Below are 72,089 nucleotides of genomic sequence, written 5' to 3'. Positions count from 1 at the left end.
TCACAGTGGCAAAAAAGTGCTCTAACGAGAAACAGCTGAAAATAGATTTTTCTTTGGTACTTTCATCATGCTTTAAATGACAGAAGTGGATTTTTTTGTCCTATATATAAAGACCTGCAGGAGAAGGTTAAAAAAGGAAATATAGTGAAATCTAAATAGAAAAATTTGAATGAGAATATGGGAGAGCCTCAGATTATTCCTCTTATCTTCATATTTTACTTTCTTCTTTTTTAAAGTACATGCTGATTTTTGACAAGATATATAGTCGTGGTTATTCACGCCAGCTACAGTACCTGCCAATCAGTTTTTCTTTCCCTCGAGTTTGGTGCAGAAAGGGGGAGGGAGGGACAGGAGTTGAAAGATGACACAATGGCTTAGAGGACTGTTACTTTAGGTATTCATTAAAATAGGAGTTACATGGCCAGCTTCTGCTGTTTCTGCAATTTTATTATATTCAAATCAAAGTCTGGCTTCTGTAGGCTTTATAAAGGAAACAATGTGCCTTATAAACAGAGTGCAGGGTTCACGTAGGAGTGGTTCACTTGCACGCAGATTCATGGCTTGAGTTTATGTATAGATACGCGAATGATCTGTCACTTTTTTAATTTGAAAGAAAAAGTTACTCCATATTTTCTTTTGCCGGCGTTGAAGACTTTTGCAAACAGTTGATTTTACTCTCTGCATTCCTGCGGACGCATCGCTGTTCTTGTATCAGCTTTGCAAATTGGTAAACTGAGGAATGCTTTGACTGAGGGAACGGAGAAAATCACGCAGCTGGCTGAGAGTCGAAAGCAAAGTAGAACTTGGGGATTTTGGTCTCCTCTCTCTTTTCTCCAGCAGCAGACCAAAAGCACTGGAAAAGTATGGTTTACAAAGGAAAAATTACTCTTTGCATTTTTAGATCAGTATGAAGTGAAAATGGAAGAAAGACCCCATGGTTTCAGCGTAATAACCTGACTTTTTTTTTCTTTTTCCCCAGATAAAGCCTAATTTTTGTAGGCTTTCTCCTCATAAACTGAGTCAAGAATCTGCCCTCGTACTCAGCGCAGCTGTGGAAGGACCATGGTCCTTGACAAGTGTACACGGAGCCCAGAGGAACATTTCCACTGCAAGATGTGGTGAAGTCTGGGGCTGCAAGCAGAATTCTTTTCAGCAAAGAGGGAATAGCAATAGAGGAAGACTAAAGTTCTTCAGTACAGCTGGGATGGGTCAGTCCAATGCAGATACCTTAGAGGTGAAAGGGAGAAACGTGTAAACAAGAAATTTCTGGAGGTTCAGGATGTATAGGGAGCAGCAAGTATCTCACAAGCGTGACATACAGGAATAGGCAACTTCTAAATTTTTTTATTAAAAGACTTTCCGAGAGAGAAAGAGAGACTGGGATTCAGGTATAAGTATACATGACCACCATCTGGCTCTTTAGTTTCAGTTGTTTGGACTAGGACAGTCTGGAGATAGAGAAGATATTATTAGGGCTATTACCTCACAGCTTTGCTGTGGCTGGTCATGTGCTTAAAACAGCAGCCAAAATTTGTACCAGAATTTCCTTTTTCCCCCGGAACAATTACTGCAAAGTGAGGAGGATGTTTGTGTGCTGGAAGGAGAAAGAAAAGATGCTGGGAATAAGAACAGCAGCTTCAGATTTTTTGAGCCTCTCCTTTCAGATTGTGACCCCTTGTTTGCAGGCTTTGAAACCCTGCTAGAAAGGCTGTGGGTTTAGGAGGAGGTAATCTTGGCTCAGGAGGTCCGGCAGATGGTGTTGGCAAATGGCACTGTGGGCTCCTGCAGCGTGGTGCAACACTCTGGAGGTGGGTAGGGGAGCAACGGGGTTGTGGGAAGCAGCTGGTGGCAAATGCACTCAAGATGGCTCCAGTGAGCAACCACAAACAGCTTGGTAGGGTGGAGAAGGAGCAGACTATAGCTCGGAGCAAGGGAACCAGTGCTGCGTTTATGTCCCAGTTCAGGAGGGTGGGTAGAGGTGGAGGTCGGTAGCTGACAGAAAGAAGGGTAATGCGCTGCTCTCCTTTCCACCCTTACCCTCTGCAGGGTAAACCTTTCGTAGTGCAAACCTACGGTCTTAGAATCCAGAAAGGCTGCCCCTAAAAATATCGGTCTTCATGATTGGAGGCACTCAGTTCCCTTTCGTAATGGCGTAAAACCATAGGCTTTCCAGTGAAGACTGTGACGCACCTGGATGAACCAAGGACAAGCGAGAGGTGGTCAGAGGACTGAACTGCCTTCCTTCTCTCCCTCTCCCACTTTCTCCCTCCCTCTCTTTTAATGTCAAAGACAATGAAAATAATCCAGGAAATTCATATCAACCACTTCTTTCTCCAAAGAGATTAGTAGCTTGGAAAAAGTAGCAAGCAGTTCTTTCCAATCTATTGACGCTGGTGTGGCTTCAGCCTGAGAGGTTTTTCGGTGGTACTTGGGGATAAAGCGATAGCATGAAACAAAAGCAGGCAAGAAACATATGCTTGTATTCTGGTTTGTTCAAAGCACTAAGACAGGTTAGACAACGGGATCTGCGGCATTTACCCATCAGGTAGCACCAGCTAGGAGCTAGAATACGATGGGCGTGAGTTTATGCAAAACAGCTTCACACAGCTTTGCCAATGCTTCTCCATCCAGAGCTGTAGTATTTTTCACAGCTGTGGGCCTTTATCTGCAAAGCCTTGCAAAACTGATTAACTTAGGTTTAGATCTATTGCAAAAAGATTTTCTACAACAGTAAAACCAAGCAACAAGAATGTCACTAGTCTCCTGCATTTCTCAAAGGCTGAGGATATTTCTGGATATTATTTTCCTTGCATCCCTATCTCATCGTGACTGTCTTTTACTTCATAAGCGCGTCATCTTAAGCAGTGGCTATGAAGTAAATGGTTATTAAGTATTCGGGCCAGAAGGCCTCAGGCTCCTGGCTGCAGACACGGGGAAGGTAGACGGAAAGCACTCTTGGTTGGCTGAATAGGACAGCCTCATCGCAGTCCTTGAACGAGGGTCCATGCCAAACATTCTGTGCTGTTGCTTCCAAGATGGACAGATGGAGACCTTATAAAATAAGACAGGATGCTCCTTCCTTGCCAATGTCTAAGCATGCTGCCTCCATACCTGTTCCAGGTGTTGATGTAGAGGAGCAAGGTGACTCTCTTGCACATCGTGCATAACATGCTCGGTTAAACAGAAATGAGTATGAATTGTCACATCTTTTGCTGGTGCAAATCAGTGCCATAATTCTTTAGTCTGTCCTTAACTAGAAAGAAAGAATATTGGTTAAAAAACTCCTTAAAACTGAACTTCTTGAGATCATATCTCTATACATTAGGCAGTAGGCTTGGGCGGTTTTAAAGATAAACAAGGAAAAAGTGAACGTGAGATTAGGTTATATTTTTGGTACTTTATTAAATGTAAAAAGGCCTGACAGTTGTGGGTGGTTTTTTTTCCCCTCCCAGTTCTTTCTTTTTCTTGTTATATATCCAACTCCATTTACTATGATCTATGCCTGAAATGCTGGTGAAATGATGACATCATAACAGTCAAAAACATAGAGGAAGGAATGAATCAAGGAAGATAAAGGAGTTTTAATGGTAATTTGTGTTACTATTTGTATTTTCTTAACACCACTGAGTACTGCAGTATAACCTTTTGGAGAGGGCAAGTTTAAAGTCTTTCTTCTTTCCCCATCCTCTTCAACCATGCTGATATGTATTTTTAAATCACTAATCAGTTCAGTGATTAAAACACAGGAAAACCAAAACTGACATTTAAAAATATCTCAAAGAAAAAAAAAAAAAGAGCGAAACCTCACTCAAGTGACAAGAATAAAATAAACCTTTTGGCATTCTTCATTTATTCATTATGAAGTATATAAGTCATATAAAACTAACTCCTGGTAAATTATTTGTAGGTCACCTTTAAAGAAGGTCTTGAGGTAGTAATGCATTCCCTGAAATGAAAAGACAAATACATTTTCTGTGCTTTATATGAGGCATGCTTATACTTTAAAAACATTTTTACATTGGGTTTAAAGAACGATAAATATATTTCAGTGTTACATGATGTTCGGAGTTACAGCATTTTCTAGTGATCTTAACTACACACACACAAAAGTGCAAAAACAACCTTGAAAATGCTTTGGCAGGCTTCACATGTTAATCACTGCAGAATGGTTTCAAATTAATGAACAGAGTGCAATTGTTTCTATGTAAGTGCCTCGCTCTGGGATGTAAGTGAAAGAGAAATTTAGTGTAGTAGTTTGGAAGACAATGATTAATATTTACATTTATCAGCTGAAAAGCCCCAAAATGTTATAAAAAGGTAACTTTTACAAAGTAGAGTACTTGTTTCCCTGCTAATAGGCAGCACTTAGCCGTCTAAAGTCAGTCTCTCTCTTTCTCTCCCGTTCCTTTCTTACCAGAACAATTGTGATGCTGACTGTAATGCCAAATTCATGTATGTTTTTCTTCTTGTTATGCCATTAAGATGACTCATTTGCAGTTAGACTATATCGCTTCCTCCTTTTTAAATGTATTTTGTTATTTCACAGTTGTGCTTTACTTTTTAACATACATTTACTTGATTTGTATATTTTTTAACTCCAGACAGAGTGCTAAAAACCTTATTTATTCTAAGCTGTTCGTGAAGAGAATTTAAATGCATCACAGGATAGGTAGATGTACCCAAACGCTCATCGCCAAATACACTCCAAAATATTGTTGTTCATTGTTCCCTTCTACATATTCAAGAGATATTTGATCCAAATGTATAACAAATATGAAAACATATAAAAGCTTTGAATTTTCTATGAGGAAAAGAAAATATGGAAAAATAGTATGATATTTTTCTATACTTAGGGGCACTGGTTAGGGTATTTGTGCTGGAGAAAATAGCAAAACACACAGAGTCTGACTAGTTTCTTGGAATCTTATGTTTAATACTTCTTCAGTATGGAAATCATGCAAAATTACTTGAAAATGGCTGTCAAGTGTTTGATCATAGCAATATAAAATCCCTAAGAAGAAAGAAGAAAAAAAATCCCAGTAAAGTTTTGAGAAGGTTTGAATATCAAGTAACAGACTGGGCTGCTGTCTTCATACTTCTGGTGCGTTTTTAACTAGGCTACCTTGTGTTCTTTTCTTTCCTTTCCAAACCCAGTATTTAAAAGTCCCATATGGCAATAGATATTGCTGGAATAGAATGCATACTGTTCTGGAATCAATTTGATCTGAGTTAACTTTCTATATTTTAAAAGGCAGCTGAAATATTTTGCCTTCTCTACATTTTCTTTTGACCTGGTCCTTATCCCCTCTCCATCCTTCTCTCATCTGCAGCCCTCCATATGGGTGTTTATGTAAGAGGCAGAACTTTCTTTTTCAATTCTGTACAGATGTAGAAAGGGAGGGGGGGATGGGGATAGTATGAGAGCTCTGCCCAGTGGCATATATGCTTAGACAACAGAAAGGGGGGGACTGAAGGTGCCATATTCTATATGTGATAATACCAGACCGGACGCATTAGGTATGTGCTCTTCGTTAATGGGGCAAAGATGGGAAAGAACGTGAACAGAAAAAGTAGATTTGTACTTGGAACTTGTTGATGCCAGAAGCATTATTTAACTTTTGAAGAAGTAAGTCGTTGTTTAAACTTAATTTTCCCTTGTGATCTGGACTAATGACTCTGCCTTTTACTGGCAGACCCTTATCATAGGAGTTAACTCGTGCTTAAGGTCAATAAAAAAACTGAACAAGGATACTGTTAGGGAATAATCCAAAAACGTGCTTGTTTTACTTCATATCCTGCTTAGCAGAGACTCCACTGCTCGTGACTGACAGCTCTTTTCAACCATCAGAGATTTGGTGTCAATAGGTCAATAGATTTAATATCCTGGGGATATCCCCTTCAGATTGCTGATCGGCACCTTACAACAGCCAAAGGCCTGACCTCGCACCGTTTGCAGATTTAAACTGAACCAATGGGATGTCAAACTAGGACTTTGGGAGCCTAATCAGTCCGAGGTGCGTAGTGTGGCAGTACAGCCATGGTCTTAACTGGGCAGACGCTGAGTTCACCAGGACCTTTTCCTTCTGTAATAAAACTGCAGAGAAAAGAAATCATATATTCTTGAGCTATTCTTTGCTGGGCAAAGGGGTTTGCAAATTTGGACTAATATCTAGAGCTGTACAAAAGCTACCTAAATTTGGAAAACTAATTGTTAGTGGGAAACTACGTGTTTCTTAACGTATTTTTAATAGTGGTTTTGATTGATATTGCACATATGCCCCGTATATACTCTCTTCTTGTACCTGGTGCCATACAGAAAGTAAATGTGACATTATCAGTGACTAATGAACCACAGGAGATTTCATCAGATACCTAAAATTTCCAATCCTATCCATAGTTATTTCAAAATATTTAAGAGATAATTACAAGTTCCAAATTTCTTGAGCAATGTCTAGTCTAACCAAGTTTCTACTGGAATCAAAGCACAAGAACTTACAGATTTACTTTGATTTTATTTATTTTTGTTTCCCAAGTTGGCTTTTGTCTTCCTGTAAGCCAGCTGACGGTGATTTTAAGGTCCCACAATGTATTCCCACAACTTTTAGGAAAATAGGTGGAAAAACAGAGCAGTGGTACCCAAATCAGGTCCCTATTGAGAGAGATACATCTTTGTAAGCTAAGTTGCGTTGTTAGTCAACAGAGAGTACACGTGAGATAGAGACATTACCAATGCCCCAGTTACGGTAAAGGCTTCAGTCTCAGCTTGAACCCCGTTAGATACAGATAATACAATCATGAGGCAGGAAGCCATAAGCTTCATGACTTGTATATCTCATTGTTTCCTTCCCCCAGTCCAAAGGAAGGTCTCGTGCAGGGTCACCAGAAGCTCAAGGATGTGTCACTGACAGCTTGAGGGGAATTGGAGTTTGTTAGCATGAGTAGCACTGTCACAGGAGGATGTTTTTTCTCTGTTCCCAATGGATCTCCGGAGCTTCCATCCACTAATTAATGATGGAGGCTGCTGTTGTGGGAAAATAATATAAAGGCCCAGATTTTCTGCTGCAGGCAAGGAGCAAGGAGTGCTAATTGGGAGGGAGGTGTGAGCAAAGATGCCACCTTGCACTGACTGATCATTAGCCAGCTTTTGTCCCTTGCCATGAGTTAGAGCAATCTGAGGGTGACTGTAAATTATGTGGACTGCTAGTGGCACCAAAGGACCATTATGTTAGCTAGGTCTTGCTGGTGTGTGAGATATACTTGGTAGAGTCTATGTATTACCTGCCAGGAAGCAGAAGTGGAGAACATCATCCTTTGATTTTGAGAGTGGGCTAAGGACTGGTTTGGACAAGAGGAAGGAAGCATTAGGTCAAAACTTAAGCCCTTTACTGGCATTTCTGCATTAGCTTAAGTTTTCAAATTGTACAGATGCTAGAAAAAGGGCTTTTTGCAGGAGGTACTGATGAACAGAAAAGGCTCTCTGGCTGCATATATGGCAGTGCTTTAAGTTCTGCTACTGCCTGAGCGTAGTGGGTACTGCACCTGCTGAACGTCCCATGCAGTGCATTAAGCTGTGGCTCCAGAGCAAGACCAAACTTCTCAGATGGTCTGCTGTAGAAAATCTCTTTGAGAAGCTGTACAGCGTCCCTTTGACAAGCTCCTTTGTGCCTTGATCTTCTTCTCCTGCAGCTGTCTCACAGGTGTGACCGGATTTGACCAATATATAGGGCCAATATGTGTAGGTCAAGAATGACATGAAGAGGGAAAAGGCAAAAAAGGGAAAAATTACATGCTCTATGGCTAAAAAAAACCCCAAAGGCCAGTCAAAGATATGGAAGTCTTACTCTTAGTAGGGTTTATGAGATCTAGCAGAAATGTGAGCTGTCCCATCAGCTTTGCATTTGATTTTTTTCCGATCATATTCTATCACAGAGTCAGTGCAGAGAAAGAGTCATTACTGTTCCTGCACGTTATGGTACTTTGGCACTAGGCCATTCTGTGCATACATGCCAAGATGCTTTTATAAAACCATTAAAAAAGCCGTACTAATTAGATATTTAGAGGACTAGAAATCTTGAAGGTTAAAATACCAGTGAAGCAGTTACGACCGCAAGTGTGTGTTACATAAGTAAGCCCATAAAGGGCTTTCTTCACTGGTGAAAGCAACTGTTATGAACCCTACATTTCTTTTATAGTAGAACAGCTCAGACTGCTGAATATTTTTATACGTGCGCTACTATTCCATACATTTGTTTTCATTTATAATCTTTTTCGCAGTCGTATTTAAAGGCCCCACCATCATACCTGTCACTGTACGCACAAAAATACAGTCTGTAGCTTAAATTGCTTGTAACCTCTTAACCTTTCAGTTTACAAACACGTTCCAAGGCATATTTTAAGACATCAGATAAATTCTATCGATGATGTAGCAGACAATGAATGTAGGCATGATGCGAAAAGTTTTTTATTTAAAATCAAGGTGTTTGTTTTCATGTAGCAGTTTCCATATCCTGCAAACTTTGAAGTACACGTGGCTACTTAACTGGGCAAAAAAAAAGATAGCCAAGGAGGGAAAGCCTACTATGTCATGAATGGCTTGGAGAAGGTGGAGAGTGATCTTATTAGCGTTTATAAATATATAAAGGGGGAATGTCATGAGGATGGAGCCAGGCTCTTCTCAGTAGCAACCAATGATAAGACGAGGGGTAATGGATTCAAGCTGGAACACAAGAGGTTCCACTTAAATTTGAGAAGAAACTTCTTCTCAGTGAGGGTGACAGAGCACTGGAACAGGCTGCCCAGGGAGGTTGTGGAGTCTCCTTCTCTGGAGACATTCAAAACTCGCCTGGACGTCTTCCTGTGCAACCTCATCTAGGTGTTCCTGCTCCGACAGGGGGATTGGACTAGATGATCTTTTGAGGTCCCTTCCAATCCCTAGCATACTGTGATACTGTGATACTGTGAGTGGAACTAGGGGGCAATCAGTGAAAGGACTGGAGAACAATTTAAAACCAAAAAGAGTACAGCTGCTTGTACTTTCACACAGAATTGTGGCTTGGTGTGGGACCAACAGAAAAAATGGCTTAAAAAAAAAAGATAAGACAAGGTCGTGTAGGTCAAGCACAAAGTTACCGTGTCCTTTTGGGATTATTACACATGACAACCTGGCGTAACTACCTAAAAGGAATCTGTGAGTTGACAAATGCTGGACACAGGGAGGGTATATTTAGGGAATGCCCATTCTATTACGTTTCTTCCTTAAACATGTGGTACCACCAATAGTCAAAGACAGGATACATGGACCTGCGGTCTGACGGTTTAGCAGCTCACATACACAAGACGCTGATCCCTATGTATAGTCATGGCTGACAGACTGTGTGAATAATGGTGATACAGTTTAGTCCTTTTTTTCTCTCTGGATACATTTAGAGACTCCAGTCTAAAGCTGAAGAGTGGTCTGAGAATAGAATCGTTAGCCCTTCGTTACAACTATGAGGTACAGCAAACACTCCTGCAACATGGCATGAGGTTGCGGTCATGGGCTATGCCATCCATCCTCTTCTTCCCATTTAAACTGTGTCTGTATCCACCCCTGCCTTCTCTGGTTCATAGTAAATGTGCCTTCCTTCTGAAATGTGAAAATCAGCCCAGGAAATTGGACAAAGCCTTTCCATGCAGGAACATTTGGCCACCCTCTGTATTAGCCCAGTCTTACACCTTTACATAGAATTCAACAGGTCCAACAGGTCCGAGACTGGTAGTATCTCAGCTCTTAGCTTGCTTGGACGATAATCATTATGCAATAGTGACTAGCTTGTGCTTTGGTTGCAGAAGGTGATGAAAAGAGAGGCTGCTTTTCCAGCTGAGTGCAGAGTATATCTGAGAAATAAAGGCGAGTGTATTTCTGTTACATGTCCTGACTTGTATTTACATTGTTTGATATTCTGACCCCACTGTTCTGTTTTGCAAGTAACTTGAGGAGATTCCCCTAAACAGCTGCAGAAGGTGTCACAATCACCGAAAAAAAGTATAATATAAATCTAAATATCTGAAATGCGGGGTAAAATTATGGTCTGGGCTGTGGTGGTTCAGCCTTGCTGTATTCGCACTTGCACTCTAGCAAGTCCACACGGACACGAACACACACAGACACACATACAAGCACAGAAATGCAGGAGGAAAGGAGAGAAAATAGCGCAATTATGAGACTAATGGAAACCAAGACAATGAGATTGTGATATTGTACATACAACGGTGTTTGATTCAGAGACTCCTTGCCTTAAATGACATATATTATCAAAGTTATCCTGTGCAGATCTCTACTTTTTCTCCAGATTTTGTAGTCCTCTTTCAGCTTAATACCTTGTTTTCCTTAGCTGCAGAGTATAATATAAAACCAGTATGCCTCCCTTTGTAAGTTGCACTTAAGTTGATATTTGCACTGTGTATACATATACATAATATTTTTAGATAATATATAAATGCAGTACATATATAGGCATATATATGTGCACACACAAATTAATACTTTGATGTATTTAGCATTTTCAACTAATTATACCTTGCAGTCTCATGTTAATTCCCATTTGAAACATTTGGCACTATTCCTCCTAATTCATTTATATTAATGAGGGGAGGATCCTCTGAGCAATAATCAGTTAAAAATCATGAGTAGCTTTGTTAATAAATACCAGATTGGTATATGATACTGTATTGGCTTGTCCTTAATTAGGAAGCACTGGAAGGAGTACCAAGAGGGAAATACTCATAAATTTTTCTTTTAAAGTCTAACTGCTCTCTTTCTGGTATTTGCATCTTTGAAACAGAGAGGAAAATGATAACTTTGAAATTTTTTAATTTTCCTGCACTTAAAACAGCTTATCTTTAATTAAGATATGCATTTGATATAGAAGTTTTTCCAACCAAGTCCATGCAGGAAAAGAAAAATCAAGAGAAACATGAGCAACCTTGCTAAGTATTAGGTAATTGAAATAATTTAAATATTAGAAAACTCGAAGTTTTATGAAGCATTTGGGGAAGCTGGATGGCTCAGGGAACTAGTAATGAACTAGTGAAGTCTTCATTTCTTGGTGATTGATTGCAATTGCGTGTAGGAAAGGCTAGAAAGTCATTCCCATAAGCCTGTGTGCAGCAGTGGCTGGGCCCTGCTCTCATAAGCCAGCTCTTACTCTCAGCCGGGAGTCCAGGAGTGAACGGGCATCAAAACAGGATTGGAAGATGTTAGCAAGGAGAGGCGTGCAGTGTCTTGGGAGCCTGAATGGCCTGGAATGGTAATGGGTAAGTTGTTCATACAGACGTTGAATTTTTCCTGGGTTTTTCAATCTCGGAATCCTTTAAAGTAGCAACTTTTTCTGGCTTCTCTTCCAGTGATTTTTTTTCCTCTCATGTCTTCTAAATACTTAACATCACGGTACGCTTGCCAATGCGCAATCCACTGGCGCTTGTTTATGCCAAATACCTCCAGCATATGTATGCTTATTTCATCAGTAATCAGCAATATGAGTTACTAATACAGGAAAAACTTCATCGGTATGCTTAGTTTTTGAGATCTACTGAACAAGAGAATGGCAGGGACTGATGGACCTGCTTTATGCCATGGTGGAAACTCAAGTCATTGCTACTTCATAACAGGATCTTCAGAACGGGTTAGTGCTTTGAAGCCTGAATCATGGGTGTGCTGATCTTGAGTGCAGCAGCACTGAACTCTGCTCCTGCCAGGACCGTGCTGCTACAGAGGGTATGCCAATATAAGCCTGGTTTGTGTCGGTCAGATGAGCTCGAAGGTGACCTATCGGGGAATTGTACAAACATTGCTTATACACTCATTTTATTTTAAACTCTTTTTCAGTCCATCTATAGCATACCCTTGAAGCCCTCCTTTCTTCCACCCATTCGTTCATAGCTGTACTTTCAGAAGTGAAATCTTTGCAATATGACATTCGTGGGAGATGGGAAGATGGGAGGTTTAGTTGTGGGCAGGCACTTGGCACAGCGCTCAGTCTAGCTAAGCACTTCTGAGCTGGAAAGCAAGAGACCAGCCTGAGGCGCTGCTGTCAGTTTGTGAAGTTGTGCCTCCATTTTCTCCTCCAATGTTTGTCCTGTCTGTTTATCCTGGAAGCAGCTTGGGACAGAGGGTGTTTCTTACAGTGTATGTATACAGCACAGTGAACTGGGCCTCATTTTGAACCTCAAAGAATTGCTAAAGAACAAAAAGTCCTGCAATGGCAACAAGCGTAGGAAAAACTCTAGGAGCAGTGTGCAGTCTCACGATGGGAGGGATGGGACCGCGGGCCCATCCCATGTGAGTGTGAGGAATGACTTTCCAGGGTAAATGAGGGGCAAGCCCATTGAGAGGAGTGGGGTGCTGGCAATGTCTTCTGGTCTAGCTGTGCTTAATGGGGATGGACCGAGCCCTTGGTTGGTGGCATGGGATGGCAGGCCCTGGGCAATGCAAGAACAAATGGAGGTCTGTTACGAGAAGGCAGGGTAGAGAGACAGTGAAAGCGGAGCTGTTTTGAGAAACTGGTTTTCAGACCTTTCTCTGTATCAATGTTTCTCTGAATATCTCTTAGCCCCCGTTACACCTTCTTCTTTTATGTGTTTTCAACCCCTGCTGCCTTTACTCACACAGTCTTCTCTTTCAGGGCTTCATAACTCCTGAATCAATAGTTTAGAAAAGCTGCTGTGTTTAGGATTGGGGAGGCCTGAGGAGGTAATTGCTGAAGGCAGAAGAATCTCTTATGGGACTGGGTTTTGCCTCCTGATCAAACCAAGTCTGACCTCCCGCTGGTCTCCCCTTTCTCTGGTGCTGAGGCACAACATCAGTTTTCTCTTGGGTGGTGAAGGGAGGCTGGGAAGGAAGGGACAAGGGACAAGGGAGAAGAGGGATCGCTGGGGCTGGACAGTGTGGTGTGGATGCTCCACTGAGCACTTCCCAGTCTAAGCGCCTTGTCACCTGAATCAGTAGTGTTTATGACTAAAGAAATAAACATCAGTACCCTACTGATTTCAAACTCTGTTCAGCAATCCTGAGCAGAAAGTCTCACTGTTTGTCAAATAAGCGAGAAAAAAGTAACAATTGGAAAATTAATTAATTTTTACTATCTTTTAATTGCTCATAACAAATGATAAAATATTTCTAAAATAGTAACCTGAAAATGGTTTTAAAAAAAATCATTTGACAGGATCCTTTTAAATTTACCAGCAACAGAATGATTGCGAACGTGTATCAAACAGCTGCTTTCAGATGCAGGTAAGCTGTTATTGAAAAGAGATTTAATCCTAACTGTTTACGCCTGCCTTTGATGATAGCGTGGTTGAGTATTGTGTTGCTTAATAATGCATTCAAGCACCTGTTTAGAGAAGGTATATTCCACTATGGTCCAAAATGAAAGCAACCCCATTAGTTGTCGGGATTTCATTCATAATTCTTGTATCGTGCTCTGATTAGAGTATACATTGAACCTCAGATGAGCATTACCTAAGGCACATTGAGTTAAATGCACTGTATAAACTAGGCACAAACCACAAAGCTACCTTTAACTTGCACAAAACAGCAAGCAGAAATTGATTAAAATATGCATTCTACTAATATAACGGCTGGTCTCAGTATAAAAATTAATTAATGCTAATAGTACACAATCAAAACTGCTTTTAGAATTCTTCTTAGAACATTAACTAAAATGTTCATCTTTTTAATGCATTTGACTGAACCTCTGAGACTAAAAGCTTTGCTTCCTCCATGCAAATGTGAAAAAAAATCACAGCCTGAATTTTCAAGTGGTTATTTTATAGCAACCTCCCCCAGCCATTTGCTTTTGGATTTCTTGTTAACCTGAGCCTGGTCCCAGGCCATGTGTGAGGTTGTACTATTAGCTACTACAGATTAAGGTGGCAGCCCTGGGAATCGAGGCCAATAACATATGCAGATTGAGCCACGGAGCAGAGAAGGAGATAACTAAATGAAAAAAGGGGAAAGGGTATTGTGTTTAAAGAGGCAGCTCAGCGATATGCTAGGCTTTCGGCTCACAGTTATTCTGAGCACAAGGTATGAATATTTGTAAAAAACAACAACAAAAAAAACAACTCCAGGGCACTCTCTCCCTCACAGTCCTGGTTTGCCTGGTTGGTTTTCACACTTGGGCAGGACATTCCACTTCATTGGGCTGAATTTTCCTTAGCTGGTTTCATTTCCAAAATATAAAACTTTAAAGAGCCCACTGCTGTGGGCACAGCAAGGGTCTAATCCTCTGGCTCCCAGGGGATCTTGTGAGAGGTGCCTTGGACTGGCCTTGGACTTTGAGCCTCCAAAGCAAGAATTCCCTTTGGATGGTGTCAAATCTGTCAGTATCATTGGTGCACATCTCCAAGAAAAAGCCTTCAGTCTGGGATGTGAGTTATTTAATAATAGAAGTGGTTTTGACACATGTATTTTATATATATACACACACACACAGCGGCACACACATATGCATACATATATATATATATACACTTCTCATTATTCACAGGTACTGAGTTATTCCCTTTCTTCCTCTCACTGTTTGCCCCCTCTCCTTCTTATTCCATCTGACTCTTCCTCTCTATTTTTCTTCTGTTTCTCAGAATCCACCTCAAACCTTTCTGTGTTTCAGGTCCTTTTTTTCCTTATTTCCCCAGGTACCTCTGCATCTTTCTAAAAATCCAGAGAGGCTTAAAACCAAAAATAGCTGGTCTCAGAGATGTGCTACCAAAACCTACAGGGACAGAAACAGTTTACATTGTAAAATGGTTTTGTCTGGACCTTATCCGTCACGAACTCCAACAAGAGTTCTCAGAAACCTGGCACCTTGCGATGAGATATGTGGTTTATCACATTTCCAGCACCCGTCATATTTTTTCCCCATTTATGTTTTTAGCAACGTTTGGTGATTTGATGTCGTCATCTAAAGAAACAATCTTCCTTTGAACGATTTAAACATAAGTGTGCTCCCCACTTTGTTGATGTGCTCAGTAATCCTGGAAAACAGGAACACTGGGTTCAGTTTCCAGCTCCTACATGAGTTGGAGATAGTTGCTCACACTCCTGCTTTGTCAGATTCCCCTCTTCAGAGGAAAAGGCCACAACTTGTTTCTCCTTTGCTTCTTCTCAGTTTTGTGGAAGTAGTTTTGTTTAAGTTCCTCATTTCACTGAGGAAACTCAGGGAAGTTCATCCAGAAGAAACCACCACCTGCCTTCAACACCGGCTCCCCTCTGCCTGTGTGTTAGTATGGTCAGCTTCACGGTGACGAATTTGCCATCTTTTTAGCTTTGGTTTGGGTTCATATTTCATTGCCATGTACTTTCTTTACAGGTACAGCGTTTTGTCTTTCCTCTCTTCTAGGCTTAGAGTGACTTGGGCCGTCTCAACCATGAATATCTGCCACCCCTGTCAGAGAGATCCAAAGTGCTGTTCCTCCACGGAGAGGTACTCTCAAGTCAATCCCTGATGCTGTCTCTTCCATGCTTTTTTCCTGTCCTTATACATTTTAATAACCAAAACATTAACATACAGAAATATTTCATCAGCAGCCAGGTGAGAGCTAACTAGCCTTTTTTTTTTTTTTTTTTTTACTTTGCATTTTTTCTAAGTTTCAAAGACAATTTAGCATTGCAAAATCCGGACAGATGACTTAAGGAGACACTACTAATGGAAATATTAAACAATTGCAATCAAACCTTTAATGTAATTGAACAAAATGTTCATCCACCCTGCCAAATGGAGTGAGTAGTTATAGGTTTTGAGAGGACAGATGGATGTGTGGTAAGCCATCTACCTTCCAGAGCAGCTAGAGATATCAGCAAGCTACCTAGAACGACACGGATAACTGGACCTGTGGGATACTCAGGGCTAAACGATCCTAAAAGGAAGACAGCTTTCTTTCAAAGGTATTTGCTGTCATACATTAGAGAAATTGCTAATCATTTAAGAATTATCTATAAGAAGAAAATACAATCCATGGCTACGTACTTTACAGTTGCTGTGTGGGGATGATGAATGGTTGGTAATCCCAAGAAAGGCTCCTTCCTTTTCACTATTCCAAAGCAGACAGACATCAAGTTGTAGGTGATGAACACAGCTGAAATATTGGTGAAAGTATACTGGGAAGGGGGTGAGAAGCACCTGTCTTTGGCTTGAACCTATTTGAGAACTGGTAAGAGCCTCACAGGCTATTCCAACTGCCTTAAGCAAGATTGTGAATAAGTACTTCAACTTAAGGAAAAACTCGCAGCTTTTAAAGAAGTGCCTACCACAACACTGGTCCAACGGAGCAAACATTTGATTCATGGAATCCTTGTGCAATGTGGATTTTATTTGAAAGTTTTCCTTGGTCATATCATACCAAATTACATAAAATCTAATATAAGAGTGGATATACTGGGAAAAATCATAAGTCCATCAAATCTAGTCTACTGCCTTTCAAAAACAGCTTGTAATGGAAGTTTAAAGAAAGAATTTCAAAAGAAAGCAAATATAGTTGCTTCCCCAGTATAATCTCCCAGCTTCTGGTAATATGTTGTGCAAAGGGATTCTGAGCTGAATGCGACATCTGATGTCTCTTGAGACACTTTTCTTTCATGGCTTCCAACTGTTCGTTGAAACTATTTATACTTCTAGTGTCCAAAACATATTCTGGCAAGGAGTTCCACAGTTATAACAAAGATACTTCCTTTGGTTTGTTTTAAATCTGATACTTGATATTTCACTTCAGACTGGCAATCCAAATTACTTTGTCATCTTTTTTGTTTTTTTTTTTTTTGTTTGTTTGTTTGTTTGTTTTGTTTTGTTTTGTTTTTAAATTACAATAGCTAGTATAAGACCTATAATTAGTTATCTTTACTTCAGGGTTTTTTGCTTTGTATAGACTTGCATTTTATTTTACTTGCCATTTCACCACCCAGCTACTCAGCATTGTATTCTTCTCATCTAAACTTAATTCTCTGAACACCAGATACCTAGTCTAAGCTAGATCTGCTCTGTGACAGACATCTAAGAGAAACAGAATGAATCACTGGCTGGACACATTTTTGCTTTATTCATTGCTTATAGCATCTCCATTAATTCATTTCTCTGTAAGCATGATAATTCTAGTTGGGTTTTTTTTGGAATATTTCCAACAAATTTGTCCAGTAGAGATATAAGCCTTACTGCTCTACAGTTTTCCGGGTCTCCCTCCCCACTCCAAAATGCTTTAGAAAATGTGTATTATATTTCCCACCTCCATTCCTTTGGTACTGAGGCCAATTTAAGCACTAGGTTACACACCACAGTGAGTAGTTTGGCAATTTCATATTTGAGTTCCTTCAGAGCTCTTGCATGAATACCATCTGGTCCTGATGATTTGTCACTATTCATTTTATTGATTTGTTCTTAAACCTCTTCTACTGACACATCAATTTAAGACAGTTCCTCATATTTGTCCCCCCATAAAGAATAGTTCCAGTGTGGAAACCTCCCTGAGCTCCTCTGCAGTGAACACTGATGCAAAGAATTCATTTAGTTTTTCTGACATGGCCTTATCTTCCTTGAGTGTTCTTCTTACACCTGTAGGCCTGATTGACTCCCTGGCAGGTTTCCGGCTTCTGATGTATCTGAAAAAAAAAAATTATTATTATTTTTATGCCTTTAGCGAGTTATTCTTCAAAATTTCGTATCTCCTGCATTCTTTTAGTTTTGTGTTTAGGCGCTAGAGTTTATATTCTTTTCCATTTTCCTTTGTCAGAAAACATAGCACGAGACAGAACAAATAAAGGAAGCAAACAAGTAGGTTATTGGGGACAGGTTAAGAGAGACAAAGTAACAAAAATACAAGGCTGTTAGCTATTCTTACACAATCAAGAACACCACTAAATGTCATTGCTTGCCTGGTCTCCTCCAGATATTGCGAAAAAGGTGAATTCTACTAGAGTTAGAATGAGTGCTAGCTAATATTTGATGGGTTCACTAACAATCTTGGGAAAGAAATGTTTATTGCTAATTTAAATATTTTCATCAGATTTGAGAAAAGTTGCCTGATATTTCCACTCTGTGGAAAAGCCACATCAAAGGGCAGTAAAATTGTTTGGTTTCATTTTAACAGATAATGAAGTGATTTCAGACCAAAGAGCTATCTCAATGAGGCTCATAATTGTATCAGTAGCAAATTTTTATTGGTTGGTTCAAATGTTTTCATCCAGCTTTCAGCTCAAATTTACAGTTCCGTTTGCGTGTTCTCTCTTTCAGTTCATTGTCACCCTAGATTTTCAAAAGGCTTCATAATGTCAGCATCTTTTTGTCTTCTCTTTCTCTCTCTTTCTGTATGTTATTTGGAGAAGCAGAAAATAGCTGAGTGTAAGTGAAACTTTCTCCTCTCTATCTGAATTGCATCAACTGAGCAATAACATACATAAGGAGAAGGACTTCTGCACATAATGCTGTTGTATATTTGCTAATGCAGTGACATAGAGATTGCAGAAATAGTGAAAAAAAGTTATATAAAAAGAAGGAAGGCTGAGACAAAGCTAACCATGGGTTCCCTACTGATAGAACTTGTTTGCAGTAAATATTTAGGAGCAGGCTAGAAATTTGGAGGAGGAGAAAACAAAGAAAAGAAGTAGCTGAAAATAGATGTTTTCCAGCAATTCTGCTCATGCTGCTCACAAACATCAATTTGAATCCAGGCCAAGGACAAAGACCCAGGACAAAACAGTAGGGTGCAAAGATAAATCTTTCCCTCCTTTTCCTTTACCTGGTGCAGAAAAAAAATACCAAATAGTCTGAACCATAAACCGGTAAGAAGTGGTCCACTTCATCAACACCAACTACAGAGCAACATCAAAACAAAACTGTTTGAGAAGTTTGTAAGGGGAAACTCTTTCCTCCACATGGCTTCTCCTCTCTGAAGCCCTTTCACACCATGCTTGGTGGCCAGAGTTTTCTCATCTAGAAGGTCTGTGTGTGAGGCATCAAGGGGCTTAAATTTACATCTCGTCTTTAGCTTGAAATTTAACGCCTTAGCATTCCTGATGAGAGAATGAAGAATATTTCTGCTTTCTCTTTGCACCTCGGAATGGCAAAGAACAACCATCAAGGCAGCTGTTACGGTGCACTATGAACACAGGAGTATCAGAAGGCTTGTGTGGCTGGTTTTCCGGTGGTCATTCTTCCAGGAGAGCTTTTAATGGACAGAATTTGTTGTTTGCAGTTGTCTGCCGCGTTTAAAACGTCAAAAAGGAATAAATAATACTGTTAGTTTGTTTTTTTTTTTCCCTTTACCAGTCCAGCAGTAAATAACAACCACAGAAATCTTATTCTTGTAATAACTTTGTTCATGCAAATTGCTTGACTTTCATGCTTGATTTTAATTGGGATAATTATGTCAAGGAGGTGTTCTCACTTGTGGAATAGTTTTCAGGATTAGATTTTGGATAACATCAGGTAGAAACCCCCCATTTTGGACATATACCTGAGGCAAGGTTGAGAATCACAATTAAGGGTGTAATTCTTGTTAACAGAATAGTGCAAAAATGTTTTAGTTCTTTCTTTTGTGCACAGCAAAATTTTACTGTGTATAAGTATTGAAACTGGATTTACATTAACTCTTTGCTGACGAGATCGTTTCTCTCGGAACTCTGAGGAAGTGGCTGTTGCTTCTGTTTAAGGAATTTTCCATTTCAAGGCAGTTACAAGTGCAAGAAACTTGGTCATCTCAGAAAGCAACAAAAAGAAATATTCACTATAGACCGACTATCCTGGGAAGACACCATTTGGTGAAGATGTTGCTTGTTTCTGATAAATTAATGAGAATATAAATGAAAGCTAAACATGCTTTTTATTTACCTGTGTTTTCCCAGTTTTTCTTTGAAAAGCATGTAACTTCCTTGCACAGGAAGCAAATATCTTCGCATTATAGTGTAGAAAGAGGTGCAGATGGTGGGGAGAGGTGCCAGGTAAGGTGACACTCCAGCACATGTGATCTGGTCACGGCCACACAGCTGTGCAGAACCCTCCATTCAGAAGGCATCGACATCTAGGTCTGAGAAAGACTAAGCAGGATATTAGTATTTTTTCAGGTTAAGAACAAAAAAAGAAAATCAGTGAAAACTTGCTCCTTATACTGCTTTTAAATGATAGAATTACACATTCACAGTTAGCGTTCAGATGTTTAAAGTGCATGTAGATGCTCCTGTCCTCATCTAGAATTGTGGGTGCTCTTTGACGTGGCAAAACAGACCTTTTTCAATTTAGTGTTTGCAGTGTATTTAAACAATTAAACACTAGATTTCATATCAATGAGCTTTTTCTCTTTATTTCATTAATCTATTTTGCCTGAGAAAGTAATTAATTTGTTGGAAAAGCAGAGAAAGTGTATGTAGGTATGTTGTTGCTCTTGGCCCTGCACTGTCTAAAGCTCTAGAGAACACCTTATTTTTAATGTTGCTGCATATATGATTCTGTATAACATAGAGTGTTACTAGTGCTGCAGTGTACAATGTCTCAATGGATCATCAGTATGCTCATAGGTCTTATAGTCAGGGCTAACAAAGCTTATGGATTCTGTACCTTTGCAAATACCGTGGCGTACTGGTACAGTACGTGGTAGAATGTAGAGGGTTTGATGAGTGGGACATCTTAACTTGACACTCTACAGTGAGATGTTTCTCCTGTTTACAACCAAGTTACACTCATTTAACGATTATGAAATTACATAGCAAGATTATCAGGCCACTTGAAAATCCCCTACTAGCATTCTCATTCATATTAGCATAACGTTCTCAATTACAGTAATATATGTCTGATGATTCCCTTTACTGCAAAACTTAATCTGGATTTCTTGTTCATCTATGTTGCGTCAGTGTTTGACAGCAAGTATAAATACACGCCTTGGAAATTGGTTGTCAGAAATAAAAAATAAAGTTAATCGCACTACTTAATAGAATCATTTTTATGTACTAAACTTTGTTATTTGATTGTCGCAGACTAGCCTACTTTCGGTAGGCACAGCAACATCTGGTTGACTTTCTGAGAAGAGATGAATACATTTCCCTGAGTCGGCGGGTAACAGTGGTAGTGACAGAGACATCGGTAACCCGTCTCAGGTCCAGACAGTGATCATCTCATTGCAGAGGAGCATACGCGAGGACTTTCTAACAGAAGAAAATAACAGCTGCACTGCATTTACAGAATGTTATCTTAGCTGATTTATCGGCTTGCACTCAGGACGAGCTTTTCATCCACCCTCGTGTACGAAGCCAAGTTATTGTAATGGAGGCCACCAGCAGGCTAAGAAGAGAAGGAATTTAAAAGTTTGGGAGAAATGCATGTCAAAATCTGTTTAAGACAATATGGAAAACTGCTCACGTACATACAAATAGGTGAAAATTCTTTTTCAGCTTTATTTACCTGAGAATGAATTTCAGTTTGAAGAGGCCTTTATGTCGTTTCAGGCAAAGCACCTAAGATATAAGCAATTTTCAACAAGAGTACTACACATTTGTCTTTATAACAATTTGTATGTAACAGCTTTTATGCAAATGACACTAAAGTGGCACCTTTTTTCTAAATTGGACATTTTTATGGTTATAATTTTCTTCTGTAATAACAGCAAAAAAATGGCTGTCCCAGTGGAGTTGAGCATTTCATCTCCAGCACTGTTTTGTGAAGTTGGAATGACAAGTTTCTTTCATTTGCGCAAAGAATGATAAAAAAAAGTATTTTTTGTCATTCTTGTCTGACTTGGTTGAGGCAGTTACACTTGGAAGCAGCACTGGTCCCCTGACACCAACCTCTTCTCAGCCAGCAAGAGCGGTATCATAAAGTCATAATAAAACGTAAAGGAACTAAAAAATATTACATTCTCTCTGTTTCTGCTCTTTGAAGGACATAAATTACTTTGTTAGTTTAAGCAGTTGCTGCTTTGGTTTGGTCTTTGGCATTGATTCCCACTCGTTCTCCAGATGTCAGACAGGTGACTTTTACAGACCGTGGTCTTGGATTTAATTAACTGCGATACAAGAGAATTTATATATTTCATGCAAACATCCCAAGGCATTAGTATAATAAACCAAGTAAAATAAGCAGGTTCTTGTTGCTTAATTGACTATGCAGTTCTGCAACAGCAATGTGAGAAATTCTGGGTCTTTAACAACGATTAAACTCTATCCCAGTTACCAATTAATTAGTGATCTGTAACCAAGGTACTTTGTGATGGATGATTTTACCCCCATGAAGTGATATATTGGTAGACTTTAATTGAGGTGTACAATAAGGTTAACAAAGTCAAAGTTGAAGTCTGATACTTCATCTCATAAAATAGAATCTCATAAAATATAATTAACTGCATTATTTAGTAAAAAACCCACAAATGTTTATTTTAATTTGAACAGCCAATAAATGCTAAAGACCCTTGTGTTTCTCTCTCAAAACTATGTGTATAATATCTATATACTTTCTATATATAAACTAGTTAAATCTAAAGTCTTTTTTTAACCATTTTTCTGTTAGTGTTGGTTTTTATTTCTACTAGTCGAACGTTGCCGGCGGTGCTCCTTAGTGCCCTGCCCATCGGCTGAGGTGACTAACAGCGGCTTAGGAAAGCACATACGTACCTGAGTGCAGCACTTCTTCAAGAGAAACTGTCTAGCTGGCTCAGCCTGGGTCCGCGAACCATGTTTTTCACCATAAGGCCTAGGGCCACATGGAAAAAAATTCATGGTTCAGCTGCACCTTGAACGCTCCAAGCCCGGGGTATGCCGTCCTGCTGCTACCCCTAGCAAAGGTTATGCAGGATTCTCACACTGCCTCGAGCATGGAAACCATTACATTCCTTGTCTTGAACACAACCAAAAGAGGGCACTGAGTCAAGGCGGTATATTTCAGCCATTAGACACCAACACTACATTTTGAGGGACAGAGTTGTCCACCGCTTAGCTCATCCTCCTACATCAATGGAAGGAAATCCCAATACAGAAGAAGAAAGGCCTAGAAGAGCCTTCTGTTTCTCTTCAGCTTGGACTAAAGGCAGGGGGGCATCCTCACAGCTAGAGGATGTTTTAGGCGTAATGGAAGAGCAACTGTCATTTGCTGAGATAAAATGCAGCCATCCTTTTGAGAAGGGAGATCACAGTTCAGTCTTGCTGTACCCCAACCAAAACAACAAGCTGCTTGTAGCTTGCTGAGTACGGCACCTGAAACTTTGATTTTACAGCTGCTGTGGTTGCTAATCTATTTGTCCTAACAAGGGAAGACACAGATGTTGATCCTTTCTTGTAAGGCCCAAAAAACTACACAGTCGGTGTCTTCATTTAGCTTTTCTGGTTCCAGACATCTAGCATGGGTAACTTGCTTCACCTCCACTGGAGGAGGTAGAGTTACCTTTGAAATAAATCTTATGTAGTTTGTGATCCATAAGTCACTTGGTACTTGGCGCACATCATAGAGCTAACCTTAATTATTGTATTAATGAGCTGAAAGGACAAGTTCACCACTTCTTTTTTTTTTTTTTTTGGAATGCTTATAGCCTGAAATGGTTTGCATTAGAAATATAAGGTGTTCTCTCTCCACTCAGCAATTTCTGCCTTTGAAGTTCCTGTGTTATGCACTGTACCTTCCAATTCAGCTATACAGTATCCGTACATATAGTTGCTGAACCGTCAGAGTCAAGAGTGACTTGTGACATAGAGTTCCAGCCAAGACAAAACTTCAAAGCAATTAAGGCAATAATTGTATATGCTAAAGGAATTTCCTGAGAATAATGACTTGGGGGAGGAGTTGATTGCATTAATAAGTATATTAGAATGTTAAACCTGAAATTTTCCTTCTAAATCCCCTGAAAAAACTCTGTCCAGAATCATTAACGTTCCTATAGAGAGATACCCACAACATCCATCCTCCTATCCCAGAAAAAGAGAACGAAGCATTGTGGATACAGCTGAGTAGGTGAAGTGTTTCGCATGTTTGGGGTACTCCTACAGAAATCATGTCTTGTCTTTAATCATTTGGATTACTTAAATAATTTCTCAGTGCACCATCTAATTTATAAATATCTGCTTATGAAGAAGCACTTCTGATATTATGGGGGGGTGTTAATGCATTATTTACATTTTAGAAGCACAAATGTCTTTTTCTCAGCATAATATTAATTAATGAATACTTTGTGCATTTAATAGCGCCTTTCATCTGAAGACCTCAAAGCACCGCTAGACTTTTACAAGTGGGCAAACTGAGGCAGATAACTGCTAGGCTGCATTTTCAAGGTCACTCTGTGTGTTCCTGGTGGAGCTAGCAACGGGTACCCTTGCGCGTTGACTGCGAATCCTGAAACCACCCCCCTGGCCCATTGCACTGCATGAGCAGTTCTATGTACACTAATAGATTATTAATGTTCTGACAATCTAATGGTTTACTTAGTTTGACGTACCTTTAGGGCTTTATAATTAAGGAAATATGTGTTAACATTAGTATTGAAAATAGTTTTTTTTTGGTCAAATATTCAGTGGCATCAAGTTAACAAACGCTCGCCTTGCTGTCCCTGAAAACTAGTGATGAAAACAGCTCGTACAGGATGTTGGTTTCACAAAAAATGATTATTTGTTTTAAACCTTTCTAAATAAAACGTTTAAAGGAATTTGAAGCACTACATCGTCACTCAATAAGAAACGCTAGAAAAGAACACAAGTTTTAAAAAATAAAACATTCTTTTCTTATTTTGAAAGTCTTAATCACCTCAGGCCTAATTAACATTTGAACCATGGCCTCTTTGTGCTTTTCTGGCAACACAAAGGGATGTGGGAGTGTGGATATAAGTTAATATATCTGTATATATATATATATATCTGTATCCCTTCTGTAATGGTCTAAAGAGACTGAAAGAGAAAAATGGGAAAATGGGAAAAATGTTACTTTCCACATGTCTTATTGCCTTAACTTAGTAGCAAAAATAAAGTAATATGAGTTCTTCTGATAATGTTTTTGGTTTCATATGCTATATTTCCCTCTGACTAAAAGGCATTTTGGTGCAACCTCTGCTAACCGGAGTGATCACTGCATCATGAATAATCAAATGAGATTAGCCAACTGTGTCCAGGTCCAATTGTCCTATTATTGTCTACAGAAAAAGCATCCTTTGGTTTTAGGCTACTTTATAGTCTACTACCATAATCCCTGCTAGCCTATCATCAAATTCCTTTTTTTTTTTTCCTTAAAAATTTGAATGCTCTTTATCCATTCTTGTTTATCTGCTGTCTATCTGTAGCATGCATGACAGTTCACTATCCCTGTCATCCTGGTGTGTTTTGTGCTTCGTTAATTATGAAAATCACATGGTGATTACAAAGCCTTCATGTGCAAATCAGAAAACATGACGCACACAGTTACACATAGCCATTTTCTGCGCTCGTCAGTCACTGCGGGATCTGAGAAAGAAGGCTCGCAATTCCCCTCACAACATTATGTCTCAAAAGTGTTTATTTTCTATAGCGAGGTACTGGACTGAGGAAGGGCACGGATCCTCATCTCTCTCACCGTGGTGTAAATTAGGAGCAGCTCCTCTGAGATGAACGCAGTTGCTCTGAATAAGCAGCGGAGATCAGGATCTAGCTCGGGAACTTTGCATATTCGCTATTAAATTGGGAAAAGGGAACCCCTGTCTGTCTCAATTTCTCAAGTGCTATCTGTCTGTTACCAGGCACACGCACATTAATTGTGTGTTTTAAAACTTTGTTTAGTTGAACCTGTCATCCTAGGCTAAAATTGTGTGACCTAACTTGTAGTAGCTTTTGCAGCGAAGGTATCATTTACTGTTGAGTATATTTTACTGTGCTGTTATAGATCTTTTCACTCAACCAGCTGTCTAACATGTTGAATAGTCTTTCATCTTGTCAAACACTTCCATTCCCCTTTCTACAGCTTTCTCAGCCAACATGTACACACCTAATCAATCTAATGCCACCGTCTCCAGACTTTAAAACCAAAAAGCACTGCCCAAACTACTTTTTTAAAGAGACAGTCATCCTTTTCCAGTAAATTCATCGTCAAGAGGACTGATAAATTGTTAAATGAGAAGAAACACTTCTCTGAAACTGTTACTCTAGGTCCAGCCTTAGAGCTCCGGTTCACTCACTGAATCTGTCATTCAGTAAAGGCTGTTGGGGGCTTCCCTTCACACTGCTCGTGTATATGTTAATGTAATTTAATTTAATAAACATCTTACCCATGGAACTGAGCTTAAATCCTCTTGCTTTTGCTTACATATAATTTTTTTTGTTGCCATTTTTAGGCAAACGAGATTAGTCTCCCTCAATCTGTTCAATGCCATTTTTCTGTGTTTTTTTTTTTTTTTTTTCCCCCCTTATCCTTCATCAATGGAGACTCCATTACTAGATTGATATTTACATCATACAGGAGGCAGGTGAAAAAAAAGCCATTGGCATTGCTTTCAGGCGGCCCCTGCTATGTGATATAGTATATACCTTACATGCTATGGAGTATTCATTAGGCCTGCTTTTATTTTTATTACTTTTATTTTTATTAGATATATTACCTCCTGAGACTGTATGAAGTGAACCATGTCACCGGGTGAGATTACTACTCAGTTAATAGCAGTTCTGAAATCAGTCAATTGGGAATAGGCTGTGTTGTAAGAACCTCTAAAATGCGTATATGTGCAGTGGGGGACAGGGCAGCTCTCCGAAGGGGAAGGTTTTTCTTCTGCTGCCGGATTCTCCAGTGGAACATTTTTCAATTGCACGCTCATTTCTATACGTGCTTTTAGTTAAAACAGATAACAACACCCGAAACAAACACTTTTATAGCCAGCAGGTACGCATGAAAAAGAGAGGCCTGAACAAACAGGTAGAGGTGGGTGCTTTGTATTTCCAGACTGGTTTTGAATTACTAAGGATGGAGGGAGGTAAAGACACTTCAACCTTTAAGCCCCTTTGACATTCACAAAGTGCTAAAAGTCAGCTGGGGTCTCAGCTCTGACAAATTTGCATCTCTTTGAATATGACGCTTGAAAAGCCAAGCCGCTAGATTAAATTTTGCCATGGAGAAAATGAGAAAGGCTTCCATCTCCCAGGTCTACTGGGAGGATCTTTATGGTTGATTTACTTTTTTTAAATAAATGTTTCTTTATGTGTTTTCCCTAGTTTGTGTCCAGCCTCCCTCTGTCACGCATGCTGTAACTTCTGCCGGTTATAGCAGCCCACCGTAAGTCAACCCGGGCGGCGTACAAGGTGCAAGAATATTTCAATCTAAACCGCGTACCCCTTCTGTGTTTTCCGATTAAAATTTGCAAGCAAACCTCAGAATAAACTATACCTGACGTGACTCCTAAAATAATTTACGCAGTTTATAAACCGGGGGCTAAATCCTACAAGCCCTCCCTGTGCCATTTGTAGGGCTGCAGGTTGGCAGGAGCGGGCCCGGCTACGTAGCTGAAACCTTACCATAGAGGACAGCAGGCAGAATAAAGATTATAGCGAACCCATAAAAATAATAAACTGATTGCCCATTGAACAAAATCTACTAAAGTATGAATTATCTAATGAGCCGCTGCTGCGGTTCAGGCTGACTTATCCTCCATTAAGTCAACAATGACACCACTGACTCCTGCGGACTTTTCCGCAGGGAGGGTGAGGGTAGGATTTGGCACTGGTTTAGGTGTGGAATTGTTTCGGTTAATGACAAATAAAAGGGCGTGTGTAGAGGCAACTGTTTTTAAGGTTTATAGAGGCTTATAATATGGGATCTATTTATTTGCTAAGTATTTATGGCAACTCATTATTTATAACCATCTCAGGAAAAAAAACTTTTCACAGACATTGAATGTGAACATTGTTTTAATGTTCATTGAAGAAATCCCAAGCACACTGCTTTTGTCCTTGCATTATTAAAGAAGGCTACTGCTAGAAACATGCCAGATTTTACAACAAAACTTAATACCCCTCCTTCGTATCTACATTTGCTACTACATAAGACTCATTATTTTTTTAATTTCTAAAGCAGAATTAACATTTTTTGTGAGTCAGGAGAAGAATCTCTCAATGCCTTGCTTTACTCTGTGTTTGTTTCTTCGGTATATGTGAAATGTGTATATAACAGAGATCATACCCAGAGCCGGTAGGAGATGTTGTGTGTGAAGGGTTTTTTTTTTTCCTCTACACGAAAATTGTTTGCAAGCTCTGTGCACAGCATAAGTTATGAAAAATCACATATAGCTAGTTTTTCCTTTTTTTTTTTTTTTTTTTTTTTTTATTTCCTTGCTGGGTTCTTATAATTTTCTGGCAGATCACATTACATTAGAATGAAATGTGATCTGTAGTTAGGACTTAGCGATGCATCCTGCAGTTTTAACTCAGTCACTTGGGTTCCGATTTGGCCCAACATGTGTCTCTTGAAATAACTCAAGAGAGCAGATTGATGATATACTTAGCAGAGGAATAACAGCATTGGAGACTGCCAGTACTAAACAATCCAGTTATTAAATGTATCTAAGCATCTGAAGAAGAAGTCTAACTTTCTGGAGAAAAACAAGGAAAAAAATCCAGGAACACAACAATCTCCCGTTGATGTTGATGGGAATGGTGAGGTGTACAGAGCACTTTTTAAAGGACTTGAATGTGTGTCCAGTTACTGCAAACTGATCCTGAGCACCTTAACCTCAGAATCTTACTGTCACGTCAGGGTCTTATTCAGGTCTGTTTGCTTCAAGTTGACATTGTGGCATTTCAGTCAAAGACACAGAAGTATTCTCTCTTTAGAGGAGGAAGTAAAATCTTTCCAGCAACTAAATGGTTTAAAGCTTTTAGATAAGCTTCCTTTGTCCACCCAAATTCTCTTGCCCCTTGCAACGTCCATTACTTTTGGTAGTTGTGTTTTCCCCTCTCGAGTCCAGTTGGTCTGGGTGGTCTCAGGCCAGCTCCCACCTGTGCTCCCTCTGCTGCTCTGCACCTTGCACCCGCCTGGTCCTTCAGGGCGTTCCCCACCTTCAGAGACCTCACCTAAACGTGGCATTTTACTTCTAGTTGGAGACTGCGGTCACCTCCAGGACTGTAGCACATGAATAGCAGTGGGACCTGCCGCGTGCTTGCTTGCCGAAGGAAGAAAAGCTCATCGGTGCCAGCCAGGTACACACCTCCGCAGAGCGGGAATGTTTGGGCACGCGGCAAACCCCTCGCCCCAGCCCCAGGCCACCTGCTGCCGGAGGGTGGCTAAACGCAGCCTAGCAGATTCGGCGCAGCCTGGATATTTTGTTCTGAATTAGGCCCCCAACTCCCGGCAAGTCCACTTCCCAGCTAGGATAATGACTTGGATGCCTTTTTTTTTTTTTTTTTTTAGAGACAGAAAAAAGTGAGCGATCTGGGAGCCTCTGAGAGAAGCACTTCAATACCTCATTTGAATAGAGCTTTATGCGACGTATTGGAGTTTCTAGGACAACTCCCTTACAAATGGATCATTACAGCAGTAAAAGCCAGTTTATTATTTAACCAATTCAGGCTGAGTGGAGACTGGAGAGTATTAGCACTTGCATTGATTGTAAGTAAGAGTCTAGTAATTAATGATCAGAGTTTTCAGCAACAGTCTTGAGGAGAGAGTGCAATGCGCCCAAATAGGTATGACTGAGGAGGTGTTAACGGAATTCAGAATGAGCCTGAAGACAAGGGCAACGAAAAGCAGGACGCTCCCATAACCCGTTGCCAATGTTTTGTCCACACATCGCAAGTACTATTAAACAGTGAGTGCATTAAACCAGGCCCTTTTGAGCTGAACTGACACTGTAGTTTTCATCCCTTACATGCTGCTTAACGCCAGTAGATCCCAGAATGCTTTACGGAGGAAGGCAGTTGCCTCAAAAGCCTCCTGGGAATTGCTGTGAGTGTTCATAAGTCATACTAAGGGGGTGATGAAATGTCTCTGATAGCCCAAGTCTGGAGGACATACAGAGATATGACTGGAAAATGCCACCTTTGTCTCCGCCCTGGCACGGAGCTCTGGGCAGGAGTGGTCAGACTGTGGCGCTATACTAATACCATTGCACATATATATACACAGCATAGAAGTGTGGCTTGGAAATAGCTATTTATTACACTTTGTTTTGAGGGGACCTGCCAAGTTCTAAAGCTTCAGGATTTACTGTGGTCACATTTTCACACTTCCAGCAGTAGGCATATTCGTTTATTTTAATGAAACCAGAGATGGCTGAAAATTCACATGACTCCGGGACTTCAACATTTAGGAAATCCTCCTTTTTCCTGCAAGATTATATTCTAAAGAGACACACATATTTAGAAGACATTTCATCCACCCTATGGCAGTTATACAGCTGTCTTTCCTTACCCAAGACTCTTTTAAAGATTAATTTCTTCTATAATCCCTACAGTACAGGTCAAAAACAATAATAAAAACCCCTAAGTAAATAATTAATAAAATAATAAATACGTAATCCAATTAAACAACAACAACAGCAACAAAAATCCCCCCAGATCATCTTCGTGCTTGAGCTCTTAACCATGTTATATATTTTCTGTGTTTGTCCTTCAGATGGCACGATCTTCAGAGTACCGGCTTAATTTCTGATTCATTCAGCGGAGAGTCCATGGTCAGCACATAGCAAAAGAACACCTAATAATACATAGATTTGTGATAGGTGCAGATACACATACCGTGTGTACTCCTTAAATAGCCGTAAATCTGAATGCATATATGGTTGCTCACATTTAAAATCACGCATGTAAACAAATGAGAACAGACACATGCACATGTAATGTTATCATCATAGCACCCATCTCGGGGTTATGCATATTGATTGCTTTGTGTGTGTGTGTGTGTGTGTGTGGTTGTGTGTGTGTGTGTGAGGTACAACAAATACCCACAATCTTAAATTAACTCTTTCCGAATAATAAAAATCTTACTGTTAACATGGCATGTTTAAATCCAAATGGACAAGTTTATGTTCCCTTCTGCCCCTTTCTTTCTCTTTCTCACTCCCTCTCTCTGCCTCTCCCTCTCTCTCTCACTTTACCTTCCCAACGGCGCTATTTTATTTCAGAAGAAAACTTATGAAAATTGTTGAAACACACACTACAAAGCATTTGCTTTTTTTTCCTCTCTTTTTTTTTTTTTTTTTTTTTTTATTTCAGCAGATAGCCCCCAAAAAAGGCAGGGATGTCAAAGGCTTCGAGTCCCCCCTTTGACATTCACGCAGTGCTGAGAGTCAGCCGGGGTCTCAGCTCTGACAAATTTGCATCTCTTTGAATGTGACGCTTGAAAAAAGCCGGAGCTGCTAGATTAAATTTTTTTTTTTTTTTTCCGTCGAGAAAATGAGAAAAGCCTCTATCTCTCCGCCGAGTCTACTGGGAAGATCTTTATTCTGATTCTTGTTAGAATTGTTTATCACCCTGACAGACCAGACTCGGACGAGATAAAGGCGCTGCTCCATCACGGGGCCTGACAGTGGTAGGACATGCAGAGAAATGAAAGGAGCAGGGGAAAATATTATTAATAGATGCCGACTTGATTTGCCTCTATGGCACGTCAAGGAAGGAAGGGAGGGGGGAGCCACGGCTTGATTGCAAGCCTATGAAGTTCTGTCCAAAAAAGAAGCTATTTTTCATTAAGTGATAGAAGGGCTTTTTTCATGTTCTTTCCTGAGGAGCTGATAACTTATGCAGTTTATTCTAACCCTGCTGATTTCTGTCAGGGAAAGAAAACTCCTGAAAGATGGCTCCAGCTCGTCCTTTTCAGAGAAGGAGGCTGTCTTGTCAAAAATGGTAGCAAAGCATTAAAGCCCCGGCCTTGACTCCTGCAAGGTCCCTTGGATGCGATTGGGTGTGCGTGTGTCGGTGAGCATGGGGGGGTCGGGGGAGGGAGGCGTTATTATGTACCCGCTACGGTCCTCCGAGGGGAAAAAGAAATCAAAATACGTATGCAGAGGAGTGCTTGCACATACTCACATGCACACATGCATCACATACACAGGGGCTTTGTGTATTTGAGCGTACACGCAGAAACATTCACTCTGCTGCCTAATTATCTGCAGTTAGTAAAGATTTGTCCGATACGAGCATGTGCTGGATTTGAGAACAGGAGGCTGGGTGTAAACTTAGAGCAGCCTCATTCAAAATGAATGGTTGGAAAAAAAAAACCAAACCCCAGCTCCCTGCTACCTCCTATATGTCAGGTCTCACACGGAAACATGACCGGCAATACCAGCTCAGGGGCTCCTGCAGCGATGCTGACTCTGCTTTGACTGTCTCATGTGTTTTGGGGTAAAATTGTCTCTACAATGATCATTATTTTTCTCAGGCTAGTTTTTTATGGATGGGGAAAGCAGGAGTGAGAAATACTATTTGTGCACATCGTGGTCATGTTATGTTATTCTCGGATCCTTCATATTTGCAGCTCTGACCATTTGGAGCATTCACTGCAACCACAGTGTTGCATGAACACAGTTCCATGCTTGTAATTACCTTGTTCTTCTCCAGAAAGGACTGTGTTTGATCACCATCCCGACTGAATTTTGAATTCTGTACAAACGAACTACCGGAGAAACGCTTGCCTCAGGGCAATAGAATAGGTCTGTTTCTGTGAACCTGCTCCTCAAGATCACTTCTTGCTGGATCCATTCTATGACATGTTGAGCATCTCTTGAGAAGCTATGAATGATGCTGAGCTCTCTCTGCTTCAGTAGAATGGGAGTGCTTAGCAGCTCAGGGGAATTACTTGGCACTTTTTTGGGGAAGGAGAGTGACCATTTTTCTGGAAGGCGCACAGACAGTCTGAGTGCTAGGCAGTCCACTTTCTCTTCCTTCTGCAGATTTTTCCTAAAGAGTTGTTCTTTATAGGAAGATCAATAAATGCTTATAAAATCTCTGATCTTTTCCATTCAGATGGCAATAAAAGAGGAATTACTGATGTTGTGTGTAAAAAGTAAAAAAAAATAATTAAATGCCACTAAGTACCGTGTCCCCACAGTGATATGTCCATAGAATTTTAATCTTCATCTTCTGTTCCCACTGATGTTTGTTTCCCTTATTTAGTGTATCATACCCAGAGCTAAAGGGAAAGTTTTGCATTCTTCTTTTCAAAGACCTGCAGTATCTATCGAGCAAACTCTCTGCCATGCCTCTCCCATACGATCAGTGGCATAGTCGAGTCTGGAACAGATTAATTTTCAAATTCAGGTGCAGATGATAAAGGGTGGCTGCTTGGGGGAAGTTCTGAAAACACCAAACTTAGGAACAACGCAGATGCTTAGGTTACGCCATTACCCACTTTGGGGTTAGGAAATATTTTTACGAGCTACCATTCGCGTGATCTCCCGAACCACTCCTGAGTGCTTCCCTTGACACACTGCAGCTTTTCTATTAAAGATCCTGAGCCTGTCGTAAAATATCAGGCAGCCTGATGTGCCTGGTGTTGTAGGGGATTATGGGCTGCTGTGTGCTAAATGTATGTGGCATAGTTATCGGTATGCTGATAACTACACGGACCAGGTTTGATAACCCGGTTATCCTTACTACGTTGCATGAGAATCCTCATGCAAATCAATGGCTTTAAAATTAAGGACATTTTAATCTACTTCTGAATGGTAGTCTAGTCTTTGCGGCATAACAGCAAAAATTAAATGTGAGGGTGCTGTAGAGCTTGACCAGGAACGTGGAGAGAGAGCACAGCCTTTGCTCAAAAGATCTCATGGCAAGTAGAAGGGATCCGTGAGCTGGGAAGGGGGAAGCAGCTCTTGTAGGTCGATGTTCTGACAGGCAAAGAAAGACGCTGAAAACTTTCAGCTCATGTCCTTTCTACATTTTCTATGTTTATTTACCAGAATTATGCCTGTGAATTCCCAAGGATCTTGTACATGGCTGATTTGTACTGACTTCAGGGGCTACACGAACATTTTGAGAAATCCTATATTGGCTCTGTATGAGGAGTCCTCTGGTAAAACATAATGACCAATTATAATAGATAGCTCTATTTATTGACAGTGAAATGCTAGAAGTGTCGGGTGAGCTCAGGATGATGCTATACGTGGTTCTGTGCAAAGCAAAAGGCAGTCAGCATCCATCAGACAGCCAAAGGATGGGAGAAAAGAAGTATAATGACTTTTTATAGCTCAAGTTCTGAAGGCTATTGATGCTGAGCAGCCCAGGATGACACAGAAAGTCTGTGGAAGGGTTGAATGCTTGAACTGAGATCTTTAGTCCTAGTTCAGTCTCTTAACCACAGCACAGCCCCTCCTCAGCCCAGCTCAGGGTGGCCCAGGTCTGTTTTGTCTGAGCCACGCTCACCATATCACGTTCCGTTGTAATATAGACATGCAAAGCAATTCAGAAAGGCCCCCTTTTTTATGACTACAACTAATTTACCCAAATTCTGCGAGAAAGTATCGTGACGTAGGTAGGGATTTGCCTCTTTTTTTAACGGCAATTGTTTACATTGCTCCAGTGACAAAGAGGGATATTGTTAATGAAACTTTGAGAAAGGAGGTTGAGTTATGCATCCCCAAAGTCCTCCATTTGCATAGTTTTAGAAAGTGGATATATTTGGCAGGCGTTCTCTTTATTCAGCCATGGGTTTGGCACATGCCAGAGTACAGAGGCTGAGTGAGCATCATGCAGCAATTTAAACCGAGAAAACAGATGTGGTTTTGCATTTTGATATGTGTGGAATCTCAGGCTAACATGAAACTATCTTTGGGAAATCAGCACACCCAAACTGCACAGTTCACATGTTGATACCTTACAGTTACGCTACAAAAGGAAATATTTTACTAAATCTGTTTTCTCATTGTTCATTTAGTTATGCTGCTCCAAATTAACTCAGTCTTGTGGATAATTCTAATTGAATTTATGAGGATTCACTTTATTTCACATCACATCCAGAAGTTTGGGTCCTTATATGCATTATCCAGATCCTTGGATCTACAAACTGGGAATGAGAGAGGGTGACATCACAAGATTTGTTGTAATAATTCCGTATGAGCAGACTGCAAAACCCAGGAGAAAGAATTTTTCTTCTGATATTTCAGCACTTCTAATTCTGAGTGGGAGCCTACACAGTGGGCAAAAACTAATGAAACAGTGAGTTTGCTAAGCAGTGTTGAACACAGCAAAAAATATTTGCTTAGAAATCAGTTCAAATATAGACTAAAGAACTGGTGATTGGAGTGCAAATTTAAAATAAGGGATTTAAGACCCGGTCCCATATCACTGGCAGAATTCCCTTGATTTAAATGCATGTCAGTTCAGGTCAATAAAAGGCAGTTATTTTTTTCATGATGATAAGTGTGAAACCCTGAATAATGTCTGGAATGTGTTTACTGCTGATTTTTGTCTGAATTAGGTGGAGAAAATAGTAATTTTTGCATTGTTATACAGTCTTTTACTAGATCACGTTAAGTGCGATGTTTTCAAGTTGTTAAAGAAGGAAGTTAGGGCTATTAAATCACGATCTCTGTGTAATTATGGAAAACACACACTTTTGTACTTTATGATAGCTATCGGTTTGTTAGATTTTTTACAAGGTTATGTGGAAAGAGTGTTACTAACATGTTCACAGCACTAAATTTTCAACTGAAAAAGTAGATCACTTCAGGGCAATCTGCAAACAAAGCTTAAAAAGTAAGAGGGAAAGTAGCTGTGAAGTTACTAGCTGGCCAAGTAAGATGCACTCGTGCACACCGACTGTCCAGCGTGGCTGCTACCGTGAAGGTTTCCTCTTTAGTTCCTACTTTAATCAATCCGTTTTCCTGCAGCAAGTTTTGCATATATGGTTCTAATTTAGAAATGTGTCCCTAGAGGAATTAATGAAGATTGTACTTTTAACATCACCTGTTCCTAGAAGGGAGTTAATACTTCATAACCCTTTATCTACATATTTGACCTTTTTTGTCTCCTTCCGAAAAGGTCTGCAATCAGACTGCAGGTTTTGCAAAAAAAAAAAAAAAAAAAGGATGTCAGCGAAAATACTTTAGCAGATTATTTTGCCTATTTCTGACATTTGGAAGGCAGATTTCAATAGATGTAACAGATGTAACCGTCCATCACAACTGGCTACTTCAGCTCCGGTGAAGGCCAGGTTTAATAATGCCAGTTCAGGGAAATGTATGCACAGGTCCATCTATTTCTGCAAAGCCTACAAGAAAGTGCTTCTGGGACGTCCTGATCACTGACAGGATCCTGGATAAAGGCTTCATCCGTCACTTGAAACTTGATCTCTCTCATTGAAACTTGATTTAAACTTTGCTTCTCCCCACATATCAAAGCACGGAGACGTCATTCGTTTGCTTCCAAAAAGAAATATGTTGGGGTGGCTGCAGTAGCTTATTACCAATAGCCACAATATGCACCTTCCCACTCCAAAAATGGCATGAATAGAAAAATTGTAGAAAAAAACCCTCTTAAAACCCATTTTCAGCGTGCAAGTGACTCAGTTTCTTAACTCATCGACTTTAAGCGAGGAAAGACTGACAATATGTATGCTCTTTTTTGCGGGGAGGGAAAGAGTGGGGGAAAGCTGTCCTTTGATTTTGGTTCATATTCAGGGAACAGCCTGGGTTAATAATTTAAAGGTAGGAAGTTAATTTATGCGTCCCTGAAATCCTCCTTTTGTGCAGTTTTAGAAAATGCATACATGTGACAGGATATCTCATTGTTCTCGGGATGTGTTATCGTGTATATGTGGAGTAGCTTTAGTGCGATATGAAATGCAAATTTGCTTCACTTTGTTCTTGCCACTTTTATGAATATTAAAAGTATGGATAAAGTAATTGTGAACACTTTTGGAAAAGGTCTTTAGCTCCTAATTTCAGTGCTATAAAGTTTTTATATTGGTGCAGCAGAAAAAAAATTGAAAATTTTACCAGCTTATATTGGCATGAATGTAAGAACTGTAATTGAAAATTTGCATTTTGAGTGCACTCTGAATGGAACTTTATGATGGCATGAAACCCTAGTGCCAATAAATAGCACAACAGTCTCTCAGGCCAAACCGGTACAGTTCATTCATGTTAAGTCAAACAAAACATAGCCAGTTAGGCAATTTTAGACCAGCACTAACCTCGATTAGTTTGTGATAGAGAAGGGGATAAAGAAGAGGTTATCCTAGACAGGTGAGGCGGTTTGCAACACACAGGGTACCACCAGTGCCACCATTCTGAGTGCTGTAAGGCCACATCCCTCATAGCACCAATCCATCTTGATCCTCCCTGCTAAGTGGATCGACTTGATGAGAAGCCTCTATGTAACACAGTTTCCACTCTCACTAGCAGATTCCTAGTTGCAAGGGTGGCTCTAAGGCTGCCACAGCGTGCCTCGTTTAACATCGTTAAGCGCTACCTTTATAAGCTATTCCTGATTATAGATATGCGCTGAGAAGTGCTCTGGAAACTGAAGCTATGTTAAATCAACAGGATAGACTTGTTTAAAAAATTGTGGGAGACCAAAAGGCCAAGTCATTATCTTTGCATATGATTCTTTAATGTAAAAATAAAAACCCAGAGACTTTGCTTCCCCAGCATTCATTGATGTTATACCTGTGCATTAAGTGCAGACTCAAATACTTCATTTTGCAAGACAAATTATGGTGTAAGTACCAGACCAGACTATTGCTGTGCAAGACTATGGAACCGGTCCTTTAATTTAATAGCAGTGTAGCTGGGAAGCTGCAGACACAGAATCATTGGTCTTATTTGTTTAGATTGTTCAAATAATAGCATGAGTAATATTCACAGCTTGGGCTGAGATTCTTCTCTACTTTAACTCTTCTGAACGCTGGACCCGTTTCAGGAATTAAACATATTTTCCTCCGTGCGGCTTTTAGGCTGGAGTTACAAAGCTCTTCATCAGCATGTAGTGACTTTGCTCATTTCTTTGACAAAAGGCTGATAATCTGCACTAATGGCTTTGGCTGACTCACATGTTTAGCTCCCAACTGACTTTGAGTGACACACTGAGGAATATTAGCAATATGGAAACGAAGGTTGATCACGGGAGGAGAGGGACAAGCATGCTGGGTGAAATCCTGCATATCTTTACTTCCATTAGAGTTCATTTCTTTCTGAGGTTGGACTGCTTTTATTTTACATTCCCTCTCCTGCTAACATAAATTTTCAGGTCCTGGACTGTGATCCCTGCAGTTTGAAACCCCTCTCTAGACAGGTAGCTCTTTGCATTACGTCTTCTCAGATGTAAAGTTCCCCTTGAGTGGGAGCAGACTCTTATCCCCAAAGAGGAAGGTATGAAAAGTACTAAAAAAATCTTCATTTTCCTTTGAAAATCATTCACATGTGGTGCCTGGAATTATAACCACTTGGCTAGTTACCCACGTCATGAGGAAGGAGAGGGCCATTTCCAGTTCGAACTGGGTTTTTGGTTTGTTTTGATTTTGGGGTAGTGCTGTCTGCGGTAGCTCAGTCCTGAGCTTCTCTCCCGTAGCAGCCGCTTGCAAAAGCTCACGCAAGCAGAATATCATATCCACATCTAACATCAAGTCCTGTGCAAAGCAAACATTTTCAACAACAGCGACAACCTCGCGTGAACTGCACACCACCTTTTATTCCACTTATCAATATAAGAATACAGACCCTGAGACGTAAAGAGGGTGATAAGTTCTGTACAGAAGAAATTGCAAATAGTATAAACCTTTAGGGCTCGCAATAACAGCTGCCAAAGAATAGGACGGGATTAAATGAACAGTGCTCTAAGATGTACCTACACACCAGTTCAGAAAGATAAACATTGGCTGAAACTAGGCCTGGCACCTGGACTGTCCTTGAGCAAAAGGGTTAGAGGCTGAGCAATAGGTTTCACTACCAATTTAGACAAGCTTTGAAATGAAATTTAAAAATAGAATATAAAATTAAAAAATAATTTCAAAGTAAAAATTCATCATTTCAAAGTGTGAAAACAAAGTGCTTGGCTTCCATGGGCAATTAGAAATGATTTACAGGGAAAAGGGGCACACATGCAAGTCAGCAAAGGTTTTGCATCAAGAGGATCTTATCTGTGGAAAAGTTAAAACTTCTACTTAAGCACTTTGCTTGCATTAGGTAAATGTATCCCTTCTGTCTCTCAGCAGGATCTCCACAAGCACGGGCAGGGAGACTGGTTTGGCTTTGCAGAGATGCCACGATATAAAACCTTTTTCACAGCCAGGAGAAATGACTTTTAGCGGACCTGAATGGAGCTTTTGGAGTTTTCCGTGACAGAGGCCTCTAAAGCATGCACATTTGGATATTCCAAAACAACAGTCGGAAAAGTCACTATTTGAAATATTTGTTCCTGGTTTAAACCCAGGTTCTTTCCTGGAGAAAGCTATATGGTCTTTCACATACATAAGATTCAGAGAAGTTTTTAAGCTTCACTCTATTGGCAGGTGATTCTGAGGAACAGTATACTTAAGAAAGTAAGAAAACATTAAAGAATTCCCATCTGGAAATACATACCTATCTTAATAAGATTGATAAATAAGATTTTTTTACATAAAATTTTGAAGCCTTTTGAGATTAATGAGACCCATTTACTTTCTGTTTCATTTTGAGCCACCTTCTACTACATGAGTCAAATCAAAAGGCTAAGAACTTCAGTATGGGAGACTGAAAAAGAAACTGATGAAGAAGTAAAAAGGCAGTTACTGAGTTGGATTTGAAGTCTGTCTATCTCCCTGTCTTTGCAAGGAGTTGATCAGAAAGACTGGAAGACAACAGTTCTTTTTCATTAAAAAAAAAAAAAAAATGGGGAAGGAAAGAAAAGCTCTCTGTATCTCCGCGGCTCCAGGGACAATTACATATGTGTATGCATAGAAGCATAAAATATGTGTGATGTTACATATCGATCTGCAGTGGTGCAGTGGAACTGTATAGACGGAGACATAAACCTGTCAATTCAGGTTTTATTGCCAGGAGTGCCAGATGCACTGTCCAGGAGCTCAAACACAGCAGCCTGTGCCACCAGCCCAAGAGGCCAGGTCAGGGCTTTCCTCGGCTGCTTTCACAGTCTTCACACTTGATAGACTCGTGTTCCCACACTCGACGTGCCACGGCCTCCCTCTGTGAGTTTTTTGCTTTTGATAAAGATGCTATTGTGTATAACAACGTTCGCTTTTCTTAAGAGTTCCCCTATCGGCTGTAAGGAACTCCTTATTTGCTGACCTAAAACAGATGTAGTGAGCGCTCTTATTTTCTACCCTTTAAATGTTTTTAATGGTTTGTGTATTTTAATTTTACCAGTCACTTAGCCTTCTCATTATATTCTGCTTCGCTCTCAGTTGCCTACAGGGGAGACACGGAGAGATAACCTTTCCCTTTCCCTCTTTCCAAAGGCAAATTAAAAGAAAAGCACAGGAAAATTTCCGTGCCGTGGTGTGACTGTGGACAGCAAAGCGCGCTCTGCTTTGTCAGGACCTGTCAGCTCTGTTTCAAGTGTTGTAGAAGAGCACTGGGCTCGGGCTGCCTGCCTCCTGTTTGGGGAGGTGCAGTGATCTCTGGTTTCTTGGGTGTCACCACTGAAACGGTCAGGAACGAGGCTGACAGCACGACCTGGGACCCCGAAAGGTGTCTGAATGTATAAAGATCTCAGGTTGAAAATAAAGTGAAGACAGATTAATCTTCACTATCTTTCAAAAGACGGTTACAGAAAAGAGATCAAATTAGATTGCAAGAAGACTGGAAAGCTGGAAGGCCTGTAGCCGAGATTCCTGACACCATTAAATATTACCCTATGTTTGCACAGTTTTTATCACCTCTCCTCAATGTTTCCATTCAATCATGGAAAATACAATGAAATAAAAAACACATGGTGGGATTTTAAAAAGCACTCCTGTTTTTTTTGAGACTCGCAGCTAAAAGTTACATTGACAACTGGCTGATAAAGTTTGACGTGCCAAAGCTCAGTCTTTTTGAGTCGTGGAAACTCCACAGGAGTTATCCACCCATCAGAAAAGGGTTTTACACCTATTTCAGAAAAGGAGAACGAAACAAAGCCCGTAGACACACTCAAATCCACCAGGCCATGAGAATTTCGCTTCCCCTCAATGACACTTTGCTGCGACTGTGGGCAGCAGATTGTGTTTGGATTGTCACGGAAACAGTCGGGCCATTATTGTTGTTGTTTAATTTTTGGTGGTTGAGGGTTTTTTTTTTTCCTTCCTAGCCAAAGTATTAAAAAAAAAAAAAAAAAAGAGGGGGAAAAAAAAAAAAGAAGTTGATTTCTTCAACAAGCAGCTGCAATGACAGATGGCTGATGAATGCACTACCAGCAGTTCCAATGGAACTCGACTCCGTGGGAGTCGGGGCACCGCACACCTTCCAAAGGGCGCCACGGTAGTCGCTTGGGAAGGGGAGTGAGAGTCGGAATTTCTAACCATGGTGAAAATGTACTGAAGGAAGAGAACATGATGACAAGGGGTGAGAAAGGGAAGGGAGTGATTGAGATCCATCCAGCTGAGTCTTTATCCCCAAGGATGAATTAAGATGAAATAGGGGCCTGGAGCCATAAAAACTTCAGGAGTACTTTAAAAATAATGCCAACTCTGCTAAAACATATCATCTTAGCCACCCACTTGCCATTAGGCTTTGTTGATCTTTCTTCCTTAGCCCCCAGATGGACGACTCCTCTCTTTCTTCTTTCTGTACACTTTTTTCCTCTCTTTCCCACTCCTCGTTTTCCCATAGCTATCTCTTCCTAACCTCATGACTGTATGTGACTGTGAAGCAAATAGTTAGGCTGTTGCTCTTCTCAAAGCTGCTTCCTGATGCCTGTCAGGTGTCCCCCATGAGTCTTCCTTAGCACCCCGGGGTCTGGCAATCCCTGATCAGCCCTGCCCTCGCGGTGCTCAGACTTGAAAAAATGGTTTGCCCTGCGCAGTTATCGCCTCTTTGTCTAAAGGTGCCCCATTGAAATGGGTAGTCAACAAAATTTGTGACCTTCCATTGGGAGCCCTGTGCCAGGTGTGGGAGTTTCTGCCCTTACTGCCCGTGAGTGTTCTCTCGCCGTGGAGGCAGAAACACCACAGGGAAGGAACGCAAGCCCCACTCTCTGAAAGGAGTCCACAGGCAAATGTAAGTAGGCAGTTTCCTGCATCAAGCAGGACATCATAACCTGCAAGACCCCCAGCCTTTCATCCCCAAGATGGTGTGGTTCCCCCTTTCTTCACCTCCCTGTGTGAAGAATGAGGTAAAAAGAAAAGAACTGGTGGCAGCTGGAAAAGCAACGGGGGTTTGCAACAGGGCAGTGAGTAAATGAGGAACAAAACTCCTCGAGCAGTAAATGTACTGTGTAAACATAAACAATAGCAACAAGCAAGACACATATTCCAAATCCATCTCCAGTGAGAATCAATTATGTTATATCCGATGAATCAGAGGAGGGGGCTGGTGAGAGAGAACGGGGACCTATTATTATTTTCAAGTCAAGTCAACCAGCCAAGTCTGCAAACAAAAGCATTTTCTGTCTTTTTCTCTCTGTCTCGTTGATGGCCTCCCCTTGTCTCTCTTCCTTGGCATACTTCCTGCAGTTCCCCCACCCAGCAGTAGTTATATACATCTGAATAACACTGCAGTTCAAACACCAAAAGAATTGTTTTCCTATGGTTTCTAAATGTCTTTTCTGTTTCCCTGTGTTCACAATCCTGGCATGAGCAGTGCTCATCGAGGGGTGTTCTACATCAGAAAACTCAAGCGTGAGACCGTCTATGTGTGTGTGTGTGTGTGTGTGTGTGTGTTTGTGTGTGCTCACGCGTACATGAATACATGTGACCAACGAGGCAAGAAAATACTGCTGCAGATCATTAATGAAATAATGATAGGTACTTCTTTTATACCCGTGGTTGTAAAAAGAAAGGATAGGTTTTATTCTTGTGTCTGCACATCACTGACTAGTGCTAGCACACACACTTTCTGTATCCCCAAAATCACAAAGTGGGAAATGAAAAGGGGAAGAGGAGAAAGAGAGAATTGCTGGAAATGATTGTCTCTTAGGGTGTTCTCTAATAATGAGAAAGGAGCCCCACTTTGAACTCTTGATTCTTTGCCAGAGAACAAAAACCTTAAAGCATCTTGCTACCTTTAATTGTATTACTCTGCTAGTAATCAATAAAGATAAAAAAAGGATCATTCTACGTACAATATGAAATCACACAGGGTCTGACTATGTGGAGATAGATTCCACTTATCTGTCTCTAGGGGTAGCTTCTCTTGTAGTAGAAAACTCAATTTTTATTTGGATTTTAAAAATGTTTCAAATTATCCAGTCAATGCTACATGCATATTAAAAGATTTATTACCAAATATTCTCATCTTGATGTACTGGATCTATGCACCCAATTCCCACTAATGTTAATGGAACTGCATCTGTAAATCCCTGCACATCAAAGCAAGACAGTATTCATAAGTATTGCAAATACGTAGGTAGCTGGATAAATAGCGCAAAGACTAACCACCTCTGGCGTTACTGCTTTTTGCTTATTTGTGTAAACGTTGGTCTCATCTTTCTAAGGACTCAAGACGTGACATAAGAAACTAAAGGCATTCGGGCCAAGATCCCCCCCACTTCAGCGTGGGCGTTGAAGGGAGACGCCTGACTGCCGAGCGGCGGCACCCGCTCTAGTTGAAGGGGAGAGGGAGAGGGAGAGGGAGAGGGAGAGGTAGAGGGAGAGGGAGAGGGAGAAGGAGAGGGAGAGGGAGAGGGAGAGGGAGAGGGAGAGGGAGAGGGAGAGGGAGAGGGAGAGGGAGAGGGAGAGGGAGAGGGAGAGGGAGAGGGAGAGGGAGAGGGAGAGGGAGAGGGAGAGGGGTGCCTCCACAGGGTGACTCAGATTTTAGGTGGGCTGAATTATACCCAGAGGTGCCTGTTCTTCTCCACTCACTATTAACTGGGGGCGTATAAAGAGCCGTTAATTTAAGTACCTGAAGGGAGATAGGTTACATCAGACCTTAAAGTATTAAACCCCCCATTCCTGTTCTCTGGTATGGGGTGATTCCGAGGATCCTGCTCGGGCAATAGGCTGCTCACCCCCTGCTGGGGTCCCTATTAGCCCTTCATGTTAAAGGTGGGAAGAGAGTTGGAGAAAGGGCAACCATCACATCTCTTTCATTCACACAGATATTGAAAAAACACATTCGTACATCAAAGCCGAGATTTTCAAACATGGGTTCCTAGAGTTTAAACCTTAAATCCCTAGGTGGAATTCATAAAAAGCAGCTTGGATTTCACTGCTCCAGAACTTGAGTTTGGGTTAATTATCTAACCTTAGGCATCCATGTGTTGTAACGTTGGGATTGTGTTTTAACATTAAGAGAAAACCAGTGTATTATTATTATTAATATTATTAATAGCTCTATTAATTAAAATCCCTATGTATATGCCAATGTAAACTGTAATTAAAGTAAATTAAATATACTAACAACAAAGTTATATAAACATCACATACCGTGTTAGAATTCAAAGCAAACAAATGCATGTTTTAAAGTGAAAAAAAGATGAGGTAGAGAAAGTAATTACCGTGGGGCCAATAACTATATTAATTGTTAGAAGAGAATGCAGCTGCAACAAAATCACAAGGAGTGTGTACTACACTGAAAGGTGGGTTGGGCAATGAACACGCAGACAGGCTAATAAATTATAATTAATAATACCTATTCTGAAACTTCCATTTCTTATCCCTAGATCTGCGAGTGCCTTACAAAGGAAGCATCATTAGCCCCATTAGGCAGAGGAAGAGGCACCGAGTAATGAAGTACAGTGGCCAGAGTCACCCAAGGGTACGGCTACACAAACAAGTTACCGCAAGTTAAATTAGGGTATAGATTAACAGAGTCAGCTGCTCTGCTCTAACTTCCTATTTGCCCACTCTTAACCTGCGGTAAATGAAACCCAACTTACCTCTCAGGTCTAATGAGAGGGCTAAACCTCCTCTCTGGCTGCAGGAGGAAAAAAGTGAGTACCGGGTACCATAAAGCCACGCTTCCTAACTCGCTCTAACGCCACCTCCGTCAAAAACCCGGCTAGGCTGTTTTTGTGAGACGGCAGAGATGATTTTGGGAGGCTCTGCTGACATTGGGATGAGTGCAGTATATAAATGGAAAGGGTTGACGGGAGAGGAACGATACGGGGGGTGAGACACATCGTGCAGTTCAGCGCCGAAAAGTCAAAATCTGGTGCAGATCTGCGACGTGAGAGTAGGGTTCCAGGAAAAGCAGGTGGTGTGGGAACGCGGCTCCCCATTAGGACAGGGCTCAAAGAGAAGGGGATCAGTCATTGCCGGAGCCTGCATTATTTAAAGCTTTAAAACCCGAAAGGGCCAACTTAAAATCAATCTGCCACTTCGGAGGCGGGTGGTGTGAAGAATGCAGCGCGGTGTAAGGCGCTCCTGCTGGCTCGCAGGGCTGAGCGCACGTGCGGCCGCGCTCGCAGCGCTGAGCAGCGCTGAGCAGCCTGGCTCCAAGCTCCGCTCAGAGGGTATTACAATAATTGGGCTTTCTGGTGACAAGGTCCGCGTTGCTATATTTGTGATAGGCACGGGATAAACGGAGCCCGCAGCAGGTGCGCGCGGCGTAACTGGAGGAGGGGGAGGAAAGAGAGCCTCTTTGACACCAGGATTGGAAACCTGGCTTCGACCTCAGCAGTGCCAAAACTCCATTAACTTCAGTTTGAGCCTGTGCTTGCCCAGGTGCTTTTCCAGGAGCGCTGTGGCCTAACGCAGTACCAGCACGCACCCAGCTCACGACTTCTGAAACACAATTCTCTGAAGTACAAGGGAACATAATAAAAATAATTCCAACTGGTACCGTCCCCCTATACCCGTTCTTAGCAGCTCAGAGAAGAAATGTCTCCAGCTGCGTGAGGACACCCCTCTCCTCCTCTATGGCTGGAGTAGAAATCAGGCTGTTGATGGCATGGGGTTATATATAAATTTCACTAAGGTATTCGATCTTTATTTTATTTTTCATCTGTTTTGATCTGTCCCAAACTTACTGCATTTCTCACATTGTAAAATCTGCGAGAAGATCTGGCATAGACTGCATTTTCCCACGTGCATTTTCCCATGGCTCATTTTCATTCTGAAAACCCTCTTCATCTAGAATCCCAAATCCTTTGTCCATTCACAGCTGATAACATGAAGTCTGAGTCTGAAAAAAATCTTTAATTTTCAGACCTGTCCCCTGAGTCTCGCATTCCTACAGGTTCCGAACCAGGCAAATGCCTAAACATTCACTTGAGTGAGGAAACCACAGGGACACTGGCTCTTCCTGGCTCGTTTGCTCACTCTGACCCACCTCACTTTCCTTCAGCTGTTTTCTGGTTGCGCATTAATGAAGTAATTGCCTTTAGAGAAAGCCAAAGGGCTGCGGATGTAGAGAGGGAAGTCGTTCTGGGGGAACGTTGTCTTGACGAAGCTCCTCCACGCTGCCAGCGCAATGGCCTCCTGGGCTTTCTCCTCACGGCGGGGTCCCCGGGCAGTTGACGGGAGGGCCAAGCACTTCCAGAGCCAAGTCAGCGTGGTGGAGACCTGCTATGCTCTTTGCCGGTGCCCTCTGTGCTCTCAGGAAGCCCTGGCAGCCCTGCTCCTACATCTGGCTTCTCAGCTAACAGATTAACATCAGATCACAGAAAACGGGGACCCAGATAGCTCTTGTGGCTTAAACTAGGCATTTACAGGCTTTCGCCTTGCTAAGCTTAGGTGACAGTGAGCTAGGGATTTGAAGATCAAAAGTTGAGAGTTAGACAGGATTTAGGTATGCAAGTCTTCTCCGGATTGAGCCCTTCGTCTAACCTTTTTGGCTAACATCATTTACTGCTCGGGAATAGGCATCTTGAAATTCTGTGGTCTGCCCTGTCAGCCACAAATTAGAAATGGAGAATACATGAAAAGAAATTATTCATAAAGAGGTATATTATACGTAGAAACTTGTGTGTATATGCGTGTGTTTGTGCACCTTGAGCAAAATGAATGATCTTTTGCACAAGTAGAAAAGCGTTTTCTAAAAACAAATGTATGATACTCTATGTGAAGTCTACAGTCATAACAGGAAATCATGCAATTTCTGCAGAAAGATTTTATTTAAAAAAGCGGAGTGCATCTCATTGACCTACATTCAGCTTCCCCAGCATACGCTGTACCTGCAGAACTTTTCTGCAGAGATACATTGTAGATACAGATCAAAGGGAAATGCTGGTGTCAGAATTGTCTAAATGTCCCTTTTTGGGCCTGAAAACCTAGATCATTGCCATGCATTTGCACTGACTTTGTAACTCTAATCAACCTGTAAACTGTTCCTTGGACTGCTGTCTTTAAAAGCCAGGTAGGCTGTTCGTGGGGATAATGAATGTCTGTATCTAGAGAGCAGACAAATGAAGCTCTCTGCTGCCTCAGAATGAAAATCCCCATTTTTAAAGAGCTCTCTAAGACACATTGCAGTATATAACGCTAGCAAAATAAAGTTAGCATCTGTGTTAAAAGAACTGCAATCCACATCCAGCTAGACTCATCCTGTTCAACATATACTTTAATTGTTTTGCAGAACATTTGGTCCCGTCTTTAAAAAAGGCCACGGGGGTGTTTAACATCGCCTGTCAGGGGTGCTGGATTTTATGGCATGCACATCTGTCTGCTCAGGCGGAGGCTGAGACCTGTCAACTTGCTTCTCACAGGACCACTGCAATGGGCCCGGGTTCGTAAACAGGCGCGTGGGCGTAGGAAGAGAGGTGGCGTGAGAGAAGGTGTGATGCTGACCACTTTTGGGAACCCTCCTGCCTGGGGAGGGTCGCGCAGGGACACGCTCCGGCTCTCTCACGCACTGCCTAACTGGGTATTGAAGAAATGAAGTTCACAAAGGAAGCGTACAGAGAGGGGAGGGGCCTAAGTTACTCTTTAGAAAATATGAAGCATGTAAAACGCAAGGTATCTACAGACCCACCGGGCGTCTGTCTCGCTGCTGTGCCATCAGGTAGTTGTACACTGGGGCTTTTTCAAGTGCAAATGCTTTATAAACACATCATCTCTGTAAGATTGTCTTTCGCTGCTAGACAACTTCATTAATTTGGAGGCTGCTGGTGTTTCCAATTCTAAAAATACTAAAAAACTGAGACAGCCACATAAAACGTCTATTAATAATAATAATAAAAAAAAATCACTGAGATGGAATATGTTCTTTCTGTTTTCAAAGATTTTTCAAATTTATATTTTTCAAATTTAAAAAATTAGCATAGTAGGTGAAAAGAGAAGTTACAAAATATCTTCCTCTCCAAAAGTAAATACTTCAGCCTTTATAGAAAATTGTTTTAAAGATTAAATATTTAAGGGAAGTATATGTCACATAAAAGTATAATTGAGGAATGACTTTGTATCACACATTACCATTTCCAATGAACTGTAACTGTTACCAAGTCTCCAAACCTGTAAGACCCTGGGATGCAAATCCAAACTGATCTGAAAGCATCCTGGAATTTACTCTTAGAACAAATTCTGTTGCTCCAGTGTTGCGTTCCTGTCCTGCCATTCTCATAGGCTTAGCCAATCTCTAAGGTTCTAAGGTCTTAACCCTTCCCCAGAATCATAATTTCTTTCTTTTTTTTTTTTTTTTAGGAATTAGTTTGTGCTACTTGTGCATTAAAAACTTCAAGTAAAATAAATGTCATTAATAGTTCTCTTTCTACACTGGGTATTACAAATTCCTCCTCCTTGCCCTTAAATATCTGCTCATGACAGCTTGAATGTCCTGACTTCCTGATGGCTAGTCACAAGGCGGACTTTAATCTCATGAATTCAGCTTTCATGGAACCTAATCATCAGCCTCTTTCTTGAAGTTACACTGCCAAGTAGGAAACTTCTGCCAGAGCACATGGTGCCTTCCATGGGAATCTCCTTGGGTTACGTTGGCTATAGACCATAAGTGCTTTACACTTTTATGACCTTTACACAGTCACTGTTGCTAGGTACCCAATATGAAGACTAGCTCACAGGATCTTGCCACCTCACCCAACGGTAAATCACTTCACAAATCGGTTATCCACGTTGCTAATGAAGCATGTAGTATATTGTTGCCTGTTGTCCATAGATTGCGCCACAGGACCTTCTGGATTTTAAGGGATCAGGGGATTCTGAGAGGAACAGAGCAGTATTCCTTTGCATTCATTGCTTCTGCACTGGCTTGTGAGTCAAAAGTCCATTGTAGTTTTGGGCCAGATTCGCTCTGCTAAGTATTGACAGGGTCACTGGTAATGCTTTTGTCAGTAAAGTATGACTGAGTGTTGGTAAAGGTGGGAATATTCTGACCTATTCAGTTGGTAGTTGGGGATAAACTGTGGTAAATCCATTCAAAATAAAAGTTTCATTACTTGTAATTAAGATTTTTGAATAGGGTCATAATGCATACTAATTATTTATGGATAATATCTTAAAATTTTAAATTCCCATGGATTGGAGGAGAGAACAGCTGCATGTGTCTCTGTCCCAGAACAATGTGTATTTTATCATTCAGAAGCTAGAAGGTCCAATGTCCTTATGCTATACACTAAAAAAGTTGCCTTTTAGGAAGCAGCATGCTTATTTTTTTAAGGTTGACAACTAATCCAAATCACCTCAATTCCCTGAAATATTCGGATGCGGGTGGGGGAGGGACAATATTTTTCAGAAACTGTTTAATATTTGCCCTCTGAAAAATACTCTTCATAAACAACCTTCAGCTTGGGCACCCACAACTAAAGCACCTGAATATCATTAGCCACTAAAAATCTTGCTCTTGGGCACTGACTAATTAAAGGAAAATGGCCTTTCCAAAACTGGTTGAAGTCAATGGAATATAGATAGTGATTTCAAAGGAATTTGGACCACACGAAGGAGGAGAATTTGGCTGCTAGAAGTCAAATTCCCTTGTTTTGGTATATTCTGCAAGTGATAAAGTTTGAGAATTAGAGCAATGTCAATATGTGCTATAAAACCGCGTGTCCTTTAAGAGGATAATGCTCCACTAGACCTTTTGCCACAAATTACTCTATATAATTGGACCTAAGATCACAAAGAGTGCACATTTACAAGATAAATTGAAAATTAATGAACAAATAATATAGTAATTACCAAATCCTTATTATTTGAAGAATATACACACTATGGGGTCTATTTCTTCCTCGATGAGCATGTGTAACCCCCATTAATTTTAATGGGAGTTAAGCGTGCACATCAAGGGAAGAATTAACACATAATTTTAAAACTGACTACTAAGATTAAGACCTGCACTTTTGGCTTTGAGTTGAAAATGTGGCATATCTTTTGATATTTATCTCTTTTTAATTGTGTATTTGTAGCTGAAGCAATTTGCAAATCATTGTTATCCCTATCAGTACAAGGCAAAGATAAATTGCATTATATACCCTACTTCTTGGACTCCTTGATGTTCTTTTCTGATTAAATTGAACTGTACCAGCAGTATCATAATTAATAATCTATGCTGATCAAGTTGGCAGTGTTAAGGCCGTTTGGCATCTGATGGTAATGAAAAATTGTTCAACCAAGGTGTGTCGTTTGTTTATTTTTTTCACTAATGTGAGAAATATGCAACTAATACTACTGAGTCATGGATAATGTCAGATAATGTGAAACCTGCAGTTTAAGTCTGGACAAGGAAAAAACCATCCAGTTTCATAATAATAAAGACTTCTGAGGCAATTCATGAACTATGATGTTAAGCCTATGTAAAAAGGATTTTACTCCTTGGAAAGAGATTATAAGATTCTCAGGTGGAAGCTTTCAGTCCTAAATGAATTAGATACTGGTGCCAGTTGTTGTTTCTGCATCTTAACTCAGGGCGAGAATATTTCCATGTGCCCTTCTGCAGTTGTCCATTAATGAATATTAGTGAAATGGCTTCTGCAGTTGTTCATAGCCTTTTTGATATTAATCCAGGTGTCGCTCCCCCTCTTAGAGCAGGAATTGAAAGTCTTTTTCTACAGAGAAAAGAAAATTGAAAATCCTTTTCTTTTTCTCTACAGAGAAAGAACTTCTAATTTATTTAAAAAAAAAAAACAGTTAAACCAAGTTTTTGCTTTTTGAGATGAATTCTCCTGTTCAATTTTTACATTCAAACATAGCATTATGTTGATGGTAAAGAGCTCAGAGACATGGCTAGGAAGAAGCTGACCAGTGTAATCTTAATTTCAGAGCTGAACCAACAGCAAAAAATAAACAAAAGTAGTGCGGGAAAAAAAATTAAAATTTTAAAATTCTTGGCCTTTTATATAGGGTGTTTTTCTTGTCATAATTAGAAAATTAACCCTAGTAGCACATTGCATTAATTATGTTTCATAATCTATCTGTTGCTCCTTACGCTATTGCAAAATAGAACAATTTTCCATTTGTTTGGTTGTGTTAAAGTACAACTGAAGGAATGCACTTACCAAAGCATTTATTCAGTGGTATAGCTATTGAATAGCCAGTTTAAATTTACCTTTATTTTGCTCATCTATCAATGTAATTCTAAATGTTTCAGACTCTCGCAACTTCTAGCTGCCATTTGCACTATCTCAAGGCTCACGACCGCAGGTTTGAGCTGGAGAGCCAGGTTAGGGGCAGGAAGCTCTCGGTCTCAGCAGTGGAAATCAGCTGAAATAGTTTAAACCCCACCAGCTTTATATTCTCAACAGTAACCAGTTATAGATGGTTCCTCCACTATAAGATGCCACAGGACACAATCTGCAAAACCTTCAAACATCTGAAATGGGGCAGTCAGTATCATTTGTCAGTTATGACAATGCTAAGAGTTGTCCTCTGGTTATGGAGATTGTGTTTGAGAAAAGTGAGCTTCACTGTTTTGCTATGTTTGTTGATCAGAGGATGAGAACTTAGAAACTGGTCAAAATGAGAATGTCCAAGTGACATCTGTAGCAACTTTTGAATATTGAGTAATGTGAAGAAGGTTCAGCAAGAAGTCTCTTGAGTATTTTCATAAGAGAAAAAATAATTCTGGACTATCAAAATGAGGGTTAGATGCAACAATAACAAAAACAAACAAACAAACAAAACCATAAAAGGTCAATGTATATTAATAATTTGGAAACAGGCGGTTCAAGATGTATGGTAGTTACAGTAGTAACTTGTGCATATATATTCAGTCAAGACAGAGTTGCAGAAGCAAAACATGTTAAAACTTCAAGTTAGAAAGTACATGTTTTAGGATAGCACGCTTTTATCCTTCCCCCTTAGATGACGTAGCTAAAGTCTCAATGGATTTCAAAAAACTGTTTTGTCAAGAAGCTCTCCCTTTACTAACAGTCTCCGTTTCTGGGATGATTGTTAGCTTTTTTTGGTTTTCCTTTTTGTATGATATTAATAGGCAGACTTTTAATCTTGTTCAGATATGGTTGGGTTTTTACTTGCCCATGAAAAATAGCACCCTGAACAACGCAGCCTTTCAGGAAATATTGCTATTTTATTGGCTTCATTGCATCTGCATATACAGTCCCCGTGCTGCATCCTCAGAGCAGGTACTATTGCAGTGTGCAGTAAAGCTGAGGGAGAAATCTCTTTGCCACTGTCTACAGAGGCATTCAACAGTGTTTCATTCAAATATTTCTCAGCTAAATGAAATATGGCCAATGCTATTGCGAGGCTGCTCTTTATCATCTTTTAAAGGTTGTGATGATGTGGGGAGTCCCCTGATGACTGGAAAATGGCAAATGTCATGCCTACCTTAAAAAAAAAAAAAAAAGAAAGACGACAACGACTCTGGGGAACTACAGGCTGATCAACTTCACTTCAATCCTAGGTAAGGCTATGGAGCAAGTCCTTGTGAAAAACATTTTTAGCTATATGGAAAACAAGAAAGGCAAAGGCATGTTTCATGGGTTTACCACGGGCAAGTTGTGCCCAAGGAACCTGATTATGATGAAGTGAGCAGTGGCTCTCTGGATAAAAGATTGACTGAGTAGGAAGCAGGTCTTCCAAAATGGACTTGTGTGTCTTGGTGGATGACAAGCTGAACATGAGTTAGCCATATGCCCTCACAGCAGAGACTAACCTCAGACTGTGTGAGCAAGATATAACCAGCAGGTCTGTGGAAATAATTATTCCCCTCTACTCAGTACGTGTGAGGCCACATCTGGGACAGAGTCCATCTTTTGGGGATCCAGTACAAGAGACAGACTGACAAGATGAAGAGAGACCTGTGGAGGGTCACTCAGCTGATTAAAGGGATGGAGCTGACAACGAATGAAGAGAGGCTGATTGCGCTTTGTTTGTTTAACCTGAAGAAAAAGCTGAAGAGGGAATCCAACTGCAGCACTTATGCATCCCAGGTACAGCTAAAGGGAGGTTACAGAGAAGACGAAGTCACAACTTACAGCAAGGGAAAATTCAATTGAATATAAAGAAAAAGGCTTTTACAAGGAAAGTGGTTAAACACTGGAACAGTGTCTGAGAGAGGCTGTGGGCATTCCATCCTCAGGGGTTTTCACACTCGCCTGGAAATGGTCGGGAATAACCTGGCCTAACTTGGACGTTAGCCCTGATTAGTGCTGGAAGTTGAACAAGTTTCAAATGTCACTTCTAGTCTAAATTACTCTATGATTCTATAATTTCACAAGAAAGTAATTTTCTTATTTTATTTTATAAAAAGAGAAAAAAAAATGTTAAAATCTATAACTCAAGTATCACAGTTTCTAGAACCAAGATTAATTTGGGTTTGCTATTTTTCTTTTTAAGGGGTTTTGATTGAGGAAAAGAAAATAGAAGGGAAAAAGATATACATTCATGTCATGTACTTACAGCTATCTATATAGTTATCTACTTATTAAATAAACTAGTACTTCCACAAAAATCTTCAAGATAAAGCACAAATTTTTAAAAAATACTCACAAAATCCCCTGTGAATTAATATCCAGCTTTGTGCACTGATGAAGTCATTACCCATCAAATCTATGATCTTTAGAACATAAAACATTATAAATAAAAGCAAGAAAGTATAACTGAGAAAGACCTGCACGAAAATACTATTATTTTAAATTGACTTCTACATAATTGCTTATGTGAAACTCATTATCGTTAATACTGCTTTTCAGTGGAGATGAGAGTGCCATTAAAAAAAAGATTCACCTGAATGTGGTCGTTATTTAATAAGAACATCTGTAAACCTCTACTGATTGTAAAATAGTGTGCTGTGTCAGAAAACAGAAGCGACTCTTTGCTCCATTTTTTATTGGCTTATGATTCAAACGACCATTTGCTGAGAACAGTATCCAGTGCCTGATATTTTTATTTGGAGATCTGGATGAATTAATACCCAAATAGTATGTTTGCTTCCAAAACATCTTGGTGTCCTTTTATAATATTTATGGTTCTGACTGTCTCTGAGTTTGAAAGGATGGATTGCATGTGTTATGGTGAGAAGAGCCCCAAAAGCGGCTTGTATTTCCAAACTGCTGGGCTTCAGATAACGACCTAAGCTCCTGAACAAAAACATCAAGGCTTCAAAACAGCAAACCTTAAAATTTGCCCATCAAGGACTTGGTTTAGTGCCACTGTAATAATTTGGCTCTTTGCCATTGTCTTCATTAAGCTCACTATCGTGACCTGAAAGCTTTTCTACTATTAGCAGGAGAACAAGATATTTAGGAAGCCCTCAACTTTTTCGCTGATGTGGTGTGTTTTCCTTACCTCACCGGCTTTCTCTCTTTTTTCCAAGCGGTTTGCTTTTGGGGGTCTGACACAGCAAGTCTGCCATAGCAAGGCTACACGGCCCAAATACCAGGGAAAGCACCGGGAGAAAGGCTTTATATAAACTTCCCCGGTTTGCCTGAGCCATGCAGTTCTTTTATTAATGACACTGTCAAAGTTTGTATTGTGCTCACATTGGAAGGGGAAGCTTCATCCTCACAAAACCAATAAAAGTTGATTACATACATATGAAATCTATGGATTAGGGGCAGGATTCTTGGATCCACTACAAAGGAAGTGTCATGTTTCATCTTCTGTAGGGGGGTTTATGGGAAAGCGTGTGTGAAGCCACAGAACTCCATACAGTCCCTTGCAGTAAAGATCATACAAGCAGAACCAAGTTCTCTTTAAAGCACAACTGTAGGATTACAGTTAAGAGGTGGAGAAAAAATATATCTTTTTCTTTTCATCTTCAGTGCCACCTGAAGGCTGTCAACAGAAATTAATGACTTTGATCAAGGGACAAAACATGGTAGATACTCCTAGTTAATAACAAGGCACCAATAGATTGTATCAGCCCAAGCAACTCAGAATGGCAGTTTGCAAGGAGAGGGATGGTGCCCGAGCGAAGGGCCGAATATTCTAATGAGGCCAGTCAAAAATCGTAATCAAAAGTCAGATTTTCAAAAGCAAATATTATGCCAAATTTGGTAGAAAATCCGGGAAATGTGATTCACAGCAGCACACGTATAAGAAACAATATAATTTTCCTTTGGAAAGTGGTTCATTGAAATAAAAAGCTTTGTGAAAGGTGGTAGATATACAAGCATGGGGAGTTACATGAAAACAAAAGGGTGGGAACCCTGACAAATAACAGTGTTTTCAGAGCAAAGCATTTCTGTTCTTAAGTTTTAACACAACATTTCAGAAAAGATTTATGATTTTTTTATCATAATCCATCACATAATTGTAGTATAAAAATGTAAAAAAATAAGTGATTTGACCAAGCTGACATAACTTTTCCGTCTTAGACTTTATTTTCAGAAAATTTTGAAGTCTGCCGGATTTTGCAATTTGAGGGTTATCCAGTTAAAAAAATTCAGAATCTTTCCCAAGAAAGAATTTCCATTCTTTTTATATTTAATTCTCTCCTACAACCATTTTTGTTTGCCTAAAAAGACACAAAGCCTTTTCAAAACTTATTCTAATGTTCAGTTCCAGAATACCATGTGTTTCCTAAGTAGATGTGCTTTGCAAATACATTTCTATTACTACAGGCTCCCAGATTATCTCTGTGACATAAAATTCTACCTTGTATTCTCATCATCTTTATCCAATTCCTTTTTAAAGATGAAGCTAATTCCACAGCTAATTGATGAACCCCAGTGAAACAAGAGTGCAGCACCACAGAGTAGGTTTAAGACATAAAGTCAAACAAAATAGGCTTTCATAATGATAGGAGAGGTTTTGGCATAGGCAGTATGTAATCACCAAAGCCATAACGTGAATCAGATTCTAGAGTTTAAAGGAAAACACCTGACATTGTGAAATGTGTGATGAAATATTTTTCACATAATCATGTATTTCAGAAAGATAGTCAGCTTGATTGTTACATTACCTTAATTGAAGGTAAAAGATGAAATTTATATAGCAGTCTGGTAAATTGCTATGGGGCCAGGTTACCTTTATTTTATGTAATACTGCCCTTCTTTCCTCCCATTAACTGGATGGGAAGGAGCTGTCAGACCGTTGCATAGATGGCAAACTACATGCAGGAAGAAGAGAAACCCCCTTTTCCACGTGAATTTTCAGGCTGGTGATGCTCTGCACATGTTACTGCAAATTTAATGACAGTACTTCAGTTGTTCCACTCTATCTCAATAGCCACAGTACTCCCCTCTAAGGTGCTCTGAGACGTTCAAGTTGTTTAGACTTGCTTACAGTGGCTGTTCATATTTTCTTTCTCTCTGGTTTTCTTGCATGGAATTTATAAAAATGTCTCAGGTATCAAGACGGTGGAAATTCATGATGGTACCCATGTTTTTAGTGCTGTAGAGGGACAGTTCTTGGAAATTTTTTATACTACATAATTGTAATCTGCCTACACTACCCACAACCTCCAAAGTTTAAAATTAAATACATATTCTCTGTTAGAGGGTACAGCATATAAGTATAAATATGGTCTCGTTCTCAGTTCTCAAATGCAGGACCACTAAGTCGTATGTCTAGATGTTCAGATGGACCTGTGGCCATGTGAATATTGATGTTCAGCAGTTCCATACCAATCCGGAAGCTTGCTGTGAAGCAGTAAGTCTGTTCTGCTCTTGTAGGAAGGAAAGTCATCACGTATAAGAATAACAGATCCTTGTTTGAAAAATAAACCCTGAGAAACCTTAATCTATGATTTCTAGCAATTTAGTAATACGAGGTCGCATCTAGTTGCGGTTAGTTATTTACAGCCAATGGCCTTTCCTTGGAATACTTTTTCTCACTGGTTTTAAAGGATTTTTCCCCTTCCTGAAAGGTACAGTTCTGAAGTTTGGGCCATCAAAGCAAAAAGTTCAAACATCGCTACAAAATATGTTTGATGATAAAATATTAAACATTCAGTAAAAAAGGCACAGAAATGATTATATAACTCCGTAGGTTAAACATGACCCACTTAAACAAATAGCTGGGGCGAGAAGAGTCTGTAAAATCAGTATATTTATTCCCAGTGCTCTGAATGACATATGTTTAAATTGATCTCACAATCAGCTCATATCTGCTTCCGCACAGTCATCTGATACCTATTTAAATAAATCTCATCTAAGAGGTGCAAGATCACTCCTGGGTGATGCTTCCATTGCGCAGTGGGATGTATGCTAATACAGCTAAACTCGGTGACAAAATCTTGCTGATCCTGATTTCAACGGGAACAGGAATTTGCTGTCTCTCTAAAATGAGAAAGATCGAACTTTGAAAGAGGAAGCAATCTGTTGAGGCCTTCATGCACCTTGATATCAAATACAGTTCTTGGTTTTCAGGATCCCTTTTAAATAAGATAGGAAACTAGAATAGAGGACTATCTGGAGAGTAATCCCAAGTCGTTTTTTTCAAGGGAGAAAGAATGAGAAAAAGAGATAAACAATGAGGGAGCAGAGGGAATTGTGACTTAATTGGATACTTAAAATAAAATTAAAATACATTGAAAGATGACCAGATAATTCCATATATGTAAATAAAGTGTACCAGACAAGCTGTATATATTGGCCCTATTTCAAGGGCACATTCCTTTTGATTACTGTGCATAAGCTTCTGCTTAAGTGCTTTTCTTAGAGGGGTTGGTCTTAAGTTCTTATATTTAAGTGCTCTCCTGAAACAGGGCCAACGTGTAACTCCACGCCATTTTCACTCAGACACTCTGCCTTTACTCCCTCCACTCGCTTATTCCATCTTGACTCTGGTGCAACAAACTCTTCCAGGTGGAAACCGTGGCTCTGCGTTTATTGACGGAGTACAGCCTTGCCGGCTCTAAGTCCTGAATGGGGTTTTCTGGGTTTTCTGGTGTTTCTTCACCAAGCTGTTAATACTAGTAATACAAATAACAGTTAATAAATCAATCTGTTTCTTCCAGGAATTTTGCTAGGAGGCATTAACCCCTTCTCACCATCTCCCAGGCCACACCCCTGCACTCTTTACAATGAGTGCAGCATATTTTTTATTTCTTCAACTGGCATTTGCAATCTGTCCTGACATAATTTACACATTTACACATTTTACAGAGCAAAGCACAGTCATGCAATTTAATTCCAAAAAACATAAGCATAGGAGACTCGGCACACTCGATTAGCAAAGCATATGATCGAGTTTTGCCAGTATGATATCAAAGGCACACGTTTGATTTGAATTTGTGTCAAAATGTACCTGCTGCTCTTCATTTCAAAACAGACATGTGCTGATGTGTTAGCCCATATTCACACACAGGGGGCTTTTATATGCTGCAAACTGCACGTGTAGACCAGTGTCCTTTATAAATGCACTTTCTTTCCCTTCCTTTTCTCTTATCTCGAGGCAGCTGGTCCTCACATCCTTAGGGAGAGGGAAGGCCTGTCACCGCCCGGCAGACAGAGAAGGGGAAAGCAAGAAATCGCTATTCAACCTAATGAAATAAAGTTCTGACCCAGATAAAGTCATCTGGGTTCTTCCACTGATCATTGCCCTATTGAGCCACCATTCCAGTTCTATTATTTCTTTTAAATAGGGATTTAATGCTCATGAATGGAAGGTGAATGCTTGAAAATGAAAGGTGATCACTGCAGTAAAGGACAAATCAATACAGAACCAAAGTGCTCTACTTATCCACAGGGCAAACTAAAGTGAAAGGAAATGTCTTCAAGACCCTCTCAAGCAGTTGTACTAATAGAAACGATGATTAAATTCCCATACTATTACACTTGGACTTAAAAAAAAAATCAGTGATTAAACACTTACTAGAAAAGGAATTGGCAGCTACCTGGACTGCGGGCATTTTGTTGTTCTTTTTCCTTTAGCATGATTTAAAGGAAAGGAATTTGATTGAATTTTGTGAATTTTTAATTAATAAAGATTGATAGATGCAAAAAGCAGTCTTAGAAGAACCAGAAAAAAAATTATTCCCTTGCAAGTTATTTAAAGTTTGTTTTCTAGGGGTGCAAGGAACTGAGTATTTTCCTGGGTTCTGGGTCACATAAGTACAAATGAGTATATGTGGAATAATAGCTGGAAAGTTAGTTTGTTCAGCAGGTGTGAAATGGGCTTTTTTTTACCTCTAAATGTGATTAATATCAGAGGCTGCAAATAACATGATAGCAAGAGAAGTGCTCATGTTCACCGGTAAAATATTTTTGAATTTCATGGAAATCATAAAAAATGAAAATAGAATTTGGGCCAGGAACTTCCTGTGCTAATCTGGGACTGACATTTGGGGGTGTTGGTGTCAAGGGATTTTGGTTTTGGGTCATTCTCAGCAGTAGATGAAACAATGAAGGATTCACTTTCTTTGATCCTCCAGCAAACCCTGATTGGCTGGGAGCAGGGAGAGACAGTTAACTTCACAAAGTCAATAAATGTGGCCATCTGGGAGAATGCAAATTTAGACAAATGTGATATATGTGGGATGACACTTTTTGCTTAGAACATGCCACACCATAAAAGCATTAAAGATACATTCATATGACCCAGAGCATTTGATTAAAGCCTTTAATATACAATAAATTCAGCCCCAAGCCAACTAAAGAGGACAACTTGCACAAATTCCAGACCCAGATTCATTCAGGTTTAGTTTTCTGCCTCCTCAGCCTCTTGTCTTCAGCCATCTCTCTGCGTTTCCTTTCAATTCAACCGAGTGGAATCTGTTTAAAAAAAAAAAAACAAACAAAAAACAACACAATCCATTGTGCCACAACTCCTCCTTTATGTGGAAAATTGTTTTTCCTCTTTCAGCTCTTCACATTTCATCCTTTCGAGCCACCAGCTTGAAAAAAAGTTAAGTATCCTTGCACTTGGGTAGCTTCTGCTGGGAGGACACCCAGTATGTCTAAAATGAGTAAACCTGACCTGACCAGGACCCAATCCCTACAGCTACTGGTAAGAATATGTTGTGTTCAACAGCATGTCCTTCCCCAGCTGCAGGAGCATCTCTGTGGCTCAGCTAGTCCCCGGGCAGGAGGAAATCCAAAGCTGCTCACAGTTCTTTTCCCAGTAGTACATTATGCCACACTGCTATCTAACCCCTCCCAGATAGGTACCTGCACAGTAGTATTTCTCTGTCAATGCATATCTAGACCTTTAGATCATCCACAGTGTTTTTTAACACGATACAAAATGCAGCGTTTTCATAGACTGGACTGTGTCTTGAACAGGTTCATTCAACCTGGAGACCTTACTAAAAGTCTGTTTTAAAGCGATGGGTGAACTAACCTGATCTGAAACAGCAAATGTCCTTTTTGTGGTGGTCAGATACCTTCTTTTTCTGTTCCATGGTAGGCAAGTGAGTAAAACCAGGGATGGCCTTTTCCCTAGCTGGACAGACGTATGGTGCGTTATGATTTACTGCTGGTATAAATACCTACTGCACCCAGGACAGGAAAGAAGTTGGGAAAAAGTGTGTGTTGAAGCATTGTGTCTATGACACAGCACCTCCTGGAGATACAGCTGATGTGATACAGTTTATTTAGCACTTCTCTTCGGGTGGAAATAGAAGACTCAGCCCAGCCCTTACCTAAAGATTAATCATCTTATTTTTTATAGGAGACAGAGTAGTTCTACTTCTTAAAGCGAAAAACACAGAGGACTTGTCAGGTTCCATTTTTTGTGAAATGTTATTTTTGGCATGTTACCTGACTCTTTGTATTGAACAAAATAATCGAAGAGATGAGCTTGAAGCCTTTATTTATGTGAAATAGTTCTTCTAGCAATAGTGGAACTAGCTACAGGAGTAAAACTTGTCTAGCTAAACCTTTCTTTTGTGTGATAGGAGATGTAAGATAAGGAAACAGATGAAGCATCCCAAAGCCTGGATCAAGATTTCTGCAGAAAATCAGGCTATCGCGCTGCGGGCATAGCTATAATACGAGACGGCAGGCCGAGTGGCATTTCCATATGATGGGGAGGCCTACTGGAACCCAGAGTGTTAAGCAGAAAGCAGAGGACACGTCTGTTACTATCTGTGTTTTGCAAGGTGAGACAGATGATAGAAAAAAGTGAAGGTTTCTGAGAAGGAGAAGAGGAAGGGGTGGGGGACTCTCCCTTTGAAAGAGCAAGAGTCCAAAGCCCAGTTTCCTGTAAAGTCTCTTGTGATCATATCTACTTGTGGTTAGAGAATTAAATATTCCACAGGGCCAACTGCGCACTCGTTTGTTCATACTTTCTGTTCACACTGGTCCTTTAACGGCTCTGTGCAACGAAGTACACAGTGCTAACCACCACAGCCTACTTCATCTGCACTTCATCAGATTAGCATTAGGTTGAAATCTCCAAGACAATATAAATGAGATCAATAAATAGTGCAATCAATCTCAGCTAGTTTTAAGTGTCCAAAGAGAGATTTAAACAGAGCTCCTGTAGGCTGACATTGCTTTAGTGGCAGAGAGAACACCAAACACTTTGTACTGATGCTAACGTGCGTGTTGCCTCTCACGATGCTTCTTGCACTTAAGCAGCAGAGCCACCAGTACTCTTCCTATTGACTCGCAGGTGCTTTGGAATAACAGTTTAAAACATTGTTGAATGTGGAGTGATAGAAAAAAATTGCATATACGCAGTTCTTCCTTTTCTTTGCTTTTCCAAATGAGTTGAGGTTTATCTTGTTTCTCGTATCTTCTTACCTTTCCCAGGTATTCGGGCAGGGACTGAATTACCTTTGTCCAACCCTGAGTGCATTTTCAGTGATTAGGGAATAATGTATATTTCCAGGATCTGCAAAGCAAAACGAACGACCCAAAATGCTCCAAATGAAGAAAACAAACACAACATCTGATTCCAGTCATTTAAAAGAACAAACAGTGACAACAAACTTAAAAAGAGAAAGCAACATAGGGCAGTCACAAGTTCTACAGCTATAAAGGATGGAATTAGTCAAAAAAACATAAGCTAAAAAAAGTGTATTACTGGGGGAAAAAATCCTCTGCATGGTAGAGGTTTGGGAGTATTCTTCATCGTGTCATCTTTAAACTGAAATTGAAGCAGTTGCAGCAGCCAGCCTGGAATGATGACTCAAGCCCCGACATACGTTCCAAGGCGCAACAGGGCAAGACAATTCAGAACATTCCAGGTTTTGTTATTATTGCAGTTTCCCCTAAATGGCAACAACTGTTTCACCGGGCTAAAAGAATCTTCCTTGGCTTGACAAAACTCATATAAAGAGCTTGGGTTTTGAAAAGCGGCAAAGCAGGTAGGACATTTCTTACAGCTTCCTTTCCTTTTACCTTTCTGTGACCCCTAAGAAGTCACAGTCCTCTCGCAGTTTAATCAGCGTGGGGAATTGCAGAATGAATGGGCTGGAAAATTCCTTTGAAAGGCAATAATAATATTTTTTCATATACGAATTTCAGTTTGGTTCTTAGGAGCTCTACAAAGTGAAGTCACGGTTATTGTTTTTTTAATTTTTTTGTTCCTTCATAGAGCTTTTCAAAGGCACCCGCTTTTGCATAAGTTGTAAGTTTATGTTAAAGTCCTATGCTAGTCTGTGCTATGTGTTTTAGTGTGTTCTGTACTGCCCTGGGAGCTAACCCCCCTCCCCCAAAGAAGTCTTTCTCAGCCCCTTCATCTGTAACCTTTCTGCAAGTAAATGCTAATTGAAAAAGAAAGAACACCACTAATCTTGGAATTTAAATGCATTTAACAAAACCAATCTCAATCTAAATTGTTGTTTCACTGTTCCCTTTTCCCCAACAGATGTCGAGAAACTGCAATTCCTATTAAGAACACTTGACTGTTTACTCAGCAAGAGAACTTCAGGCTCAGGCTGCATCAATCTAAATGCGTTTCAGGACGTCAGTCTTTTGAAAAGTGCAGACTGTTAGTTGGTTATTTTTAAATGTAATCTTCACATAAAAGAGTTGCTGCATTTTTTTCTTTTCACTTTGTCATCCCTCTCTCCCTCCTCCCTCTTTTTATTTTTTTTTTAATGATGGCATCAAACATAGATGTCCTGAATTTTTATGTCCCATTCCATTTAAGTGTCTCTCCATGGTGCTTTATTTCATTTTTTTTCTCCCTTCTTTTCAGCTTTGACCAAAAGGAATATTAGTGAAGATTGTGAACATTATTGCAGAGCGAAAAAAAGAAAAAAAACTATTCCAGAAATGTTATGTAGTAAGAATGTTTGACATCAAAAACATGAATATGTTTTCTTACTGAGCTTTACAGTAAAGCCCCCGTGGGCTTTGACCACAGACCTACGTAAAGTTAGCTGTGCAGATAAAGGCGACTCTGTGTGGTTTTGTTGTTTTGTACCCTGGGCGCCGCTAGTTCACCATGATCGGGAAAGTAGACATGTGTTGTGTTTTTTTTCCCCCCTTTTTTTCTCTTATCTCTTCACACAATCCTTCAGTTAGCAAATGCAATATTAGTATTTGCAAATATGTCCTCACATGACAATCGCTGAGATGTAGCATAGGCCTCAGTTCTGCAATTCCAGTCTGGCTGTAAATGTACGTAGTTACACTGGTATGAACCTCCGTTTAGCACGAGTCCTTCAAGCGTGTTTTACCGTACAATAAATTTCAATTGCTCTACTCGTCGGGTTTTGTGATGTGGTGGGTCACGTCCTTCACGTGGTAGGGGGGAGCTGGCAAGGCTGAGGACCGCAGGCTGCGTTTTGCACCTGCATGGCCACGGGCAGGTCTGCGGTGGCCCCACCTCGAGCTGTGCATTGCCCGAATGGGGTATGCTACTTTTCTAAGGTCTTTTGAATATCCTCCATTTTCTCTGACAAAAGTATGTGGGTGGAGTCCTCTGGACCACACAAGGTCAGCTTAGCCACATGGCTCTAAACCCCACCCTTCTTAAGTATTGCAGATAAAGTCAGCAAAAGCATGGAAAAATGGCATGTAGGTGAAAAAAAAAAAAAAAAGCTCAAATTATGAATGCTAACAGGCAACATATAATTGGCTGCATGGGTGGGTGTGTGGGTGAATGTCTGAAACTGAACTTTTGAACTCTCAAGCAGAAACCTGCTACTTGCTGGCTGCAATCTGTACAGGCTGGCTCTTAATTTTTATAACACCTGGACTAAATAAAAGCGGTGCATCTTGAATCCTCTAGCTAATAAAGCTAGAATTAAACACAACTAGCAAGTAGGTGGCTGTTCATCTGTTGGACTTCTGCACGTAGACTATCTAGATAGTGAAAATGAGGGACTTGGCTTCTAGAAAGAAGACCTGGTGCCAAAACAAAGGCTACCAAAAAGTGGCCTCAGAAAGAAGAATGTGGCCCAGGAAGAAGAAGGCTGGAGGAAAGATCCTGAAAGTGAGGAAGATCTGGGGGATCAAGAAGATGAAAGCAAACTCCAAGGGATGCCCAGGGGCGAGCACTGACCAGCATGAGCTTCTGCCAAACCTCCCAGGCCAGCAGTGATCCCCGGCTGTAAGGAAGTCAGAATTTGGCAAACGTAATGCTGGGGAGGGTAGGGTATAAGTGAGTGTGTTAGCTAATCAAGTTGAATAAAAGCTCTGATCCTCTTGGTTCTTAAATAGACCGAGTGTCCAGATCCATCATGAGCTGTTGTTTCTTTTGTCTCACTTGTGACAGAAGAGTGAAGAGTGCCGAGCCAAGAGTTAAAAGGCGATACTCAAATATCATGAGCATTGAATATTGCTTTTAAAATAGAATAGGTGTTTCTTTAAGATTTCTAGGAAAAATGAAAATATATGAGTAGAAAATCAAATAAACAATGGACTTTGATTAAGATTCCATTAAAGACTTCAATACTCCAAGATAACCTGAAGCAATTCCAAGGAAAAGCCCAATTAAGTCAAATGAAATGCAATATGAAAAGAAATCTCACACAATGGCAATCTAATGGATAATTTTGTAGCCTTTACCCCAGTTACATATCCAGAAATCCATTGGAACCAATTACTAGTGGGCAGAGCAGGCAGGAACGCATTTCCCATCCGCAACATGTCAAGATATCAGAAATAATTCCATTGTGCAGCATGAAAAAGAAGAAAAATAAAACCCTGAGAAGTTTTTAATGTGGTTTTCAAGTCTTTTTCATGGAAGAATGTGCCCTCCCAAGAGTTCACTTGGTCTCTGAAAGCTCCAGAGTGAAGTCAAGAAAGCTGAACTGAAGATTATTCTTTTCTGATGCAAACTGCTGTCGAAACAATAGATTATTTTATAATCCACAAATCTGTTATTTAAAAACTCATCACCATTGACAGTCTTTTTAGAATTTAGGAAACTCTACAGGCATCATAGAATTAGCATGCTCATCTCTACAGGTGCAATCCTCCCCTTTCCCCCGAGATGTCTCACAGCACTCAAAAGGATTACAGATAGGTTGATGGCTCATGAAGCTGCTGGATATTTCTGTCTACAATTTCACAACCCTGATGTGGACACTCAGGACCTTGAGTCATGTCCCGATATGTATTCAGAAGTCAATTTAAATGTAGTCTTAGTGAACATAAAATGCCTGAATGTTGGATCTAACATTCACATCCTCTTGCAAATTGTGGGAAGAATTTTCGATGTGCTTAAGTTCTCTTTTCAAAAATGATGAAAGCAGTGAAGGCCAGAGTCTGAAAGGAATTTAAGATCTCCCAGATGAAATCAGTAAGAGTGAGATAAGTAACTACTTCTCTAAATCTAGCCTAACTATAAGGCAGTAATCAACTTCTGGTTTATAGGATGTCTATTGTGAAACATAAATACATGCCCTATTCAGTGGACCCTACAGCACATCCATCTGCAACAGGTCCTGCTGTAATCTGTCACCCAGCTAACAGTGTTGGATAGCCATGTGTCATTACAATGCCATTTCAATTTTCAACCCTTTTTTAATGGAAAGGAGACTGAGACAGAATTGGTTTATATTTTTTTCTCTTGAAGACCAGTGAAGAGCAACATGCTATGCAATGTGAATAAAGTATCTTGGCTATCAAGTGCCTACAAAAAACCTCCCTCCATTTTAGGGATTCATGAAAAGGAAGTCAAATAATTTTGCACGTGTATATTAAAAGATTGTGATCCCATAATATCATGAACTCTTTGCACCAACAAGGTATCGGCATGGGTGAAAAGGATCTAAATTATATATACAGTTTCTCAGAACAGCCAGCACCATACAGTAAGTTTGTTAAACCAACGTTGAGGGGTCTCCAGTTTCTTTGGGTGGCTTTATAAATTGCAGTAACACAAATGATCATCCTAGCAGCCATGGCAAGCACAAACGCCTGTGCAATTAGGGAAATCTACTTTTGAGACCCTGCTGTTTAGATTATGTAGTCTAAAATTCAAAAACAATACATAGAATCACCAGCACTTTCAGTATCGTTAAAAATGTTTCTGTAAATCAAATTTCTATTTTTGGTCCAAAAAGTAGCCTTGGAAACAAAAGCTATTTTTTTGAGGAGACTGAATTATAACTGAATAATTTTTGCTTCCAAAATGTTAGAACCAAAGGAGTTCAGGTTTGTGGTTATGTTATGCTTTTTCTTCAGCGTCAGGAATGCAGGTGTTTGCTCTCTGTTTATATTTGGTTCAGCAAACGCATTCGTTGTGGTCACTGCAAGGGGAATTCCCCTCTCTGTGAGCGTATGGCTCACCTGAGCTCCCCTCTGACCCTCTTTCATAGCATCGAGGTCCAGCAAGAGTGTAGAAAATCTTGTACATTCATGTTTTTCGTGAAGGATCATTATCCTCTTTCAAGTCCCTGATGTTAAAGGTCAACTCGTAGTGTTTAGGTTTCTTCTCCAATATAATTTCATTTTACGTTTGTGCTTTTTTTATAGGGATTTGATTTCTTTCTTCATCCTGAAATGAGAAGACCCTTAAATTCCTGATGTCTGCTCCAGTAGCGGGCTGCAGGAAAGAAGCAGCATCTGGGGAGGGACAGTAACAGGAGAGGAGAAAGTCTGGGTCCTTATTCCAACAGACATCTGGCTCCTGCGTGCCAGGCTGCACTCATGACACTGTGAGGAAACACGAGAGCCTCTCTGACCTGTGTGGCAGCACATCAAAAGCTGGAGCCTGCCTCAACGTATTACTATGGCTCTTTTTGCAGCATGTTGTGGAGGATAAGCAAGCTGACCTTCCAGGTCTTGAGGTGAAGCGTCCAGCCTGGGACTTGGGCGCAGTCACCTCATCCTCTGGAAGAAGGATCTCCCCAACAGCATTGCAAAAGAAATTCTGTCCCAAGACAAAAATGTTGCATGTTGACTCTGGAGCTGGTTCAGAGCTGTGTTCTCCTTCCTGCTGGCACGATGGGCTCCCTTAGCACCCAACCCAGTCATGTGCTAAAGTTAACTCGGATAGGAAATTACCCCCAGCCCACAGCAAAACTCTTCTCTTTTCATGCAAAAGTAGCCATTTCCTTCACTGTCAAGGGCCAAACCTGAAATGTTTGTTGTCACCCATTTGTTACCATGCAAGTTACAGGGCTATTTATCTTTTTGGTCCCAAGACACTCACAAAAGGTCTGAGGAAAATTCTTATTGCTGTGGTCAAACCAAGCCATCTTCCACTGACAGAGCACAAGTAAGGTGCTACTTATGCTTCTTTACTGAGGTTTTCTATCCAGACTGACCTGATGCTTTCTTTCAAGGTTAGTTTGTAGTATGTTTGCAAATTGCAATTAGATAGAAGAAAATTTTCACTTCAACAATTAAATTTATGTTCAGACAGAACAATGTTTCATGGGTAATGGGTAAGAAAATAACGTCGAAATCTTTAGAAAATTCTTGTTAAAAGATTGGTTGGTTCACTTAGGAATAAATACCTGTAGTCTTGATAATTATCTCAACTACTCCAAATTCATCATGCTGCAAAATGTGTCTGAGAATCTTTCAGGAACAGTCATTTTTGTATGATGTTCTTCATACCTTGTGCCATGAAAAGGTCAGAAAATTTGGAAAACTACTTCACTTCCCATTGACAATGAGATCTTTTACTCCTGGGATTTGGTTCAGAAACAATGCATGTTTATGTTTCACTTTTATTCTGCTTGTCTTTAAATATGTACTTAAATGCTTGAATTAAGACTTTGATAGACAAAGCAGCAAAAAGAAAAACAAATATGTTTTTTTGGCTGCTTAATTCACCTTTGCAAATAGACAGCCAGATCAGTTTGGATCCCAGCTGATGTTTCCTATCAGTGGTGGCACGAATACAATACAATAATTCTAATAAATTACTTCTAATTAATTAATTCTAATAATTAATTAAAATCAAAGTTTTAAATACAAATGATACAGTAATTTACAGGTGACTCTTGCAAGGTATATATTTATTACCGTCCTCATTTAAAGTGACAGTGAGAAAGGCAGAGGTTTGCCTGGTGTTACAGGGTGAACTGCTCTGGCTGGAACTAGAAATCCTGACTCTTTTTCATGTTTAAAACCCACAAAAGACTTTAAAGACAATGAACAGTTTACTGGTCAATGTTGTTCGATAGGTAAATTATTTTATTCTTGCCTTGTTCACTGATCCATTTAGATTGATCATTTTAGATTGTTAAAAGTAAAATTTTACCTGTTTGGCGAATCAAAATAAAATCAAAAAGAATCACAAATAAATATGACGAAATTTCACTAAAGATGAACAATTTGTACAAATTCACGTGCTTTCAAGAAACATTTGGTTTCATTTAAACAGTAGTTCAAATTAATACTGTCCTCATTTTTTAAAAAAAATGCAACCAGATCTACAAGGTATCTATCCTTTTTATTCCTCACCTCCCCTGTAAGGGTTAGTAATTCGTACCCCTCACAGAAATACTGGAGGGCTCATCTTTTATGCCAAATAAGGACACCATATTTCACGTTAGGGAGCACTTACTCAAAGGAATGCCCACATTTTTTATGGATGAGCTATTCATTCACTTGTGTGAATAAAATATTCACGGGTTCAGAATTCACAACCTGTTTCTTTAAGGTATGGCACAATCGCGGATAAAAGATGATATTGCAGTGAAAAACACTGCTAATTACCATTTATTATTATCCATTATTATTTCCATTTATATCTCACTATTTTTAACTTGCTCATAAAAATTTCTCTTCCTACGACTTAGTCCAGATTGTATGATAATAAGTGAATAAATAATGCTAGCGCTTTCCTATCCTGTTCTCTTTTTTTTTTTTTTTCATGAAACCAGATTTCTAGACGTGATTTGTCACTTTGTATTCCCTACCCCTCCTGAAAACACAGCTATAATTTTGTAGACATTGCTAAGTATCTGAGGTGAATGTTTGGTAGAATTCTGCAGGCATGTGACAAACAAACAAATACGTAAACAGAGTAAATACAAATACAATGCATTCTGCAGATTTTGCCAGGATTCTGGGAACATTTTCTACTGACCTGAAAAAGGATATTTTATTTTTTTTTTCTCATGTGCTGTTTTCTGTATGTTGTGTCACACAAAGCATATTCTGTACAATCTGTGACGCCTCACATTAGACAGAGTGAAAGTTAAGTGAATTTTAGGAGGGTTATTTATTATATTGCAAATCGCAGCCTGGCATAGTGCATTTCTTCACTGAAATATGTTTTTAGCACTTCGGAAATCCCTTTGTATGCATCTGAGTCGATTAATTTCTCCGCGAGCATACGTGCTACTCAATATACTTGTTATGTGTTTGTAGCTCTCGGTGTGTAATGAGACATTTTTGCTGTTGCTGATAATTCTGTAGATTCCATTGTACCCAGACATATGGTGTCAGTTGTTTGAAGGCTTTAGAAACCCTCGGATTGGCTGTGAGGTAGAAATGCAATAATCCCCATAGAAAACTTCGGACTTCTCGAACCAGAGTTTAAAACCCGCATGCTCACTTGCAGACTGGGGAGTTTTAAAAACAAACGGGCCCTCGTAGATAATTTAACATTAATGGCCCGAGTCAACAAGAAGTGCGAAACGTTCAGCCCCCAGGAAGAGCGATACAAAGGCTGAGCTGTGCTTCCACAGGGTATGAGCCAGATGGAAATATGTATAACCAGCGTTTTATCAGTATTCAGCGTGTATTAAATTAGTGTTATTAAAGGACAGCTTTTGAATACTTTAATAAGGAAGAATGATGATCTGCCTTCTCTCTGTAGTCCTAATCCAAAGCCAGCAGCAGCCAATCGAAAGACCCCATCGATTTTGATGGGTTTTCCATCGAGCCTTACGTCTGCAGGCTGGATGGAAGGCAGCTGCAGGGAATTGGAGGGCCCCGGTTTAGCAGATGCTCCTGGCTGCCCCTAAACCCACGCAAGCCACCGCAGGTCCCTCATAGCATGTGCATCTGGAGTGAAATCATGACTCCATCGCAGTCAGTAGGAGTTCTACCATGGACTATGAGTGGGTTTCAGATTTTACCCCCGGTGTGAGTAGGCCAGTTCATTTAATTTGCTGTTCTGGATATTAAATATCCCTGATGAGGGTGTTCTGCTTGCGTTGTCTCAGTGGGCCTGTTACCTGATTTGGGGCATAAATACATACTTTCTATGCTCAGAACCGTGGTGTTGAACGTTTGTTATTATAGCTGCCTAATAAACCAAATATTGGTCAATGGCCAAAACTTAAGTGAATAAGGACCGTTTCCCCTTGCAATATCATGGCCTTAAACAGCGTTTCGCCGAGGCTAAGTTGGGCTGCAACACGATTTGTTAAACATGACTGACTACAGCCAGTGTTTGAACAGAGTGGCAATAACATTTCCTTCATCCTTCTAATACATTTACTTTCACGCACTGTGGTAAAGATATTTTTTTTCAGGGAAAACAAGTACGTTAGTGGGGTCTTCCATACAATTTAATGAACCACTGCGCCTCGATTTATTTTTATTTGTTACTTATAAAGCTCTTGCGTTTAGGGCAGCAAATGCTCTGAAGTCCAGGTTGTAACTAGGCCCCGTTGCTCTGGATGCGATACAAACGCAGAGTTAATCAACTGAACAATGTGTAACGATTTGTAACTTCAATTTCTGTTGTATGTTGCAGGAACACCCGAATGGGTGCAGCCCATCACGGCGTGACCAGCTAGAAATTATTGCCATCTTCATCCTTCTCTAAGAAGGCTACTTAAAGCTCTTGGATGAGCATTGGTCAGCTGCTGTCCAACAAACGGAAGTCAAATATACAGCACGGGAGGCAAAATTAGCCTGGCTACACAGCCAGTGCAGTAGGTGCACAGAGAAGGGTAAGTAAAATGGGAAAGAAAAAAAGGTTTTAGTTCTTAACTTCTCTTGCATTGCTTACTCATAAACGCATCTTTTAGTTTATGCCAAGAATAATCTATCTTCGGTGATGAATAGACACTTCTTCCTTGTAACACCTTTCCACTGGCAGTCCCCCCTAGCATTAACGCCAGGGGAATTTCCAGATGAGATGTTTGCAAGCTTTTTGTTTTCTGTGCGCTGCTGGACCGACACTAAGGGGAGTTACTTGTCCTGGAGGACTGACCTCCATTCATGCCTGTCTAGTTTCTCCCCTCGTGACTTTGTGGGAGACGTCCAAATGAGCAAGCTCCATCCAGAGTTTCCCAAAAAGCACAAAATGAGAGTGCTCCCCCCTTTGAAGCTGGGGTGGAGCAAGCGGAACTGAGCCTTTCAGCCTCTTTTCTTAAAGAATCTTCTCTATCTCTCAGCTAAAGTTCAAAAGGTTATTGCTAGTATCCAGGTAAGGCACTCAGACAACCAAAAATTAGGGGGGGTTTACCCAAATTTAATTTTACTCTCAAAGGATTGTTTTTAGATGACCAACCCC

The sequence above is a fragment of the Vanellus vanellus genome (genome assembly GCF_965231255.1).
Source record: "Vanellus vanellus genome assembly, chromosome: 6".
Taxonomy (NCBI): Eukaryota; Metazoa; Chordata; class Aves; order Charadriiformes; family Charadriidae; genus Vanellus; species Vanellus vanellus.
The sequence above is the reverse complement of the archived record's forward strand: the minus strand, read 5'-3'. Positions refer to the sequence as shown.